At 35.0% G+C, this 72089-nt stretch overlaps 3 protein-coding genes across 6 annotated transcripts; 2 read left to right on the top strand and 1 right to left on the bottom strand.

The window, feature by feature from the left end:
• Window positions 1-4271: 4271 nt before the first annotated feature.
• Window positions 4272-17139, bottom strand: LOC778081 (transcription factor MYB3R-3). Of its 2 annotated transcripts, none has more exons than XM_006602527.4 (9): window positions 16973-17139; window positions 16393-16566; window positions 16092-16143; window positions 15794-15851; window positions 8670-8764; window positions 8489-8592; window positions 8102-8230; window positions 5909-7011; window positions 4272-4526 (listed from the first exon to the last, which is right to left on the bottom strand). In XM_006602527.4, exons 2-8 carry the CDS (start codon window positions 16548-16550, stop codon window positions 5919-5921), a joined length of 1689 nt encoding a protein of 562 aa, XP_006602590.1. In that variant the 5' UTR covers window positions 16551-16566; window positions 16973-17139; the 3' UTR covers window positions 4272-4526; window positions 5909-5918. The 2 variants fall into 2 exon arrangements, with proteins under 2 accessions (XP_006602590.1, XP_040868214.1); XM_041012280.1 differs by having other exon boundaries at window positions 16393-16544; window positions 16973-17137.
• Window positions 17140-49177: 32038 nt separating this feature from the next.
• On the top strand, window positions 49178-52024 carry LOC102665871 (uncharacterized). Its single transcript, XM_026126886.1, has 6 exons — window positions 49178-49274; window positions 51034-51074; window positions 51212-51262; window positions 51372-51567; window positions 51658-51797; window positions 51986-52024. The coding sequence occupies exons 1-6, from the start codon at window positions 49178-49180 to the stop codon at window positions 52022-52024; spliced, it is 564 nt and encodes a 187-aa protein (XP_025982671.1).
• On the top strand, window positions 50199-67194 carry LOC100795452 (kinesin-like protein KIN-10B). 3 transcript variants are annotated; one of them, XM_041012278.1, is made up of 29 exons: window positions 50199-50299; window positions 50663-50884; window positions 51034-51074; window positions 51212-51567; window positions 51755-51797; window positions 51986-52120; window positions 52489-52717; window positions 53309-54952; window positions 55512-55943; window positions 56040-57196; window positions 57540-57612; window positions 57691-58188; window positions 58332-58410; window positions 58921-59041; window positions 59130-59176; window positions 59752-59800; window positions 60916-60972; window positions 61063-61400; window positions 64291-64684; window positions 64765-64970; window positions 65158-65474; window positions 65563-65626; window positions 65830-65920; window positions 66058-66275; window positions 66361-66407; window positions 66507-66528; window positions 66663-66725; window positions 66808-66846; window positions 66932-67194. In XM_041012278.1, the coding sequence occupies exons 18-29, from the start codon at window positions 61293-61295 to the stop codon at window positions 67001-67003; spliced, it is 1641 nt and encodes a 546-aa protein (XP_040868212.1). In that variant the 5' UTR covers window positions 50199-50299; window positions 50663-50884; window positions 51034-51074; window positions 51212-51567; window positions 51755-51797; window positions 51986-52120; window positions 52489-52717; window positions 53309-54952; window positions 55512-55943; window positions 56040-57196; window positions 57540-57612; window positions 57691-58188; window positions 58332-58410; window positions 58921-59041; window positions 59130-59176; window positions 59752-59800; window positions 60916-60972; window positions 61063-61292; the 3' UTR covers window positions 67004-67194. The 3 variants fall into 3 exon arrangements, with proteins under 3 accessions (XP_040868212.1, XP_040868213.1, XP_040868211.1); XM_041012279.1 differs by lacking the exons at window positions 50199-50299; window positions 50663-50884; window positions 51034-51074; ... (8 more) ...; window positions 57691-58188; window positions 59752-59800 and having other exon boundaries at window positions 58328-58410; XM_041012277.1 differs by lacking the exons at window positions 50199-50299; window positions 50663-50884; window positions 51034-51074; ... (13 more) ...; window positions 60916-60972; window positions 61063-61400 and adding exons at window positions 62703-63075; window positions 63184-63352.
• The last annotated feature ends 4895 nt before the right edge of the window (window positions 67195-72089 follow it).

The raw sequence follows: 72089 nt of genomic DNA, 5'->3' as shown, positions 1-72089 counted from the left end.
ACTTGCGAGTTTAACCCTCTTGGGGTCTGGGATCCTTACATAGGCCAGTCATCCCCGAGTTCTCAAATAGGACAAATTTGGTTGTCTTTTCTTTAATATCTCATAGGGAGATGTCTTGCTTTTTGATTTGGGGATTCTATTTAGCACATAACAAACAGTTAATAAAATTTTTCCCCACCAAAAAGATGTTGCACTAGAACTCAACATAGTAGCTACAACTAATTCTGTAAAAGTTTCGTTCTTTCTTTCAGCTTTACCGTTCATTTTAGGTGATTATGGAGCAATCGTCTCATGTATGATTCCATGAAAATTATAAAACTCATTAAACAATCTAAAATCATACTTTGTGCCTCTATCACTTCGAAGTTTCTTAATTTTCTTATTGAATTGATTTTCAATTTCTGTTACATATAACTGAAACATGTCAAGCGCTTCACTTTTATTTTTCATAAGATATACATATGTATAATCATAACAGTCATCAATAAAAGTGATAAAATATCGTTTTCCATTTCTGGTCAACGTTCCATCAAATTCACATATATCAGAATATATTAAATCCAATGGCTCATATTCTTTAACTACTGATTTATGTGATTTCTTAGTTATTTTAGATTGATTGCAAAAAACACATTTTTCAAAGTGATTTGAAGATAGCTTTGGAATAAAACCTAAGTTACTCATGTTAGATATGCAACGACTATTTATATGTCAAAGTCTAGAATGCTAGATATTAAAATCACACAGTGTCGCAACATGTCCTTTTGCGAGCGCGCGAGGCGAGGCTCACGGGTGCGATTTCCAAAGGAGGAAAGATGCGCGAAGTCGCCACCAATGTTTATTTGTGGAAAACGTCAAAAAAACCGAAGGAAACCAGTCATAAAGAATATTTCAAGTTCGGGAGTTGTAATTACGTTTGAGGAAGGTATTAGCACCTCTCACGTTTGTCTCAAAGGACAACAGCCTTATTTTTAGAATTGTGGAAATTGTATTACCTTAACTTTTATTTCTTTTTATTTTTGAGGTCGACAAAAGCGGAGTTCTTGCTCCTACGTACCCTCCATTGAAGAGGAAATCAGACCTACGTAGTTCTCTTTAATGGTGAATCAAACGATTCTTTTTACTTGGAAGGTGATCATTTTAAGGCGTTGGACCTTAAAAATGATCCATTTACTTGGTAAGGAAAACTGAGATATTGAATTTTCAAATCCTTTTTTAGTGATTTTTGTGGACGAGCTTGACTTTGCGGGTTGATTTTAGCTTTAGTTTCACTTTAGTTATTAGTCAATTCAATTAAGAAAGAGAAATCTCAAAGAGAAACATCCGATTGATTTTTCCGCTTTATTTTACTAAAAGGTTTTTTTTATTATTATATTATTATTTTACCTCTTTTTTTATTTCCAACGTGTTTACGGCACGACCGAACGGTCGGATTTCATTTTAACAGAAATTAACGGATATTACAAATCAAATGATCGGTGAAAATTTATTTTATTTTTTTATTAAGCGAGAAATGACTTAAATAAATGACTGAAGCACGTCAAAAGGGAGTACAGAAAGTAAATGAAACAAGAATAAAAGTACACAAAGCAAATGGGGACCACCACGGGTACATAGAATGAATTGAAAAACTCGATTTGGGGTACTTACCGGTTGAAGACCGAAGAACAATGAAGAACGAATGATGAATGTCGAAGAACGGTTGAAAATCTTCGGGTAATTACCCACGGAAACGTTACGGAAGCGCCTCGACTTGAATTTTCTTCACGGAAACAATTTTTCTCAGCAATTTCAAGTGAATACGAAGTGCCAAGAAGGTTGAACCCCTTTCTTCTTCACTTCTCCCCCTATTTATAGCAAAATAGGGGAGGAGTTTGCCACCCAACTCGCCTAGGCGAGCCAGGTTGCTTCCTCCAGAAGCAACCGCCTTCTGGAGGAAGAATCTGGAAGGCCCAAGTGGGTCTGGTTGTTATTTGCACCCCCCTTTTTACTAAATATACCCCCTTTACTTTTTTGGTGATTCTTTTTCCGTAACGTTACGAAACTTTACGAATTTTGTAACGATACTTATTTTCTTTCCATAAGGTTATGGAACCTTACGGATCATGTATTTACTCTTTTTTAGCTTTCGAAAAAATTACAGAAACTCACGGATTGCGTAACAATACTTCCTTTTGGTTTTCGTCACATTACGAAATTTCACGGATTGCGTAACCACGCTTCCTTTTGATTTCTGGCACGTCTCAGGACTTCACATATTGTGCAACAAAGAGTGCCAAGTACCTTGAAGCGGTCAATTAAAGGTTGCATGCCATCAAGCAATAGTCCCCGGACGAAATTAGAGTATGACACACAGCAAGTAAGCAGAAGGAGAAACTTTATTAATATCAAGATGCGATTTGAACATGTCATCAGTGGCATACCCTTTCCCTACAAATACCCCATTCTTGGTCAAAGTAAATAAATTTGCACCTATGGTCTGAGTAAACTCAGCCTTGTTTAAAAGAAAACCAAAAACCAGATTCTTTCTCATCTCTGGAGTATGCATCACATTTTTTAGGATCAAAGCCTTTTCAGAGGTAAACTTCAGTTCAACATCTCCAGTTCCAGCAACAGTAGTGGTGTGAGAATCACCCAACAGCACTTTCTTATTTTCAACATTCTTGTATGTTTTAAACATAGCACGATCATAGCAGACATGGCGGGAGGCGCCAGTGTCTACCCACCATCCATCTGATCCTCCAATCATATTGATCTCAGTTATCACAGTTATGCATGGCTCTTGAGTCACGTTAGCCTAGGGAGCACCTGTCATTGAAGGATTTATGCATTTACGTGTCATATGTCCTGGTTTGCCACAATTGTAGCAGAGGAATGGTTCACCAGGATTATTCTTGGCAGGTGGATGTTGTCTAGCATGTTGGACCCTTGGGGGGTTCTTGTTGCGATTGGAGGTATTGTTCACATTGCGGTTCTGATTCTTAAAGTTTTTGTCAGTAGGCTTCAGAACTGCACCTGTGTTCTTCCTTTTAGTGTTGTTGTGAGACACAACCAACGCTTCATCTTTCTGATCTTGTCTGTGTGCCTCTTCCTCAATGCGCAGACGTGTGATCAGAGACTCCAAAGAGAATTCTTTGGTCTTGTGTCTGAAAAGGTTTTTGAAATCCTTCCAACCAAGAGGCAGCTTGTCTATGATGACAACAACCTAAAATTGCTCATCCAAAGCCATACCCTCTGATATGATATCATGAGTAATTTTCTGTATCTCATGGGATTGAGACTCTACTGATTTATCATCAATCATTTGATACTTGAGGTAGTGGCTAACAATTTTAGTCCCAGCTTCCTCGGTATCATGCTTCTTTTCCAGAGCCAGCCAAACTAACTTGGCAGACTTATATGGGCTATAATAATCATAGAGATCATCAGCTAACCCATTCAGAATGAAATTCTTGCATAGGTAATCATTTTAATTCCAGAGAGCTAATTCCAGTCATTTTATCCTTCACTTCCTTCTCAGCATCTTCAGGTACCACTGGAATATCAGTGTTTAAAAATAGGCAACTTTCCTCATAGTTAAAGAAAACATCATCTTTTGTTGCCAACGTTTGAAATGATACCCTTCAAACTTAAAAGGTTTGTTGAGGTCATTGTTGTTCGAACCAGTAATCTCTACAGTAGCCATGGCAGAACCGAAACGCATCTTAAAATTGTTGTTAAAATAATTTATGGCAAACCAAAAAAATTACTAGCTGAGTCGCGGACAATGTCGCTTTCTTTAAGACGTTTCGTGGCACTGCCAAAAATTGTGCAAACAGACTATCAACCACGACGTCCCGAGGATAAAACAGCTCAAATCACTGTATAAGATTCTCATTGCACTAAGGGAACCTTTCTAAAATTACACCCTCTTATATGACTTGAAAACTCACTCTAATAGCCAACTGAAAATATGACTTGAAAAGTCACTCTAACAGTCAACCGAGAATTTAGTGCGACAGAAAAAAAGAGAGAAGTTTGCCGAAAATGCATCGGCTGAGATTTGGGAGAAAAAAAGAAAAGTGAAGGAAATGTTTCTCAACGAGGACAAGAAAAAATGAAGAAAGGGGTTCTCTATATATAGGGAGTGAAACACTATTCAAGTGTTTACCCTGAGCGATGTGGGACTTGAAGCTTTTTTTTTTTCAAACTTTCACCCATTGTCTCCTTTGTTCTAACAGTACGCCAGGCCATAAATTATTTAGAAAAAGGATTGAAGGAATCTAAGAACATTGATAAAACTGGAAAATTTATTTCTCCAAGACAACTGTACAAATCTGATAAATACAACTAGTATGTATCCACAAGTAAATGGAATTTATCTACTTTTGTGAATTCTGTTCAGGTGTGATGGAAATGACAGCCAACTATCAAGTGTAGACAAGAGCCAAGTCATTGTGACCCGTGCACTGAATTTTATTCATAAAATTGGTAAACATTATCAAACAATTTAGAGAAACAATCAGCTACCTTCAAATGCAAGTCCCCTGCATCAATTGAGAAAAAGTGTGATTAGGATTCATAACTATTAGACTGATGATTGATCATCAGATAGCAAAAACTGCAAGGAGAATACACTATCTCCTGCCAAAAGAAATATAGGTAAATAAAACTGGTCAATTATATTGCTCTTCTAGTTTAGATAGAAATCTATACAAAAAAATACCAACAATTCATAGGACAATGTTTAGATATTTAATGGTGAGTGGACTGGAACCATTTTATTGTTTAGATGTTTTTCAGATGGAACGGAAAAAAAAAAAGAAAAAAAAATGATTTCATTTTGTATCCCCTATATTGGAGGATAAGAACAAGCTTGAAATCTAGTTTGGTCTTTGTATCCTGTGAGTTTGAAGTTTAAAGCATATGGGCACATGAAAAGGAAAAAAATGGAATTAGTACTCAAGCAAATAGTTGCAAGTTCACTGTCCACACACAGATATTTAGAAAACATCAACAGAATTACCACAAAAAAAAAAAAGATAACATCAAGAGCTGATGTTCAAAAAGTTATTAATATTCTTTAAATTTAGAAAACTTCAAGAGGACAAGATTGAATAGTACCACTGTAATACATGTAATTCAAAATGATCAAAACCAGCTTGAATAATAACATTTCGAAAGGACAAGAAATTTTTCAACCAAAATATCAAATAATAGCATTTTGGTTATAAACTTCTAACAAATAATGAGCTAATCTCACAGAAACATGTGAAATTGAAATGGGACCACAACTCTAGGTCAGAAGAAGTGATGTGATACAAAAACAGTTATCACAATCATCATTGATAATTTGATGTAAAAATAAATAGCTTTTAAGTAAACAGAACAAGATAATCATATTAAATAAAATCTAGTTTGATGAACTCATAAAAGTTGTCCTTTCAATTGGTGGAGTCGTGGAGAAACAAGACTTTTACAGACTGGATAAGAAAGACAACTATATCATTCTGTCAGATAACAAAAATATCCTACCAAACACTCATCGAAAACATTCTAACGTTAAAAATTAATTAGAGTTTAATGTCTATGTACTGACAGTGTAAAACAGTTTTACACTGTCATTCAATCATAAATCATCATTTGAATTACTAAGATAATTATTTCAAAAGTCAATAAACTTACCATACATGGTGGATCATAATTGGAAAACTATGTAAAACTTTTTACATTGTCAATGTATAACCCTTTTACTCAATTAATTAATATCATCAATTACTAGTAGGCTCTAGTTTTTTTCTGAATCAACTTCATCCTAGAAGAAAGGATGGATTCTTCACTAAGTATACAGCCATTTATCCGATGCCTTAAAGCTTAAGCAGAAAGATAACACGGTAAATTTAAAGAACAATAAGTAGCAATTACTTACAATTTATGCACTATGTCACAACCAATTTTGTTTCATGCAGACGATCTTCAGTCATCACATTACTCCTCTTGTCGTCATTCTTCTCTTTGTCAAATGCAAACTCCAGTTGTTTCTCCACTGACTTGACAATTGCTGTTCGCTTGGATCTTAACCTGTATGGGGGAGATGCATTGAATGCCTTATTGTTGGGAATGTCAATCCCATTGCCATGGCTTGCTGGACTCCTGGAGAAATGCCCAGAACCAGAATCATCATCGGTTCTCTCTGTTTTAGAAGTATGTGGATTGTTATCTACTTTCAAAACTTTACTGGGACTGGTGAGTGTTTGGGCCCCAGTTTTTCTCCTCCTCAATATGGAAGGAGTATTTGGAAAAGTATTAGCAGCCTTTTTCAAGATCGATTCAGGTGTCTCAGTGCATAATTGACTACCCTTCACTCGAGGTGGAGTGAAGAAACCAATAGGTGACATTGTTGGACTCGGACAGTACTCATTCTGCTGGCAAATATAATTTAAATAAAGAGAATCTATGGGAACTGAACCATCTAACTGTGGTGGCTCATAACACAAAGAACCACAGGTAGGGCTTTCTTGAGAAGATGTTCCAATTAACCTGGTACTGCTCATGTCACCATTGTTTGTACAATGCTCAAAATTTGAGTTTCCATTGATTCCAGAATTCTCAGATATTAGCCCAAAAGTTGTTCCAAAATTAGCTCTAGACAATTGTTCTGAGTTGCTACAGCTGAGATCAATGTTTGATGATCCAGGCTTGCATTCTACACAGTCAGAATCAGCAGATTCATTTGCAGGAACACTTGAACAATCACCAACTTCTCTAACTGTGCCAGAGGACTCAAACTGATTCCTGCCCCGGTCATCTAGCTTACTAATGGATGTAGTTTCAGATGATGTTTCAACAGCTGCATTTAATTCTTTATTTGAACAACCAAGTATTGATTTACTAGCAGAACGTCTAATTGTATCTTTGACAGGAACTTGTGGACTATTCTTAGGAATTGGTGGAAGTCTTCCTGTAGCTAAATAAAAATCCAACTTTTTCTTCAAAGAACTATTCCAGTGATTCTTTATTGCATTATCAGTCCTGAAGAAGAAAATTCACAGACAAATATTAACCTTTGTCACAATATAATTCAAATGGCATGTCATTATTATCTTCATACCCCATTGTCCAGAGGCTCTTCGCTATGCGAAGGTATGGGGGAGGGATGTTGTACGCAGCCTTACCCTTGCATATGCAAAGAGGCCGTTTCCGAATTCGAACCCATGACCAACAATTCAAATGGCATGTCATTCCATCAAAAAATAAATCTTGTACTAGGAGGTTGTATAATCAACAAAGTGTGCGGTCCTTCTTACATAACTTTTATGATCATTGAAGTATTTTTTGCCTTTTTTTATTTTGCAGGAATTCACTCTACAACTTACTTAAACTATACAATGGGGTGCTTCCACTAATTATGTTTTGAAGAACGTTGACAAATCTTCAGAACTTACATTTTCAGAAATTGTAAAAAGGAAAAACCTCAAGAAATACATCTCAGTGCAAACTTGCATAGGGAAAATTTAACAAGTGAGAAAAACAAGATGACAATATAGATTTCAAGATTTTCAAATTAAGAAGACCAATATTTCTTATCATCAGTAGAATAGCTACTGCTTGGTGCTACTGCTAACTACAGCATTCTCTTTTTTATTGTAGAATTTTTCTCTCTTTTCTGAGGTTGGAGGTGGTTTGAGTGAAAAGTTCATTAAGAGAAACAAGAGTATTGAAGAGAGATCACATGACCCTTAAATTGGGTTTCCCTAACAGTCATGTTCAGAATTGGGTAGCTTTGTTGCATTTATCTTTTATTATTTTTTTTCTTTGTTGTTTCATGTTTCAGGCTTATGTTAAAAAGATTCCTACTTCAATTTCTGTATAATTCTTTCATGTCTTAATGAATTTCTTATTTTATTTTGAAAATGAAATGTAAGTAGAATATATTGTTCCAAGATTTTATTATTGAGAGAGCAAGAGAGATACATCCAAGTACCACCACCACCAAAAAAACAACAGTTTGGAACTAGCCCAAGATGATACTTCACAATTAGCGTAACATAAAGATTACATTCCATGATTTTTGCTATGATCTTAATTTCCTTCATAACTAAAGAATTAAAAGAAAGCAGACCTTCCATGAAGGACCTTAGCTATTTCAGCCCATTTGTTCCCATGTATACGATGAGCATTCATCAAGGACAATTCCTCTTCCAAAGTCCAGGCATCCTTCTTTATGTCAGGGTTAAGATGATTGTGCCACCTGAAAATATTCGAAAAGAAAAAAGCAGTATAATCTCAGTAACCCATATGCAAAGAAAGTTTTAGTAGTCAAATTGTCAGTTTAAACTTTAAACAAAAGGATATTCAGATGGAATAAAGACTTGAAAAGTTGAAGATGATATGCAAGAAACAGATCTAAAATTTATATTTAATGATATGGAGGGCAACATTTATCAATAAAAAGGTTAAAAAAAGATACAAAAAGAAATAACTTTCACATGATCTTCAGTTAACCTACCGCTCTCGACATTGTTTGCCTATTCGACCGGGTAAAGACTTGGCTATCAAAGACCATTTTGTAGGCCCATATTTTGACACCAGTTCAACAATTTTATCATCCTCCTGTAAGCAAAGCAAGAGAAGTTATTGCTTGAATAAAATTGTAGGAAAAATGAAAAAGAAAAGGACCAAGTTTCAACCTCCTGTGTCCAAGGTCCTTTAACAAGTTCTGGATTAAGAACTTTTTGCCATCTGTGCAGACACTGAACTTCTGATCTATCAGGGAAAAACTCAGCTGCATTCCACATTTTAAATAGGTGTCACAAAAATGAGCATAATGATTTCACCAAACCCACATGACCAAATTCCTAGGCTTACAAATTACACACATGACCATTATCCATCACAGAACAAATTACAAACAAACATTATTATAACTAGGGGGAAAAGAGACTCCGTGCCTTTTAAAAAAAATTTGAAAAAAAAAATAATATTGGGTAGTTTTAGGATGTGAGTGGGGTGTGGGTTGGTTGAGGAGAAATGTATAGGGATAAAAAAGAAATTTGAAAAGATGGGTTTAGGGACAAAATGGGAAAAGAAATGTCTATACCAAAATATGGCATCCCCTTTATTAATAGTAAAATGAAAGATGCAAATAGAAGTTAGAAAGTTTTAATTTTAGTTATTTTCATTCTAACTTTCTGAGTTCCAAAGAAGTGAAAAACTGTGGGAATCCATACATTAATTCAGGAATGTATATATTTTATTTTATCTTATCCTGTCATTAATTTGATATATTGGCCTTCATTGCCAATGATTCTCTGCCTGCCATTCTTCTTCTGATAACCTTCATGATAGTTGATCCCTTCTTCTGCCAGTTATATGCATGGTATATCACTGTGTAACCTTCAAACTTTGATCACGTGGTGTGTGGGCTTTGTTTTCCTGATGTCGGACAAAGAGAATATTGAACACAGTTGACAAAACAGGAGATGCTGGATACCGACAGCATGGAGAATTGCAGAATATCCATTCTGCGTATAGGCTGAATTTGAAGAATTATCAAAAAGTCTCAACTTGTTCATTCAGTGCTAAAAGGAAAAGAAAAGCTGATTCACCTAATGATTAATAGGCCTACAAATGGAGAGACCCTATGTTTGCAGCATGGGACAGAGAAGACTCCATGATTATAGCTTGGCTATGGAATTCAATGATCCCAGAAATTAGTGGCACTTGCATTAAATATGAGATGCAGTAGAGCACCTATTCCAAAGCCAAAGAAGTCGTTCAAGTATATGAAGTAAAGGTGAAAACAGTAGTGGCAAAACAAGGAAACAAAATAGTTATTGAAAGTGCTAATCAACTGAAGTCTTCTCAAGAAGAGGCTAGATCATTATAGAGTGATAAAAACTACATGCACTGATGACGCAGCAGTTCTCAAGGAAATTATTGAGCATGACAGAGTCTATGACTTCCTTGTTGGTATGAAATCCGAGTTTGATCAAATCAGAACTCAAATTTTGGGAAAAACAACAAATTACATGTTTCAATGACATGCTGGCTATTGCACAAAGTGAAGACACCAAGAGTTTACTGTTGGATACCCAAACTATTGATAGTTCACCAATGGTAGATGAACTTGTTGAAAGTGGTTCAGTAAATGTGATATTGTGGGCACGTGCACCAACTGCAACAAGGCACATTACACCCGAGAGAAGTGCTGGAAAGTGCATGGAAAACCTCCTAGTCAAGAATGGGGACAAAAGGGAGAGGGGGGGGGGGGGGGTCTGCAAGGAAGAATAGACATACTCATGCTGCTGCTGCTGGAACAAATGAAGAAAATAAGCCTGAATCCACCGATCTTGATCAGGAAGGGATAGAAAGGATAAGAATTTTCCTTGGCAGACTAGAAAAACCAACAGGTACTTGTACTTTGGCATATTCAGGTAAGCTTCCATTCTCATTTGGATTAAATGTCTCTGAAACATCTTCTACCCAGTTATGGATATTGGATTCATGAGCCACAGATCACATGATGACACTGACACCCTTATCCAAACACTTCGCCACATGTTCACCATGTCCCAAGAGTAAGAAAATTAACATGCAAATGGGACTGTTGTAACTATAGCTGGTTTAAGAGATATCCAAATCTTCATATCCCACAGTTATTCACCAAGCTTGTTTCCATACAAAATTTACAAAAGATTTATTCCATAACGTGATATTGCTTAGCAATTATTGTGAATTTTAGGGATTTGAGGAGGAATCCTGCCTAGGTTAGCTTTGCTATTCTTAGCCGGTCCCAAGCCCGGATAAAAGGAGAGGGTTGTGTTAGGCTTTCGACAGCCAACGTAAAACTTTGTCGAATCTCTACGACATGGATCAATTACGTAATAATGTGAATGCTAGGTCGTTGCCCGGAAGCAACGCGCTGTACGGCTCGAGTACAGTGTCAAAAGAGCAAGGGTCGCTGCATCGCCGCCCGGATGTAGTGAAAAGTAAGCAAGGGTTCCCACATTTTCGTGAACGGGTGTGGGTAAAGAAGCTAGTTCATGACAGGAGGATTCGCTTTGGTACATGGAATACAGGCACACTTACTGGAAAATCTATGGAAATAGTGGATGTTATGGTGAGGAGGAAGATCAATTTTATGTGCCTACAAGAAACTAAGTGGACAAGTGAAAAAGCGAAAGAATTAGACAACTCGGGTTTTAAGCTGTGGTATACGGAAAAAATCAGATCAAGAAATGGGGTAGGGATTATTGTGGACAAGGAGTGGAAGAAGGATGTCGTGGATGTAAGAAGAGTAGGAGATCGTATCATAGCCTTAAAATTGATAGTGGGACAGGACACCTTTAATGTTATTAGTGGGTACGCACCTCAGGTTGGGTTAGTAGAACACTTTAAGGTAAAATTTTGGGAGGATCTAGAAGGGGTACTTCAGGATATACCCCAAGGAGAGAAAGTTTTCCTAGGAGGGGATCTCAATGGACATGTAGGTAGCGTGGCTAGAGGTTTTGAGGGGGTGCATGGGGGTTTTGGCCTAGGGGAGATGAATGGGGAGGGTAAATCCATCTTGGAGTTTTCGGAGGCTTTGGATCTTTCTATAGCCAATACATGGTTTAAGAAAAGAGAGGAACATCTTATCACTTACAAAAGTGGAGGGACATGTTCTCAGATAGATTCTTCCTTATCAGGAAGTCTGATAAGAAGTATTGCTTGAACTGTAAAGTTATCCCGGGAGAGAGCTTGACTACCCAACATAGAGTTTTGGTTATGGATGTAAGAATTAGAGATAGGGCAAAGAGAAGAAGTCCTATGGTAGCACCAAGGATCAAATGGTGGCACTTGAAGGGTGAGAAACAAGGAATCTTCCAACAAAAGATATGGGAGGATGGTGTGGACAATCACAAGGAAGTGCAAATGATATGTGGAACAAGATGTCCCAAGAGATTATTAAAGTGGCTAAAGAGACGTTGGGTGAATCTAGAGGTTTTGGACTTAGGGGTAAAGAATCGTGGTGGTGGAATGAAAATGTTCAGAGCAAAGTTAGAGTAAAAAAGGAGTGTTTCAAGGAGTGGTCTAGGTGTAGAAATTCTGAAACTTGGGATAAGTATAAGATAGCTAGAAATGAAACCAAAAAGGCGGTGAGTGAGGCAAGAGCCCAAGCTTTTGACGGACTATACCAAGCTCTAGGAACCAGGGACGGAGAAAGATCTATATATAGGCTTGCTAAGGGTAGAGAGAGGAAGACTAGAGATTTGGATCAAGTAAAGTGTGTTAAGGATGAAGAAGGCAAAGTCTTAGTGCATGAAAAAGATATCAAGGAAAGGTGGAAGGCGTATTTCCACAACTTATTTAATGATGGATATGGATATGACTCTAGCAGTCTAGACACAAGAGAAGAGGACCGGAACTATAAGTACTATCGTCGGATTCAGAAACAGGAAGTAAAGGAAGCGTTGAAAAGAATGAGTAATGGTAAGGCGGTGGGGCCAGACAACATACCTATTGAAGTGTGGAAAACTCTTGGAGATAGAGGTCTTGAGTGGCTCACCGAACTCTTTAACGAAATTATGAGGTCAAAACGCATGCCGGAGGAATGGAGGAGAAGCACGTTAGTGCCAATCTATAAGAACAAGGGGATATACAAAATTGTGCAAATTATAGGGGAATCAAGCTCATGAGTCATACCATGAAATTATGGGAAGAGTGATCGAACGGAGATTAAGAAAGGAGACTCAAGTTACTGAGAATCAATTTGGTTTCATGCCGGGAAGGTCGACCATGGAAGCGATTTATTTATTACGGCGGGTGATGGAGCAATATCGCATGGACCAACAAGACTTGCACTTGATTTTTATTGACTTGGAGAAAGCGTATGATAGAGTGCCTAGAGAGATTTTGTGGAAAGCTCTAGAGAAGAAAGGGGTTAGGGTTGCATATATTCGAGCTATCCAAGATATGTATGATAGGGTATCGACTAGTGTTAGGACACAGGGTGGAGAGTCAGACGATTTTCCCATCACAATTGGTTTGCATCAAGGGTCAACCCTTAGCCCCTACCTTTTTACCTTAATTCTGGATGTCCTCACGGAACAAATCCAAGAGATAGCGCCGAGATGCATGCTTTTTGCAGATGACATAGTCCTCCTTGGAGAGTCGAGGGAGGAGTTGAATGAGAGGTTGGAAACTTGGAGACGAGCTCTAGAAACACATGGCTTTCGCCTAAGCAGAAGCAAATCGGAGTATATGGAATGTAAGTTCAACAAAAGAAGGAGGGTTTCTAACTCAGAGGTGAAAATAGGAGACCATATTATCCCTCAAGTCACACGGTTTAAATATCTTGGGTCTGTAATACAGGATGATGGAGAAATTGAAGGGGATGTGAATCATCGCATTCAAGCAGGATGGATGAAATGGAGAAAAGCATCGGGGGTGTTATGTGATGCAAAGGTACCGATCAAGCTAAAGGGAAAGTTTTATCGGACTGCGGTAAGACCGGCGATTTTGTACGGAACAGAATGTTGGGCGGTCAAGAGCCAACATGAGAATAAAGTAGGTGTAGCGGAGATGAGGATGTTGCGGTGGATGTGTGGTAAGACTCGACAGGATAAAATTAGAAACGAAGCTATTAGAGAGAGGGTTGGAGTAGCGCCTATTGTAGAGAAGATGGTGGAAAATAGACTTAGGTGGTTTGGGCATGTAGAGAGAAGACCGGTAGACTCTGTAGTGAGGAGAGTAAACCAGATGGAGAGAAGGCAAACAATTCGAGGCAGAGGAAGACCCAAAAAGACTATAAGAGAGGTTATCAAAAAGGATCTCGAACTTAATGATTTGGATAGAAGTATGGTACTTGATAGAACATTATGGCGGAAGTTGATCCATGTAGCCGACCCCACCTAGTGGGATAAGGCGTTGTTGTTGTTGTTGTTGTTGTAGGGATTTGAGGAGGATGTTTGGACATGGTCGAGAATGGAATGGTCTCTACTACCTTGAAGAATCAAATTTGTCTACTATGGTTAAGACAGTTTACCACATACATTCATGTCTGATTCTATGTTATCCAACAAAAAGATTTTTCTTTATCATTGTTGGTAAGGGCATCCTTCTTTTAGGAATGTCAAAGTTCTATTTCCTTCTTCATTTACAAAATTAGATGTTGAGTCTTCATTGTGAGGTGTGTGAGCTAGCTAAACACAAGCATGTACCATTGCTAATAAGCAATAAAAGAAGCACATTTCCCTTTTAGCTTGTTCATACAAATTTATAGGGTCCCTCAACTGTTCCTAATGTGTCCAATGCTCAATGGTTTGTAACTTTTATTGATAATTGTCCATATGTTACTTGGCTTTTCTTACTAAAACACAAATCTTCAGTAAGCACTGTTTTCCCAAGTTTCTTCTTTATGGTAAAAAATAATCTATTAGTCTTGTGGCCAAACACCACAACAAATGAGATTGCAGACAGGAGAAATGGACATCTTCTAAATCAAACATGAGCACTGTTGTATCAGATAAATGTGCCATAACACTTGTAGGGCGATGTTGTTCTTATGGCGACATAGGTTAACAAATTACCCTGTAGAGTCTAGAGTCTTACAATTACAATTAAAAACTCAAAATCCCAATGGATGTAGTTTCTTCCTTCTACTCAAATGTGTCCACTACAAACAATCTTAAACCCCAGATTCTTGAGTGTGTTTCATTTGTTCATATACATGATCAAGACAAGGGGAAACTTAATCCTAGATTCGTAAGATCAGTTTTGTTGGGTATTCTTCCACTTAAAAAGGACCTATGAAGCTCTACTGCAACAATAAATCAGCAATCAAGATCACTCATAGCTCAGTTCAGCGTGATTAGACTAAGAACATTGAAATGAATAGGCATTTTATCAAGGAGAAACTTGACAGTGGCTTAATATGTACTCTACATGTGCCCACTCAAGGACAACTCACGCATATCGTCACCAAGGGGTTGAGCAGCTCCAGCTCCACATGAGAATTCTATCCAACCTGGGAATGGAAAATACCTATTCACTAGCTTGAGGGGAAGCGTGGGAATCTGTATGCTATATGAGGAATGCATATATTTTACTTTATGTTATTCTATAATTAATTTGTATTACGCAATTAGTAAGTAACCGGTATAAATCCCAAAAATCACCGGATTACAGCTTAGAGAAGGGAGACATTTGTTTCTTTAATTAGCAACTATGACCTATGTATATAAACCGATTGATTATTCAATGAAATATGTATTCCTTTTCCTTTCATCCCTAATTTTCAAGACTAACAAAAAATTATCCTTGAGAGTCATGCCTATGACTTTTGAATTATATATTTCTTTTCTTTCAATTGCAATATTATCTAGCTCCACTCTACCAAGAAAACCATCAATAATAATGAGATAATTTGTATATAACAGTGTAGAAGTTTCATTGTATATAGTTTCCATGTTCCTTAAAGATTAAAGCAATGCCAGCTGAATCTATCTCAAAAGATGATGGATGGGCCTGCTTTATCCATAGAAAACATTGATGAGGAACTTTGCAAAAACAATATTTATCATATTTCTCATGCATTTTAGTTAAACTAGTTTAGAGATCTACAATACTTACTATCTGTTCAGTTCAAATATATAGGGTAAGCTCAAATACTCACTACAGTAATAATAAAGTATGCGTCACAGCTATAAATATGTAAATCGCATATAAAGGTCATCACTGAATTATTGAACCAGATGTCTCCATAGCAAAAGCAACACAGCAATAACAAGTGATGCCAGAAGAACTAACTAGGGTAACTATAAATAAATACCTATTTTCTTCCAACTCTTTCCCTTAAAAACTGCAACAGCATTCCTTAATGTTTCATCCTGCAGCATGTTAAATAAAACATTAAGAAAAGCAACAGTTATTATTAACTTGTATGTAAGCAACAATAATTGAGAGGACAAGCATAACAATCTTGGACTATACTTACAAATTCATAAAATCAACTGAGCTGAATTCACTATTTAATCAGCTTGCTAACAAGCAAGATTGCAAGAATATGTGTAACCAAAAAATTGATAAGTAAAAAACAAAACAGCTGTCTCCAATTAGTAAAGACTAACCTCCTGCGCTGTCCAACCACCCTTAGCACGCCTTATAGGGCCAGTGGTCCTCCTGCACCAAACATATCCATATAAAAAAAAAAAAAATCAATGCATATAGATCACAGCAAAGCTTCAAATAGAGAAGAAAAAGTTCCACAGTATGAAGGGAATCAGCTACTTAATGCAGAATCTGAAATTAAGCCAATACCACAGATGTATAAAACATGCAGCAAAGAACACTGCCATCAAGATACAACTTGATGATCACAATTCATGACTGATACTGCAATGACAAAGTAAAGAACTTAACGGTTGTTACCGATGTGAGGGTGATGTGGATGCGGGGCTACATATCGCCGGAGACTTGTGAATTGCACTGCCACTGCCTTCAGATACAGAGGAGCAAGAAGCAGCAGTAGATTGCTTATTCTCCTGACAACACTCCTCTGATTTCACCACCTCAGCCATATCCTTCATACAAGAACCCAAAATCCTAATAAAGAAACCATAGCATATATCAAAAACAAAGAAAGCAAAATTCTCTCAGAACAACCCACCACATACCAACCATCGAAAAATTCAAAAAACCCAGCTCAAATTGGAAAAAAATTCAAACTTTCACAGCGGAAACAAATTTAAACAGAACCCAGATCTTAAAATCTATTATCAGATCAAACCTTCAATCCCCCCCCCCCCCCCTCCCAAAAAAAGAAGAAAAATCTCACAATAAACATGAAACGCTACACCAAAACCTATTTCAAGTCCTTGAAGATAAACGCAACGACTCGATCAAATCAAATATAAAGAAATTAACACCTGAATTTTGCAGAGTAAACAAAAAAGAAAAGGAAACGGAAACGGATAAAAAAAATCATGAATTTCTCCGAATAGCGAAGTACCTATGCTTGCAGAGAAGTGGCGGGAATTGAAGTGAAGCTCATAGAAGAAACCACGATTGCTTCTCTCTCTTCGCCTCTCTCTCTGAAGCTAAGGTTTCGAAAAATCCTCGAACGTTGAAACAATGGAAAATTGAAATTTAGTTGAAAAATAAATGTGCAACCTTATTTATTTATTTATTTATATCTGGGCAACGAATATACACATAATAATACTAATATAATAAAATAAATGTTTGAGCACCGACGTGACGTCGTCGTGAATAACCGTTAGGGGTGCGTGGCGTCACTGGCGTGGTTTACAGAGGCCGTCAGTTAACGGTGGGTTGTGAACGTTACTTAGGGGAACAAAAGTTTGAAACTCAAACGGCACTGAAGGCATGAGGGAGATAAAGGTCGAACAAGTTTAAGGGACCGGATTGGTATCTTGGTAATTTTGAGCCGTTGGATGAGAGGGAGTGGTGGCGATTTCAGGTCTTAGAAGGAAACGTTCTAACTAATTTGGAAGGTTAGAAAGATGTATTAATTATTAAACAAACTACTCATATTAGGTTGGGATGACACAACAACGGTTAAAAGGAAGGATTATAAAAGAGATATGTTATTCATATATAACAGTTCATAGAATAAGTCTCCAAAAACAAATCATATAATAACTAATCTAATGATATTTTTTATCTTTTATATTACATTTTATACTTTATTATTTTCTTTTTTTTTTGGAAAAAAGTTGTATATTAACTGTATAAAACAATTTTTCACTTTTATATTATCCCATCACAACTTATTATATATGATAAATTTGATGACTTTTATAAAAATTATCTTTAAAGTTATATTTATAATGACATGTGATTGAAAGATAATATAAAATTATTTTAAATCATTAATATATGATTATTAAATTTTAATTTCTTTTCTCCTTTTCTCTTTTAATTATAAATTAAAAATTTGTAAAATTAGTATAAACTAGTATTTTAGCTTGTGCATGTTACAAAATAATCTTTTATTTTACATAACTAAAATTATAATAAATAAATCATATAATAATTAAATTTTGTAATAAATAAATACTTTTAAATATATAAATTATATTTTTATTTATAATAAATAATTTATATTGAGATAAATGTGAGTTTTATTATTGATGAAAAAATTTTAAAAATATTGAAATTCAAATTAAAGATATTAAAAATGAAACATGGAAGGAGATAACATGTCAAAAAAATTCCTAAAAATGCTCTCATTAAAGAAAAACAATGAAACGATGACAATTTAAAATACTCTTGTTCAAGATAGTTATTTTTATTTAATTCATATATATAGTAGACGGATGTCATTTTTTTGGATAATCATGTTATTGATGTAAAATATCTATTAACTTTGCCGATAATTTTCACTAGAAAATATGGTTGATTGTCATTCATTAGCGGAATTTCTTTTTCCAATCATATTTTCTTCATCCATAAGACTGAAACTTGAAATCTTGTTTCAAATGATCAAACTTAGTTCTACTCAAATCAGCAAATTATTGATATAGAAGGATGACATTTCTCAATGTACTCTAAAATATCTAAATAATATTGTATCTATACGTAATATATTTTGATGAATATATATAAATTGATTGATTGAATAAAAAAGTTACAAAAAGAATAAAAAAAATTTGAAATATATTAAATTTTTGAAAAAAATATTATGGTTCTTTGTATAAGAAATAAATGGTCTCATATTTAAATTTTATGGATAAAAAAGTGACTGGACAATATTATTTAGATACTGGGGTGTTTAGATTTTTTTTTATCGGTAGGAATCGAAGATAATGTCAGACAATTTATAATAACTAACACATTTTTGTCAACTAACTGAGCTAAACCCTTTAGTGCTGGACAAAAATAATGTGTTGGACACTATATCTTTCATGAAAGCCTTTTGGATGCAGTTCCATTTATGTAGTGCTTTGGACATTATTTTCTTATGAAAGTATTGGATGAAAGTTCACTTATCCACGTTGAAAGCAAAGTCACTCAAAACAAATTTTCACCTTTAAGTTTAGAGAAAATTAACCTTTCTAGGCATTGGACACATAATTTCCTGCATAGCCCATTAAAATTCATTAATCCATCCAAGTTTATTATCTTTGTTATTATTAAAACTATGACATTTTTAAGGGATTAAACATCTTTCATTTCTTTGCTTCCAACACTTTATGCATTTAATGTGTAAATACATTTCAACTTTCACAAAATGTTTTCCTTTCTTTGATGAGGCATGTTGTATATATTTTACAAAATTATCAAGTAAAAGCACTTCAGTAAATTTTTAAGTCTTATGAAATACTTTTTCAAATTGTGTTTTTTTATATTGGTGTACAATGGTCGAGTTGAGGTTCAAAAATATGAGCTCATGTATATTACCTCAATCCCCTGTCATTAGGTCGAATGAGCAATCCTAGTGGGTTCAATTGTGTGAGTACTAACCTTTTCACATTTTTATGTATTTTATGCATTCAACTTTCACATTTCATGTTATTTTTGGTTTTGTATGTATATTTTATTTTTTAAAATAGTCAGTATAGATGGAACAAGTAATATAGTTATGTAAGGATGTAAATAAAACCTGAATCATCCAATCCAATCCAAACCACATTATCAAATTAGATATGGTTTAAAAAAATTACTAAAACAATATAAAAAACATTGAACCGCATTTTACTTTAATCTTTGGATCATATTTTTTTCAGCTCAAAATTGACCCAAACCAATTCACAATTACCTCTATCAATTAGGTTTTTGACAAAGATTAATCATCAACAAAGCTGATAAATACTTTGCACCTATAACACAATGACCTAAAAATAGTACATTTTTTTTTCCTAATTATAAGAAACATAAACCAATTTCCGCATGTATTAATTATTAATTTCCTTTTATGCCCTAAACTTATTATGAAGTCTATTAATAAGACATTAACTCATTTTTCATACAAGTGGATACATTTATTGTCTTAACAATATAAGACACATTCATTAGTGAAAAAAAACCATCTCTTAAATTACAACTAGTGCATGTTCCTATGTAATATATGGGACAAAATATTTGTAGTGGAAAATGTACTTATCAAAATCCGGGGCTATCACACATTAGGGTGGACGTGGGTTAGGTGGGCTCCTAGACTTCACACGTCGAACTAAGAGTGACCTTTGTTAGGAGGACAAGAGGGAGGACCTGCAAAATAAAGGACTCTAACACTCAAGTAAGTACGTGAGTTAGGAGAGTAAGTGAGAATGTGTGAAAAGAGTACCAAGGAACCTAGTACTTATAGTGTGGAGAAGGAGTTGCGGGTCCTTATTGATAGGGGTTGTTACAATAATGTAACAACCCTTGCAAATAATTACCGACTTGTAGATAATAGTCAATAGATAAAGGTGATTTATAGATAATGTTACAGATAATATGTAGCTTAGAGATAATTGCTAATAGATAATTGTAACTTACAGATAGTGTGTAGCTTGTAGATAATTGAATACCTACCAAGAGATAAGGAGATTATAATATATTCAAATAATAAGAGGTTAGGGATAACCTGTCAGTTAAGAGCCCGACTACTAAGGGTTTGACGTTCCTGCTCCTGTGACAGGGCTGACATGGAGGGTTAACATGTGTCTCGAAGTGCCACATAGCATGACACGTGTATTTTGTGGATCCTGGACAGTACATAAGCCCCTTAAGCTCTGAGTCGGCTTGTAGGCAAAAAAGATTGTCCAGTGTTAAAGGACATTATCTGACATCGAGGGAGTTTGTCTAATGTCCAGGGTAATAGCCTTGACAAGTAGGAGGATGACGAGTTTGTCAAGCCCCCAAGCATGGACGAGTGTTGTCTGGTGCTGAGAGTGGTAACCTCAATAGGGGTGAGAATTGCAGGTCTGTCAAGCTTGTTAAGCTCCTGAGCCTGGACAAATGTTGTCCAGGTTGCTTCTATCAAGTTGTCCGAGGTGGGCATGCTTTTGGTTTTGCTAGTGAGGTCTATCGTGTCAGGTGAGGGAAGCCTATGTGTTTAACAACTCTACCTTTTTCTGACTGTAGGAAAGCGCATTGAAGACAAGCGTTATGTTTTGTCTGTTGTTGCAGGCAAGTGTGACACACACATAGTACTCTTGCATACGTGTCACTTGTGGAGTAGGCATGTACTAAAGACATGGTGAGTAGGGTTGTGCCATGGTGCAAAAAATTAGGGCACCACTTCAACTCCCGCCAGTTATAGAAGAGTATATCTCCTCTTTAAATAGAGTGGACGTTAGATTCGTGACCATCGTCACTTCGAATTTCTGCCTTCTTTCTCTCAAAGTCTCTTTGCTTTCATGCTTGCTTCTTGTGATTCCCTTCCTTCTTCATTCATCTTCTTCAATCTTTAAGGTATTTCTTCTATGACAATGTCATCATTTCTGTTTGACTCTGCCATTGGCATGGGTGGTAGTGATTCCGAGGGTTCGATTTAACAAGCCCTGGTGGATTGGGAGTTGATATCCATCGACAGTTCATTCTTAGAGGACACTCGCCATGGTGCCTCTAACAACGAATCCTCTTCCTTGGAGAGGTTGGGGTTTCACATCGTGCTGGTGGAGGCACTTCTCGCCTCTACAGGAGGGCGCAACCTTCTACTGCTTCCCAGGTCGGGGAACCTGTCACAATTATTGTGATTCTCCCCCTTTTTTCTTCTGCAGAGCAAGGAAGAGTGATGATGGGGATGTTAGGGCGTCCCTCCGCGTGCAACGTAGCCATAGTGTTGGGTCGCCATCGTTTCTCCCTGTCATTGCTAGCTTTGAGTGGGTAAAGGACGATGTCCTGAAGTACAATTCCTCCATCACCTTTGCGGCGAGTGTCACAACACTGCAATGCCAAGTAAAATTTGTAAACCATGAGAACTTTTGCAAGATAGTCGTCCAGGCTTGCAGGAGTGACGAATTTCCTTTCCTGAGAGCTGCATCGGATAGTCCGCCCTTCTTTTTTATGTACAAATGTCTATTTGAGGTCTTGGGTCTCATTCTCCCCTTGAACGTATTCCAGTGTGCTCAGCTTGAGCACTTGAACATGGCCCTTTCTTAACTCCACCCCAATAGCTAGGCTATGGTGAGGACCTTTGAGATTGTGTGCCAGTGTTCTTGTATTTCTTCCAAATGAAGCTGACAGGCAAGATTGGTTGGGTCTCTTTGAATAATGTGTCCAAGAAGATGTTTGAGTTTGACTCAAACGTCTTTCGCAATTTCAAGGACCGTTTCTTCAAGGTCCTAGCTACTGACATCGTGGCTGATGGTTTGCCATTGATGTTCAACCGAAACAAAGAGCCATGCTTCTCGTTCTACTAGCAGTCTAACCCCACCGGGTTCAAGTCTTTTGATGAAGATTTGTTGACCCTTGTGGAGGGGTCGATAAGACTATCTTGGAGTAGTTGCCAGCCTCGTTGGACGCGCGTGCCATTCTACTTCTCCCCTCAATGAGCGATGCCCTTGTTGCCATGGACAATAAATGTTTTACCTTGTCTTCCTCTTTTGTGTTTGAACTGCATTGTGACCTAAATTGACATTTGTTGTGTTGTTGTTGCTTGTCTTGCAGGTATTATGGGTGACTTTGCTTGGAGGCCACTTGTGAAGCAGGTTGGACCTATTGGTGGGGCTGTGCCATCGTCCATTGTCACTCCTACTGCTGGAGAAAGGGGTCAACCTGCTGTTGAGGTTGGCCTTGTTGCTAGTGTTGTTGTCATCGCCCCCGATACTCTTTCCTTTGTTTTGGCTAAGAGGAAGCGAGATGAGGCATTGGGGTATTAGGCTGTAAGAAGTCGAGGGCCTCTTTGAGCCTTTATGCCTTGAGGCAAGTGGTAGGATTGACCCCTCCCCCGTCAATTGAAGTTTCTACTCCTGCTGTTGTTGTTGTTGTTGTTCCTATTGTTGCTTTTGTTTCTTCTCCTCCACCTCCTTCTGTCACGCCTGCTAAGGAGAATGCTCTGGCTGCTGAAGTTCGTGCTCTGGCTACTTCAACAGACACAATCATGGCTACTGTGTCCACCATTGTTGCACCTTTACTGAGTGCTAGTGTGACAACCACAAGTGCTCATGTGATGTCGCCTTTTCTTTCTTTGGGTCCACTGGTTCCTCCCTCTAGCGTGTTGGCGTCGACGTCGACTTCCACCTCTTTCACCTCCATGTTTCCTTGGACCACATCTACGCCTCCAACAATGTTGATTCCCTGTGAGGTATGGGTTACAAACCTGAATAAAAGACCCTGGTTGGCTTTATGTCGGTCTTTGATAAAAATATGATTCGTTTAGCTAGGGTGTCGCATGCCACAAATTCTGCCAAGGTGTTTCTTCAACAAAGTTTGGCAATTGTGGAGGAGAATGGACAACTGCACCAAGAGGATTTATGCAAAGTGGTGTCCTTGGAGGTGAAGGTCGCCAAATAGAGGGTTATTGCTCACACAGTCTAGAAAGTGGAGCACCCTAAGGTAGCTAGTGCCATCGTCGCCTTCGCTGAAGCTATGAAGTTGAACCACCAATCGTCTTCCAAGGTTGGCAGTGTTTTGGCCAAGTTACTGCGCACCGGGTTGGACGGTGATGAACTGTTCAAACACTGCAAGAACTTACATAAGGAGAAAAAGGACTTGGCTGGCATGGTGGAAGGAATTGCGGCGGAGAAGGATGAGCTTGCCAAGGTGGTGGCAGACCTCGAGGCTCGGCTGAAGGAGTCGGAGTCTAGGCTAAGGAGTCTGAGCTGCGAGCAACTATGGAGAGGAAGGCCAATAGGGAGCTTGAAGAGGAGCTGATAATGTACAAGGAGGCTATGGAGCATCATGAAAAGGACTTTCAAAAATCCGTTAGGCAAGCCGGGTTCTTCGCCAAGGACTTTGACTTGACTTTTTTTTACCCTTTCAATGACGTGAAGGATGATGTTTTGCTTAACGAGGAAGATATTGTTGCTGAGGAGGATGCTGATGATGCCAATGTTTAGGCAGCTTTTTGTTTATTTTCTTCTTTTGTTCATTATTGGATTTTGGTCGCATAGCAAAAGAGGGGCTCACCAAGGGTGAAAAATGGGTTTAACGAGCCTTAGACCAGGGACGCGTCTGTCTTGGGTTTTGGCGAGACTCACCAAGGGTGGACCTTAGGTTTTGCAAGCCCTTTGGAATACCAACCATGGAATTGTCTGTCCGGGGTTTTGGAAAGACTCACCAATGGTGAACCTTGAGTTTGACAAGCCTTTTGGAGAATCAACCTATAGGATTCACCAAGGGCAAACATTGGGTTTTGCGAGCCCTTTGGAGAAATGACTTGTAGGACTCACCAAGGGCAGACCTTGTGTTATGCGAGCCCTTTGGAGAAATGACATGTAAGACTCACCAAGGGCGGACCTTGGGTTTTGCAAGCCCTTTGGAGAAATGACCTGTGAGACTCACCAAGGGCGGACCTTGGGTTTTGCGAGCCCTTTGGAGAATCGAACTGTAGGACCCACCAAGGGGGGACTTTGGATTTTGTGAGCCCTGTGGAATCGAACCGTAGGACTCACCAAGGGGGGACCTTGGGTTTGACGAGTTGGTGGAGCTGTGACCATCAATGTACCCGTCTTGAAGACACAAGAAGATCATAAAAATGAAGGGATGTAGTTCTTGTAGTCTGTACACTTTGTTGTCTAGGCTTGTTGCGACCTTGAATGGGCCTTTCCAGTTAGGACCAAGCTTTCCTGCTCGGGGATCTTTTCTGGCTTCACCTCAGACTCGCCACATGAAGTCGCCGGGTTGAAAGGCTCGTGGTTGAACCTTTGTATTGTATCTTCTTGCTGCTCGGAGCTTAGTAACTTCTTCCCTGATCCTGGCCATGTCTTGGACTTTGTTTGTTGTCTCGAGTTCTACCCTCATGTTTTCTTCATTTTGCTAATGCTGGAACAACAACCTCCTTGTCAATGGTTCCTCGACTTCAATGGGGATCATGGCGTCTGTGTCATATGTGAGTCGGTAAGGAGTTTCATTGGTCGTTGTTTGGGGTGAACAATGGTAGCCTAGAGTATACTAAGGAGTTCCTCTTTCCATATACCCTTAAACTTGTTGAGTCTAGTGCACAGGGCCCTAAGGATGACTCTATTGGCTGCCTCTTCCTGGCCATTGGTCTAGGGATGTTCAATAGAGGTGACGAGGTGCTTGATGCCTAGCCTCGTCAGGAAGGCTACATAGCTCTGAGATTTGAATTAGGTGTCCTTGTCGATGACAATGGCGTATGGGAGGCTATACCTGCATATGAGATGTTTCCATGTGAGCTAATGACTTTGTTAGCAACTAAGAAATATGGGAGTAGCGATACTCCAAGCCTAGGTTAGCTCAATATTGGTGGTGTGGCAATGGTCTTCTTGAAGACTAAGAAGGCTTATTTCCAGGTCTTTTCCCATAGGAATTGATGTAGCTCCATGTAGAGCTTGTAGGCCTTGGATCTTCTTCATCAATGGAGTCCTTTGCTTCTTGAAGATCAAATTTGGATTTCACTTGTAGGCCCATAGGAATTTCCAGGTCTATTCAAATTTCACTTGAATTTGAATTTGAATTTGTGGAGCCAAATTTGGAGCCAAAATTCCACTAATTATGATTAGTGAATTTCAGCTATGGTTCAGCCCACTAATCCAAGATCAAGTCCAAGGTTCTCCACTAAGTGTGCTTAGGTGTCATAAGTCGTGTAAAGCATAAAGGACATGCACAAAGTGTGACTATATGATGTGATAATGGGGTGTAGCAAGAAAATGCTCACCTCACCTCCCCCTTAGGCTGGTCAGAAATTTAATTGGATTGGACTTCTCCTAATTCAATTAAATTTCTCTCCCAACACATATATCAAATAGTGCACTTAATGCATGTGAAATTACAAAACTACCCGTAATACAAAAACTAGTCTAGGTACCCTAAAATACAAGGTCTGAAAAATCCTACATTACTAGGGTACCCTCCCTACACTATGGAGCCCTAAATACAAGGCCCAAAAATAATGAAACCCTAATTTAATATGTACAAAGATAAGTGGGCTCATACTTAGCCTGTGGGCCCAAAATCTACCCTAAGGCTCATGAGAACCCTAGGGTCTTCTCCTGCATCTCTGGCTCAATCTTCTTGAAGTCTTCTATCCAATGTCCTTGGGGGGGGGGGGGGTAAGGTTGCACCAGGAATGGCTCAATTTTCTTGAGCAGTTTGTAGAACAACTTCGCCTTTTCGGCTAGCTTGGGGAGGAACTTGGACTAGGATACTAGTCTACCATTCAACTTCTGGACTTCCAAGAGGTTAGTGGGACTATGCATCTCCGATATAGTTGTACAGTTGTCGAGGTTGGCTTCTATTCCCGATGTGTGATCATGAAGCCTAGGAACTTGCCTCCATTGACCCTGAAAGTACATATTTGTAGAGTTCTCTGAAGACTTCTTCCAGGTCTACCACGTGTTGGGCTATGCTTTGAGACTTGAAAACCATGTCATCGACATAAACATCAATGTTTCATCTGCTCTACTGTTTGAAAATTTGGTCCATCAATCTCGCGTATGTAGCGCGTCTTCGAGGTCAGAAAGCCCTTTTTAAGCCTGATTTGCACAGGAAAAAAAAAGGAGAGGATATGACGACATGAAAGAGGTCTGAATTGACTACGAATTGTGTGCAGAGAATAGAGGAAAAGCTGAGCAAGGAAGCAAAGGTCCTAACTTTTAGGTAGATTCTAGGTTTTAGAGTTATTTTATAGGTTCTTAGAGGTGGAGGAGACATCCCCACTGCTTTGTAATCTAGTATTTTCTCTAAAACCCTTCTCCTATTTGTGAAAGCTGCTCCCTTGTAATGGAGGGTTAAAATCCTTTGTTGGAAATTTCTACTGAGTACTTGATGTAAATATTTTTATTATCTATTTGAGGTTATTTTCATGTGTTCAATGTTTCAATCTAAGCTTATTTTATGCATTCTTGTGATTTGATCACCCATTGGTGTGTGCTGTTAGGAACTTTAGCATTGACAAATGTACCGTTTCCTTGGAACTTGATAGAGCAGGGCTAGATAACTGTAGTGCTAGACATAGTGTGCAAGGTTCTAGTTTTTATTATATTGTGCTTATAATGTTGTTTAAATTAGGCTAAGTTCAACAAGAGACATCTGCGAACGAAGCTTAGTTTAAATTAGTCCAAACTCACGAGACATCGGTGTTGGTATTTTTGTCCTCGGCATAGAATACAAGAATAATTTCAAATAGAGAAAAACCCTAATTGTATCAAGTATCTCGGTGGAAGGACCCAACTCTTTTACTTATTTGTTTTCACACTCAATTGTTCACGTTTACTATTTCTTTGATTACAATAGAATATACCTTTGTTTTCAATTCATGATACTTATTTCTTTTTACAAACAACTGTATTTTGAATTATGCTTTTCCAAGTAAAATAGGTTCCCTGAGTTCGATACTCGAATCATTCCGTTTTAAATATTTACTTGACGATCCGGTGCACTTGCCGGTAGATTGGGCACCCAAACAAACTAGTATTCCTAGGGGCGAAAACAAGTATTTTGGCGCCGTTGCCAGGGAATCTTCTTTTTATTTAGAAAAGTTTAGTTCAAATTGCAGGCGTTTATTTTTTTTATTTTTTTATTCATTGTTTATTTTGTGAAGATTTAGTTATTGTATAATTCATTGTTCTTTGGAATTAGTTAACTGTTGTTTTGCTTGTTTTGCATGTAAAGAAGGTCTTTTGCAGGTGTTTTGATTCCCATAGACTTGGAAATTAATGCAACTTGTAGGAAAAGGAACACCGAAAGAAATAGGAAGTTTTTGCAGGACTTTGAGGCAGCAACAATTCAAGAAGAACCTCTATCTTTTGAGGCATCTTCTAGTTTTCCAAAAAAAGGGAATCTCACACAGTATTAATTGAAGCCAATATCATGGTTGATGAGCCAAGATGAGTGACCCTGGAGGATTACTTAAGTACTTTTGTGCCGCAATTCTTCACAAGCATTGTACGGCCAGAGTTACAAGCTCAGAATATAATCTATCCACATTTATTAATTCAGTTGATTCAAAACAATTTGTTTCATGGTCTACCCAATGAAGACCCGTATGCATATCTAGCTACCTATATTGAGATATGCAATACTGTCAGAATAGCTGGTGTGCCTGAGGATGTTGTTAGATTGAGCTTGTTTTCATTTTCTTTGTCTGGAGAGGCGAAAAGGTGGCTTCATTCATTTAAAGGTAACAGTCTTAATACTTGGGATGAAATGGTTGAAAAATTCTTGAAGAAATACTTCCCAAAGTCTAAGACTGTTGAAGGAAAAGCTGTCATCTCATCATTTCATCAATTTCCAAACAAGTCCTTGAGTGAGGCTTTGGAAAGATTTCATGGGTTACTAAGAAAGACGCCTACTCATGGATTTTCCAAACCAATCCAGTTCAATATTTTCATTGACGGGTTAAGGTCACAATCCAAACAGCTTTTAGATGCTTCTACAGGGGGAAAAATAAAATTGAAAACCCCTGAAGAAGCCATGGAATTGATTGAAAATATGGCTACTAGTGACCATGCAATTTTAAGTGATAGAGCACACATCCCAACCAAAAGAAGCCTGCTGGAGCTCACATCACAGGACGGATTGTTGGCACAGAACAAGTTGCTATCCAAGCAACTTGAAGCATTAACAGAAACATTGAGTAAGTTTCCAACCCAATTACATTCTGGACAACCTTCACCCTCTTCTGTTTTGCAGGTTGCAGGTTGTGTTATATGTGGTGGAGCACATGATTCTAGCTGTTGCATTCCCACAGAAGATACATCACATGAAGTAAACTATATGGGGAACCAGCCAAGACCAAACTTTAATGCAGGTGGGTATTTTGGATTTCAACATGGCCAACAATATAATCAATAACAGGGATAGTGGAGAACTCACCCTGGCAATCAGTTCAATAAAGAACAAGATGGACTATCTAGCAGGTCATAGCAACAAGGGCCTAGCCTTTATGACAGAACAACGAAGCTGGAAGAGACTCTTGCTTAGTTCATGCAAGTATCCATGTCCAATCAAAATAGCACATAGTCAGCCATCAAGAATCTAGAAGTCCAGGTGGGATAGTTGGCAAAACAATTGGCAGACCGATCGTCAAGCAGCTTTGGAGCCAACACAGAGAAGAATCCTAAGGAGGAGTGCAAGGCTGTTATGACTAGAAGCAAAATGGTGAGCATGAATGAAGGAGAGAAAAGGATAGGTGAAGAAAAACAACAGCTGGTGATTGAGCCAACAATTGACCCAGTGGTGGAACCTTTGAGTGAGACTGAGGAAGAAGTGGAAGTAGAAGATGATCAACAGAAGGAGATACCAATAATTGTGAGTGAAAAAGAAATAAGTGAGAAGGAAAAGAAGGAAAAAGAAAAAGAAAATAAAAATGAAAAAAAATGAGAAAAATGAAAAAGAAAAAGAAAGAAAAGAAGAGAAGAGAAAAAGCAAGAGTGAGTGTGCTAGAGAGAAAAAGAAAGAAGCATCTTCAGCTGAAGGGAGAGAAGTACCATATCCTTTGGTACCTTCTAGGAAAGACAAAGAAAGACATCTAGTTAGATTTCTGGATATTTTCAAGAAGCTAGAAATTACCATACCCTTTGGAGAAGCTCTACAACAGATGCGGCTCTATGCTAAATTTCTGAAAGACATGCTAACTAGGAAGAACAAGTACATTCATAGTGACACCATAGTTGTGGAGGGAAACTGCAGTGCCATAATTCAACGTATCCTTCCACCAAAACATAAAGATCCAAGCAGCGTCACTATACCGTGTTCTATAGGTGAAGTTTCCATCGGCAAAGCTCTTATTTATTTGGGAGCCAGTATTAATTTGATGTCGCTTTCCATGTGCCTAAGACTTGGAGAGTTGGAGATAATGGCTACTAGGATGACTTTATAGTTAGCAGATCGCTCCATCACCAAACCTTATGGAGTGATTGAGGATGTTTTGGTTCGGGTCAAGCATCTTATCTTTCCTGCTGACTTCGTTATAATGGACATTGAGGAAGATGCAGATATTCCCTTAATTTTGGGACATCCATTTATGTCTACTGCAAGTTGTTTAGTGGACATGGGGAAGAAAAAGTTAGAAATGGGTATTGAAGACCAACAAATCAACTTTGATCTATTTAATGAAGAAAGAAAATTGTTGGACCAGAATGTTTGTTTACAGGTGAAGGAGTTTGATGAGAAGGTTCTGAAGGAGAGAACCAAGATTGATCCAGGATAACAAAGAACTATGCATCAAGCTAATGACGTTAAACGAGCGCTTACTGGGAGGCAACCCAACCCTTTTTAAATTTGTTTTTCTTTCATTTAGTTAAGTTGAGTGCTTGTGATTGTATGAATTCAGCATGTTTAGTATTGAAAAATGGGTGAAAAAGCTTTTGTGAAGTTGTGGACAGAAAAATAACTTAAATTTTTTTTTGTTGTCCACTCGCTAAGCGCACCACTCGTGCTAAGCGCCATTTTCTTCACGCGCTAAGTGCATTGACCCCTGATCATTGGCTGAATGTTCTCACTAAGCGCATCTGATGCGCTAAGCCCAAAAGCTTCTCTAGAATTTAAGTTTTGGAATTGGGCTAAGCGCACAGACTCGCTAAGCGCAAAAACCTCTCTAGAATTTAATTTTTTCAAATTGCGCTAAGCGAGCCTATTCGCGCTAAGTGCAACTGATTGAGGCTGTACCCGAATCAAATAAACATTAAAAATGCAGTATCTAGGAAGTGATCCTAGGTCGTCTCCCAACGAGCAATGGTCAACCAAACGTTCATAACAGATAGTAATAAAACAGTAACGAATTGGGGGGGGGGTTTGTTTGTTTTTGTAAATTAAACCGTAAGCAAATTCGAATTAAAGAAATAACAAAATTAAAACATGTTGTTCCCCCTTGATTCACAAGCAAGTCTCTTATCCTAGGTTACGAGGATTTATCCCTAATTAGTTCAACCACTTAATCCAACCTGAATTAATTTACTAAGTGAAAATTAACATAAGGTTGTCATTATGTGATTAAGCAACACATACACCAATTAATCATGAACAAAATTGATCATTAAGCATGAACATAAATTAAGCGCAAAGACAATTAATCAAGCACTAAGCATGCATGGATTAATAGCAACAAATACAAAGCAATTGGTAAAGAGAAAAAACTAATCAGAATTCAATAGTAATAACAAAACCTCAAAGAGAGTTGTGCTTGATCCTCAAGGGAAAACAACGCTGGAGACTTAGCCTTCCATTAATCAGTAGAAAACGAAATTGTAGTTGGAAGCAGAAAGCAAAATTACAGATTGAAGCAGAAATGAAAGTGCAGAAAATGAATTTTATTCTACATGAACAGTTCGCATGAACAACAATAAAAACTGGAATTGCAAAACCTAAAATTATTCTCCGCTCCAAAAAAACTCTCCAAACTCTAAACCAAAACCCTGGTGATGTTATAAAGGTTCTCAGCCCCAAAGCTTACAAATCTGTTTTAAATCCATGCTCATAAACGAAATAAAATAAAATCTGGACAAGATAAGATAAGATTGGATGAAATAAAATCTGGACGAAATAAAATCTAGATGAAATAAAATCTGGATAAGATAAGATTTGATAAAATAGAATTGTCTGCTCTCTTCAAGTCCAAGCTCAATTCTGGATTCAAGCCCAATTGCTTATAATTCTCCTAAAATTAAATTAAAAACACAAAATTAGTCAAGTAGGCCCAAATGATAAAACTGCATAATTAATTTGACAATTAAGACTAATTAGTAATTAAAATGGTGACAAAAAGGGTTAAGAAATAGGAGAAAATAATGACACATCAAATCCCCCCACACTTAGCCTTTTGCAGTCCTGGGAAAAATTAAAAAAACAAAGCAAGGAACAAATCCAGAGACATTAAAGAGAAACAAACAAACACAAAAACAATTACATATTTCTTAATGAATCTCAAGGAATGAAAGGAATAGGCAACATCCAACATGTAGAGAGTTAAAGAATCAAGACAGTCATGCAAATCATCCAAACATCTTAAAAATGGCAAGATAGTCAATCAGCTCAAGAATGAAAAGTGATAAAGCCTCATAAGATATGCATTTTATCTCTCATGTGTCTAGGCTACTGTTTACTCTCAGAGCACCCATGAAAACAAACACCACATAGACTTGACAAGACTCTAAAATTGACAACCAAACTCGCCACACATACACATGAGGATCAAAAGGTCTTTTAAGGTTGTAATGGGGCCAAGGACAAGGTAGAGGAAAGTATGGGATAAGTAGCTAAAACCCAAAGGAATAGAGGAGCAATGGGGAATAAGTGAAAATTAAGTAAAAGTAGTAAACCCAAAACCAAAATTAAGAATTAAGCATAAAAAGTAAACCCAAAACAAAATCAACAAAGTCCTCAAACCAATCCAAGTCTTCAAGCCAAGACCTCATTTATTCAACTTCATTCTTTTTCTTTTTTTTAAACATGAACAGTAGCATTTGAAAGCATTTGAAAAATAAAGCAACAATTAGGCAATATATGTATATACATCAAGCATGGCCAAAATACATCATCTAATGAAACATACTCCCCCCCCCCCCCATACACTTATTCCCAAAATAATTCCAAAGCTCCAAAATTCCTTAAGGGTAGGGTGAGATAATGGTTTTTCACTTAAGGCTTGTAATGAACTTCAAAACAAAGAAAGGGGAACATAGGCTCAAAGGGGCTATCAAAGGAATTAATTCAAGGTAGGTTCATTTGGCTAGAGGATTATAAGAACAAAATGCCTAAATCATCTCCCAACATGCATGTGAAGCAAGAAGTATCAACAAGAGTCAAGTCAAGGCTATTATGCAAGCAATCAATGAGGGAAAACACACTAAATAAAATAGATGATGATGGCTCAAATTCTCACCAAGGGTAAATCTATTACTTTCAATTCGAACTTTCAAGACTAACTTGACATGTAGAGAAAAATAAGGATTTCAATTCACAAAATGCCAAGAAACTCCTATTTCAAAAACAATTACCTATTACATGTACATAACCCAAAATTCAAAGAGAAACATGCAATGTTGTACACAAAACATAAAACCAAAATAACAAAATTAACCTAGAAAAACCTAATAAAATTAACCTAGAAAATCTCCCCCCCCCCCACTTAAACAACACATTGTCCTCAATGTAACACAATCATAAGATCAAGAGCAATCAAAACAATCAATAAAATTGGACAAGTGCAATAAAAGTAAAGAAGGAGGCAAAAAAAGAAAACTCCCTAAGTCATGGCAGAAGAGAAGTAGGGTGAAGTAAGGAGGTCTCCTCCACCACTACATCTACCAAGGAAGGATTTGTGAGGAATGGTTTCAATCAGTGTTCGTTGACCTTGAAGCTCTTATCTGTGGATTCACTTTTGATCTCAATTGTACCATAAGGAAAAACATTAGTCACCACAAAAGGACCAATCCACTTTGATCTCAACTTACCACTCATGAGTCCGAGCCTAGAGTTATACAATAAGACTTTCTGTCCAACCACGAAGTCCTTCTTAGCTATCAAACTATCATGGAACTTCTTGGTCTTCTCCTTGTAGAATTCGGAATTCTCATAGGCTTCTAAACGGATCTCATCTAGCTCACTTAGTTGCAACTTCCTTTCCTCTCCAGCCTGATCAATAGAGAAGTTGCAGGTCTTTATAGCCCAGTAGGTTTTGTGCTCTATCTCTACAAGAAGATGACATGTCTTGCCAAAGGGAACCCGATAAGGAGATATTCCTATGGGTGCTTTATAGGCAGTCCTATGCACCCAAAGAGCATCATCCAGCCTGGTGCTCCAATCCTTTGTTTGGCTGCACAATCTTCTCCAAGATCCTTTTTATCTCCCTGTTTGAAATCTCAGTATGCCCATTAGTTTGGGGGTGGTAAGGTGTGGAAATTTTGTGCACGACCCCATACTTTTTGAGCAAGGCATACATGGATCTGCTACAAAAATGGGTGCCTTGATCACAAACGATGGCTCTAGGGACTCCAAACTTGCAAAACATATTAGATCTAACAAAATCCACAACAACCTTAGCATCGTTAGTCCTGGTGGGTTTGGCTTCCACCCATAAAATCTATACCCCAGACAAAAACCCATGTGAAATATGTATTATCATCTACAATTGTGAGAAAAAAATTGTGACCATGCATTGATGGGGTGGAGTATGGTCCCCATATATCCATATGCAAAAGAGAAAAAGGTCGTGGAGCATGTGAGTGACTTAGTGGAAATGGAAGCTTTCGTTGCTTTGCATAATGACAGGAATTACAAATGAAGTTTTCATCTATGGTCAAACATGGATATATCTTCTGCAAAGTGTGTAAACGAGCATTCGATAAATGGCCAAGGCAAAAATGCCAAAGGTCAATAGGTAAAACATTACAATTAGGATGTATTACAGAAGAATGTATGTAATGAGAATTGAAATTCTAAGGAACCAGTTGGTATAGACCACTTTTCACATCAACTGAACCAATCTTCATCTTGGTTTTGGCATCTTGTATAAGGTAGGAGTCAGCTGTGAATATAATTTGATAGGGAGCATTCGAGACTAATTTAGACAGAGAAATAAGATTGAATGTGAATGAAGGAACATATAGAACATCAATAAGATAAAAGGTGGAAGTGAAGTGAACTGTGACTGTATGAGTGGCTGTAACTTGATGTCCATTAGGAAGGTTAACAATAATAGGAGCAATTGCATGATATGAAGTAAAAAATTGCAGTGAATAGGAAACATGGTTTGTGGCTCCTGAATCAAGGATCCATGGAGTTGTGTTGAATGTGTCTATTGTGCAGATTATGGATCGAATGCTACCTGAAGAGTGTGATGTGGGTGCAGAAGAGGAAATCAAACCGATTTGATTAATGTGTGCTGAATTTGATGTTGAGGTAGCATTAGATGGTTGTTGAATCAAGGCCAATAAAGCTTGGTATTGTTGAGGAGTAAACCAAATTTCTGAACTCTCAGAACTGGTATATGTTTCCTTTTCAGCAGCTTTTCCTTCAGTGATTGATACACTGTTAGCAGAGGAGGATTTGGCATTAAAGAAGCGATGACCAGGAGGATAGCCATGCTTCCTATAGCAAACTTCAATTGTATGACCTGTCTTCCCACAATGTGAACAAATTTTACCACGAGTTGAGGCACCTTTGTTGTTCTTAGTGTCAGAATTGTTGGGGAATCCGTGTTTGCGATAACAATTACTCTCAATGTGACTAGTGTGACCACAAAAATTACAAACAGAAGCAGTGTTAGCAGTGGCATTAACAACATTTATAGAAGCCTATTTTGTCTCTGCATGAAAAATGTCAGGAATAGAATACTGTCGTTCCTGTTGTGCTACATGTGAAAAGATTTTGTTAATTGAAGGTAACGGATCCATCAATAAGACATGAGATCGAACATTAGCATACTGATCATTTAATCCACAAAGAAACTGCATAGCTTGATCTTCCAATTTTCTTTGAGCAAGAATTGAAGACACTTTGCAAGTACATTTCACAGCATATACACAAACAGAATCTGACCTAAAGTTTTCTAGTTCATCCCAAATAACACGAAGTTGAGTAAAATAATCGGTGACGGATAGATCACCTTGTTTTATTGAAAAGGCTTCAAGCTGTGCATAAGCCAGGATGCTCTGCCTGATTGACGAAGAAACAAAATGCACGAGCTAGGAGACCACCATGTTATTACAGCACTTCCAAGCTCCGTAAAAACGATCAGATGCTAATGGTCGTGGGGCACTTCCATCAATGAACTCTACTTTATTCTTGGTGCTGAGAGTAGTGATCATAGATCTGCTCCAGGAATGGTAATTTGTTGAATCAAGTGAAGGGGATACCAAGAACATTGTAGGATTTTCATTGGGATGGAGATATAGAAAACTGTGGACATTAAGAGAAGGATCGGTTTCATTACTCATGACAGTAGAAGTAGGTAAGAGTGATGGGGAAGAAGAAGATTGTTAGGCTTTGGATACCATAACAAATAACAGATAGAATATGGCAGGGTGATACATAATGCAAGCACAAAACATGCTGCCTTGTCGATTCAAATAACAAATAATCAATGTATATATATACAAGGGGAGATGAGAGAGAAAGCAAATAACAGAAAAACAATACAACACAGGAAGCGTGAGCCCAACACTAATTCAAAACTAATCCCAAAACTAATTATTGTTAAGAGTCTTGTATTTGTGATTATTGATAAGATTTCCAACGAACTTATTTAGGTACTTTCTTGAGCTTTGTGCCTATAGGACTTCTCTTGCATATATTTAATTTTTATGTACTACTAATAGATGCATAATACAGTTTATGTTTATCCTTTGCTTATATTGATCTCCTTATCCTTTTGAGTTTGCAGTACTTGGAATGCAAGGCAGATAAGAAGCCATCACAGCTAGTACATATCTTTATTAATATTTAAGAATCTCTCGAAAAAAAAAATTATAATGTGAGATACACATTGATAATTAATGATGTGATTTGTGCAGTAAAAGAGTATTTTATCATACCTAAAACATCATTTTGACCCTAATGTAGATATTTCATGACTTGTGCTTGCGTTGATTATTTAGGAGCTGCCCTTCCTTGTCTTTCTGTTTTGAAAGACTTCTCTTTGATTCCCCTGCATGGAAAGATGAAGCAAGTATAGTTTTGGTTATTTTATTCTAGTTTCCTCCATATGTATCTTGCTTTTAGACCATACCATTCCTTATATTTATAGTGACTAATACCATTCCTTATATTTGCTAAGTGTTCTTCATTTCTCCATAGGCTAAACCACCATCAATACTTAAAATTTTGGGTGGACGTTATCCATGTAATCACACTATAAATAAGAGATGAAGTGAATCCTAGCACACAATTTCTACAACACAATATGTTTCAACAAGTTAAAAGTGCTTTGACATGTGTTTTTTTCTTCTATGTACCTTTAGGATTTATAGAAAATGAAAACATAGCATGCATCTAAATAGTTATACCAATCTCCAAATCCAATGTGTGATTACTAAAATTTCCTGTCATATCTTTTATCTATTTTGAGCTTCACATTCTATCTTGTATAAATGCACAATGAAAATATGTTGGACAGTTGATGAAAGGTATAGTTACATGAAAACATGGTTATTAATTGCACACAATAGTGCCACAATTGTCGCGCATCATTTTGTGGAGCACCTCATACCCCAAATCATACCAATTAGCAGCTATAGTATTATTAGTGACCTTGATTCGTAACAAGGGGGTTAAAGAACCGTCTTTGCCACCTGATTGTATGTTGTTCATCCAATCTTTTTGAGATAATTCTGTAATTTGCTCACAACTCTTTTATTCAACACAAGCTGTCTAACCCACAACTCTCTTATGTGTTTCTAACCAAACCTGAGTGCTCCAGCAACCTTTTAGGCCAACCAACTAGCCTCTTTTGCTCTGTTTTTTTCTTTCCTTTATTAGCATGTCTATTTGTTTTCCTCGATTTTTTATTCCTATGTTGTGTTCAGATAAACAATTCAAAGTTGCATGTAACTTGGGAGGTTTCATTATTGACTGGGTAACTTAGGACTATGTTTATTTACTATTAACTAAGAATGTCCTTAATTTTGAGAATTTTTATTTTTTAAGCATTTTTTAGTGTATAGTTTAAATTATTTTATTTGTATTAATAAACTTCATTATAGTGGCTAACCTACTAACCATTATCTCGCTATAGTGGTTTTTTTTTTGGGAAAAATGTAAATTATATTAAATCTAAAATGATACAACAATAAACGGGGTATACTCCGCAGCTAGAGAAAATCAAAAGCTTCCCTAATACAAGAAGACCTATATCAAGATGTTAAAACAAATGCAACAGGTGCGCTTGTCTATACATAAGAAACTTAATCTCACTAATAACCTCTATTACAGAAAATTTATAATCTTCAAAAATCAGCTTGTTCCTAGACAACCAGATGCAGTAGATTGTAATTGCTATAGCCAAACAACGAAATTTTCCTTGAACACCTGATGTGGATTTGTCCCTAATTAAAGAGTCAATAATGCACTACAAAGAAGTGAAACACCTGCAGAAAGGAGCCAAATCACGAATGGGAGCCCAAACTTGAAGAGATTTCTTACAAGAAAAGAACAAATGAGCATTTGACTGAGCCTCATTTGAACATAAAGGACAGAGAGAACCCTTGTTCAAAAAAGCAGTTTTGTCAAGAATAAATAGCCAATTCCTTTTAGCAAGCAATGAAAGACATATTAAGGGAAATTGTTGGATTCCATAGTGGTTTTGACATTGGCCATTGTGCACCGCTTTCTTGTAACTCTCTTCGTAAATATAATGAACACAATACAAATTCATTGATAAATATATTTAGTTATTCAAACTTAGAGTCGTTAGTTTGTGGTGTAAAAGGGAATAAGCTCAAATTAATATAATTATAGATAAAGTCAATTATTTACTTTGATTACCGTAAATTTAAGAATGGCGTAAGGACATGTTTGGTTTTCAAACTTAGAGTTGTTTTTTTTATATATATAGACAAAAAAAGGCTTTTTATGTGTAAACCGTAAAGTTTGCAACTGCTTAATAATAAGGAAATTGAACAATTTCCCCCAGATATTGACATTATATATATTGGTGGTATAATTCACAGGGATCTCAAATCAGAAACCTGCTGTTGGGGGAAGATTTGTGGGTAAAAGTAGCAGATTTTGGGATCGTAGACAGGATTGATGCCATTTGACAACATGACACCAGAGCAAGAGCATATGTTGTGACTCACAAGGTATTGTATTAATTGCTTTCAAGTCATCAGAGTTTAATTGTTGTGTATTATTAATGTAAAAAAATTTATACTATCTTTAATTAGAAATTATTATTAATATAACTTTTAAGATAATTAAAAAGTTTTCAAATGTAAATGTAAATTAATTTACATAGTTTGATTTTTCATTCTATTATTTTCTTGTTTTCATTTTTGAATATTTGGATAAGGAGTAAAAATAATTAAGATATTAAAAAATTCTCCTTATTTTATATATATATATATATATATATATATATATATATATATATATATAATTGTGTACAAATATAAATTCTCTATTAAAAAAATTACAAGATTATTACCAATTACATTAGTAAGAAAAACATCACTTAGATGTGACAATATAGTGTAAAGTTAATTGGTCAACTAGCTTTCTAATACAGAGAAAAGGAATAGGATCGAAGAATAGAAGTAAAAGAGAAATATATTAAGAAAATAGTTTTGAAAGAAGAAAGGAAATAGAGAAATTTCTCTTATATTAGATGAGTAGAAACATGTAAATAAATTCTTTTAAAAAGTTTTTTTATACTAATTAAAAATTTTGGGATAGATTAACAAAAGATGCCAAATATTGTTATAGTCTTTATGTAGGGATATTCAAGCATAAGAATTTACACAACCTTACTTCTCCTACTTACTACTTGTGTGTATTATGCTTAAGTATGTTAATTAATTTTTTACATATTTTTTAATTGAATAATAATCTTTTGTTAATTTCATGAGATCTATAAAAGGCATGTTAACTTAGTTTTTATGTATCCCCTTCTTTGACTTGTATGTATCTTCTGGGTATAATTTTATTTTGATGATTATAATGTGTTTATCACTGCTATTAGCTTAACAATGTCATCCCGATTCAATTTTTTAATTTTTAATTTTATTTTTTTAAAAAAAAAATCATTCTAAGATGATTCTATGAAAAATCTTCTTAGAATTCTCAAAATATTTTATCTTTTTATAAAAAAAAAAATACATTCTAAGACAACTTTCTGAAAAACCGTCTCAAAAGAATTCTTTTCTAAGACGATTTTTCAGAAAATCATGTTAAAAGGTTATTTTTTTCTAAGACGATTTTTATAAAACTGTTGTAAAAAATGAAAATTTTCTATGATGTTACTTATGACGATGGTTAATAACCGTCGTTGAATGTGTCTTTTAACCGATGTAAAAAATATTTTTCCTAGTAGTAGTGTATTCACTTAATTTCTATCATTTAGTCTAACTTTAATTATTAACTAGAATAACTCAATTGATTCATACTTCAACTCATGTACGCATAATTGGATAAAGTGAAGCATTTCAAGATGTCAAGCATGCATCAAAATGTCAACACTTCATGTCAATATAAACTACCATTTAAGGGGTAATTGTTCCAAACCCGGCTTAGCTTAAGTCCAGACCAAGCCTTTGTTAATTATTAGTCTAGACTAGTTACTCCAATAGGTTTGTGTCAATTTTTTTATCAGCAAAACAAAGGTTAATTATTAGTTTTATTAATTTTTATTAACATGGAAATCAAACCCATGACTTTTTTCAATTGCTACCTAGAATAGCTATTAGCAAATATTAATTATTAATTTTATTAATTTTTATTAACATGGAATCAAACCCATGACTTTTTTTCAGTTGCTAGCTAGAATAGCTAGTATAAGACAAAAAACCTCCCTAATAAGTTGAGAATAATTCAAAGGTCCTTTATTCTCTTGCTAGAAGATATCCACTTTATCATATAGAAAATTATGATGTTATCCTAATAAACCTAATCATATCGATAACAAAGAAGGCCTATAAAAGGAAGGAGACCTCACATATCATTAACGACCTTATGCTTCAAAAGACGCAATTTATCGAAGACTAGCTCCAAAGCTTATGATCGAGAAGCACGTGTTGCATAGCTTAGGCCAAACGGTACAACATGCAAACAAAATATTACCTTAATTGTCTCAATTTTTTACATATAATACAATTATATAACATGTAAATAAAAAATTGTCTTAGTTGCTTTGATTATTTTAATTACCTTTAATATCATTCTAGAAGCTATAAATATGTTAATTAGAAGAAAAAAACTAAAATCCCACAATTTAAAGTTTGGAGGAAAAAGAAATATTGCGGGAGAGACATCTGGCACGTGATTTGCTTCTAAAAACTTTGTTTTAGTTTATGACATAACTCATGCATAAATAATATGTAAATAAAAAATTGACTTAACAGATTTGGGAGATTATAAAAATATCATATAATTAATTTTTGAAGGAAAGAAGGATGTTAACACACTTTTTATGAGTGAAATTTCAGTAATTTATTTAACTACCGTACGGTCTTAGTTTTAGTTTTTTTAAGATCAACAAAAAAAAAAGTATATTAATAGGATTATCAGAAGTACCAATTAGTTACAAGGATTCTATCATATCCAGTCAATTACCAGGTGAGTTAATATTTATGTCCGAAATAAAGGGATAAATAACAGCTAACCCAGATATTAACAAGTGACCAGAACAATGACTAGACTTGCAACAGATCCTTACACATTAATTAACTCGAGACCAATACCTCACCCAACTCTCCACTGAGCGCCCCACCTATCTTGATCAAATGATTGATGATGAATAAAATAAGCTTCAGTTCTTTGGGTTGATTATGGAATTAATTTTTGGTTGAAGACTTGATCAAACTTAAAAAAAATTATCTCTTTTATTTTGTGGAAATCAATTAAGCTACACTTATTAGGTAAATTTAGGTAATTTAGGTCATTTTTAATAAACTAGTATGAAAATTAGCATTTTATTTTTATTTTAAGATATGTAAATTTATATTGTTTAAGGTAAATATGAAATATCATTTATTAGTATGTAAATTTATTAATTATTTATTTTAATATTTATTATTATAAAAAGGACTACAAATTTTAATAATATTAGTAAAATTAAGTAGGGCGATGTTTATTTTCATGTTAATATTAGTAAAATTAAGTATGATATTGTATATATAAATCAAACTCAAATGATAAATATAAATGTTGTAAAGAAAATATTAATGATTTTTACAAATATGATTTAATATTATGTAAACTAAATCGTTATTAAAGATGACATGACATAAGGTGATCTTCAATAGTAATCTTTCATTATCATTTTCATCACATTAGATGAAAATACACCCCTTATCAGTCTTATACGTGCACCAATACTTCCTTCCGTGAGTATTATAGACTAAATTGTTATTTTATAAATATTTGCAAATATATGAACCATATCTATAAATATTTCTTAAAATAAAATTTTAAAACAAAAGATTTAAATTAAGAATTAACAGGTTAATATTGTAGTGATATTAAGAAAAAAATATTCACTTATAGTAAACACTGAGCATCCAAAAATATTTTTTTAGAGAAAATTATTGCTAACTACTTGAATTAATTAATAAATTTTTTTAATATCATATTAAATAATTTTAGTTATTAAAAATAGACTTGTTTTTTAATAAAATAAATATTTATATTTCACTTTTTTCTTTTTATTTCTATAAATAATAATAATGATGATTTTGATTATAAGTTTATAAAGATCATAATTTAAAATTATATAATATATTTTATTAAATATTTTGAACCATTTTTTTCATCACAATTAACTATCATTTCAACAATCCTGCCTAGGGTAGCTTTGCTATTCTTAGCCGGTCCCAAGCCCGGATAAAAGGAGAGGGTTGTATTAGGCTTTCGACAGCCAACGTTAAACTTTGTCGAATCTCTATGACATGGATCTATTACGTAATAATGTGAATGCTAGGTCGTTGCCCGGAAGCAACGCGCTGTATGGCTCGAGTACAGTGTCAAAAGAGCAAGGGCCGCTGCATCGCCGCCCGGATGTAGTGAAAAGTAAGCAAGGGTTCCCACATTTTCGTGAACGGGTGTGGGTAAAGAAGCTAGTTCATGACAGGAGGATTCGCTTTGGTACATGGAATATAGGTACACTTACTGGAAAATCTATGGAAATAGTGGATGTTATGGTGAGGAGGAAGATCAATTTTATGTGCCTACAAGAAACTAAGTGGACAGGTGAAAAAGCGAAAGAATTAGACAACTCGGGATTTAAGCTGTGGTATACGGGAAAAATCAGATCAAGAAATGGGGTAGGGATTATTGTGGACAAGGAGTGGAAGAAGGATGTCGTGGATGTAAGAAGAGTAGGAGATCGTATCATAGTCTTAAAATTGGTAGTGGGACAGGACACCTTTAATGTTATTAGTGGGTACGCACCTCAGGTTGGGTTAGCAGAACACTTTAAGGTAAAATTTTGGGAGGATCTAGAAGGGGTACTTCAGGATATACCCCAAGGAGAGAAAGTTTTCCTAGGAGGGGATCTCAATGGACATGTAGGTAGCGTGGCTAGAGGTTTTGAGGGGGTGCATGGGGGTTTTGGCCTAGGAGAGATGAATGGGGAGGGTAAATCCATCTTGGAGTTTTCGGAGGCTTTGGATCTTTCTATAGCCAATACATGGTTTAAGAAAAGAGAGGAACATCTTATCACTTACAAAAGTGGAGGGACATGTTCTCAAATAGATTTCTTCCTTATCAGGAAGTCTGATAGGAAGTATTGCTTGAACTGTAAAGTTATTCCGGGAGAGAGCTTGACTACCCAACATAGAGTTTTGGTTATGGATGTAAGAATTAGAGATAGGGCAAAGAGAATAAGTCTTCTGGTAGCACCAAGGATCAAATGGTGGCACTTGAAGGGTGAGAAACAAGGAATCTTCCAACAAAAGATATGGGAGGGATGGTGTGGACAATCACAAGGAAGTGCAAATGATATGTGGAACAAGATGTCCCAAGAGATTATTAAAGTGGCTAAAGAGACGTTGGGTGAATCTAGAGGTTTTGGACCTAGGGGTAAAGAATCGTGGTGGTGGAATGAAAATGTTCAGAGCAAAGTTAGAGTAAAAAAGGAGTGTTTCAAGGAGTGGTCTAGGTGTAGAAATTCTGAAACTTGGGATAAGTATAAGATAGCTAGAAATGAAACCAAAAAGGCGGTGAGTGAGGCAAGAGCCCAAGCTTTTGACGGACTATACCAAGCTCTAGGAACCAGGGACGGAGAAAGATCTATATATAGGCTTGCTAAGGGTAGAGAGAGGAAGACTAGAGATTTGGATCAAGTAAAGTGTGTTAAGGATGAAGAAGGCAAAGTCTTAGTGCATGAAAAAGATATCAAGGAGAGGTGGAAGGCGTATTTCCACAACTTATTTAATGATGGATATGGATATGACTCTAGCAGTCTAGACACAAGAGAAGAGGACCGGAACTATAAGTACTATCGTCGGATTCAGAAACAGGAAGTAAAGGAAGCGTTGAAAAGAATGAGTAATGGCAAGACGGTGGGGCCAGACAACATACCTATTGAAGTGTGGAAAACTCTTGGAGATAGAGGTCTTGAGTGGCTCACCGAACTCTTTAACGAAATTATGAGGTCAAAACGCATGCCGGAGGAATGGAGGAGAAGCACGTTAGTGCCAATCTATAAGAACAAGGGGGATATACAAAATTGTGCAAATTATAGGGGAATCAAGCTCATGAGTCATACCATGAAATTATGGGAAAGAGTGATCGAACGGAGATTAAGAAAGGAGACTCGAGTTACTGAGAATCAATTTGGTTTCATGCCGGGAAGGTCGACCATGGAAGCGATTTATTTATTACGGCGGGTGATGGAGCAATATCGCATGGCCCAACAAGACTTGCACTTGATTTTTATTGACTTGGAGAAAGCGTATGATAGAGTGCCTAGAGAGATTTTGTGGAAAGCTCTAGAGAAGAAAGGGGTTAGGGTTGCATATATTCGAGCTATCCAAGATATGTATGATAAGGTATCGACTAGTGTTAGGACACAGGGTGGAGAGTCAGACGATTTTCCCATCACAATTGGTTTACATCAAGGGTCAACCCTTAGCCCCTACCTTTTTACCTTAATTCTGGATGTCCTCACGGAACAAATCCAAGAGATAGCGCCGAGATGCATGCTTTTTGCAGATGACATAGTCCTCCTTGGAGAGTCGAGGGAGGAGTTGAATGAGAGGTTGGAAACTTGGAGACGAGCTCTAGAAACACATGGCTTTCGCCTAAGCAGAAGCAAATCAGAGTATATGGAATGTAAGTTCAACAAAAGAAGGAGGGTTTCTAACTCAGAGGTGAAAATAGGAGACCATATTATCCCTCAAGTCACACGGTTTAAATATCTTGGGTCTGTAATACAGGATGATGGGGAAATTGAAGGGGATGTGAATCATCGCATTCAAGCAGGATGGATGAAATGGAGAAAAGCATCGGGGGTGTTATGTGATGCAAAGGTACCGATCAAGCTAAAGGGAAAGTTTTATCGGACTGCGGTAAGACCGGTGATTTTGTACGGAACAGAATGTTGGGCGGTCAAGAGCCAACATGAGAATAAAGTAGGTGTAGCGGAGATGAGGATGTTGCGGTGGATGTGTGGTAAGACTCGACAGGATAAAATTAGAAACGAAGCTATTAGAGAGAGGGTTGGAGTAGCGCCTATTGTAGAGAAGATGGTGGAAAATAGACTTAGGTGGTTTGGGCATGTAGAGAGAAGACCGGTAGACTTTGTAGTGAGGAGAGTAGACCAGATGGAGAGAAGACAAACAATTCGAGGCAGAGGAAGACCCAAAAAGACTATAAGAGAGGTTATAAAAAAGGATCTCGAAATTAATGGTTTGGATAGAAGTATGGTACTTGATAGAACATTATGGCGGAAGTTGATCCATGTAGCCGACCCCACCTAGTGGGATAAGGCGTTGTTGTTGTTGTTGTTGTTGTTGTAACTATCATTTCAACGGTATTTAGCAAAATAATTGTTGTTTATACAAATAAAATTTGTCATGTTTAAAAGTATTTTTATAAAAACAAAATAATAATATATGAATAATTTAATGAAAATCCTATAAAAGTATAAGAGAAAATTACTATGATACTTTTTGTGTTTTGCTTCAATTACACATGTACTTTCTTTCTTCTTTTTTTTTCAATCTAAAAAAAAAAATCCCTTACTTCTTCGTCTCCATTATAGTGATATTTCCTCCTTGAAGCAGTGTTAACTCTTTTTGTATATTTTGGTCACATGATAGGAATGTGTTATTAATATATAATTTTTCTTGTTATTGTACATTTTTATTATTTAGTGTCGAATATTGAAATTTAATATTCTTTCTTGACTTAATTATGAATAATACAACGCATAATTGATCATCAGTGAAAATAACTTTTAAAAAATAAAATTGAGCTCCAAATGAAAAAAATAACTTCATTGGTTTTTATTACTTCAATTAAAATATATATTGTTAATAATTATCATAATAAATTAAAATCACAATATATATCAATCATAATTATGATAATTAATATAATCATGTATTTTTATAAATAAAAATATTTTTTAGTAACATTTAGTAATTACATATAATAAAAAATAAATTATACATAATAATTACATATTTACCTTAACGTTTTATTTTAAAACTATTTTAATTAATGCTAAAAAAAATCATTCAAATATATTTAATAATTGCCTTAATTGTATATAATTTGTTATTATATTAATTACTTTCACTATATAATATAAAAAGATCTAATTAACTTTGTTTAAAATAATTTTGTGTGACAAAAATGTTTTCTATTATTTTATAAGATAATTTATAAAATAAAAATCAAAACCAAAAAAATAAAAATAATTTTTTCATTATAAAGTAAAATTTATTAAAAAAACTAATGTCTTTTCATATAAAAATATAAATATTCACAAAAAATATAAATAATATAAATAAATCATCAAATAGTTACTTACTTTATTTTAATAAGATACATATGCATAAAGAAAATAATTAAAATCACACCCATCAACTACATAAATTCTCATTAATTAACCCCTTAAATGATAATTTAATGTTAATATTTTTCTATATTTTGTAATACTTAATTTATTTTAAATTTAAATTTATCGTAAATAACAAATATTGACAAATATTAGTTTTTTTTATACTTTTTTTTCAAATACTATTTTTTATTTTTTATTTATGAATTATTATTTTGACTTTATTTATATGGGGTTATTGATGTTTTTATATTTATTTATATAAAATTTATAATTTAAGTGATATTTTTTGTACAAATTAATATGAGTAAAATTTAATTTATATTAACATAGATCAGGGGATTTACAAACTCTTGCGATTATTCATCTAATATGTTTGCATAATTTCAGGAAGCTTTTTGTTCAAACTTTAATTTCTTCTTATAGCTATGTGATACTCTATGTTATAACTTTCTCTTAGTAAAGAACACATGCATGTTGATATTCTTCCTTTTCGAATAACATGTTCTTGATAATCAATTTATGATTGAAAAAAAAGGTCAATAAAAAAATTTCTATCAATTTTCAGTGTAAGAAAGAAAAAAAATAGTGTAAAGAAAAAATCATTTTTAAATGAAGAAAGACATAAATAAGAAAATAAAAAAGTATCAATTTTCACGAAAAAATTAATGACAAAAAATGGTTAACTGTTAAGTAGTATATGTTGAGTTTTTACCATGCTTCTCTTTTTTTGAGAAAAAAGAGTATAAAACCTCATCATATTACTTGTGTTAATAAGAGTGTTGGTCATAAAAAAAAGTTGAGCCAACAATGAAACAATGTATTAAATATTTAAGTTTATGAAATTGTCAATTTATAATAATAAACATATTAAAATAGATAAAATAATCATCATTTGATAATATTTCTCACTCTAGAAACCCAATTAGTAAGCAAACATGAAACTTAACAAAGGTTAAAAGAAATGATTACATAATTAGAATTCATTGGAAATAATTAAAATTGAATATTCATTAGTTGGATTACATGTAATTAACCTATAACATAATACAAATACTGTTCAACTACTTATTTTTGCATTAATTAATTAGAATATGTTTTTCAAAATAATTAATTTTAATTTTACGGAATTATAACAAATCTGAACATTATAACAAAACCTTTTCACCGCTTAACTATTCAAATTTGCATTTATTTATATTATTTTTCAAATTGCATTAATTTTCAGATTTTTTTTTTTTGCTGAGTTTAAAAATTTCAACATCAAATTTCATATTAACAAAACACAAACATTTTTTTTATTGCAAAAGTAATTATTTTTAATTTATACATGAAAAATATATTAAAATTTTTCTGTTTGTAAATTTAATTATAAAAAATTGTTCTTTAAAAATATGCTAAAAACACTTTTTTATAAACATATTTTTAATAACCAATAAATGTTTTATAAAAAAACAAAATTAATTGATAAACATATTTTTAAATACAGTTTAAATTATAAAAAATGATTTAATGAAATAAAAATTTTAATGACCAATAAATATTTTAATGCATTTTTTAAGACTTTAATATGTTTTTTATATTTGAAAATATAGGTCATTTTCAAGATATACCTAAAATTCACTTTTGGTCATCTACATACTTGAAATTTTTTTATGTTTCAATGTAGTATTTAGTGTTTGTCGTTAGTCTCGTTCTGTTAAGTTATGACATGATAGATAAAATGTCACGTCATCAAGTCTAATCACTTACACTTGAGTGCCATATCATTCTCCCTCCTCTCCTTCTCCCTTTTCTCCCCCTGCCTACCTCCCATGTGTCGCCCTCACTCTCCACTGTGGTTGCCACCGCCATCGTCACTAACAACATCTCCCCCTCTTCCTCCTCCTCCTCCTTCACAATCCAACCCCTAATCCACCCCTAGCCCCATCGCCTTACCCCATTCATTTTCTTCATCCTTCCACCACCAGCCAAGCCGGTTCATCTTCTTCATCCTTCCATCGCCACCCCTCCCTTGCACACAATCACGACCCCACCATGACCCTCTACTATAGCAAGTCGGTGTGCGCGTGACAGCCACCACCAACCTAGTCACGACGCACGACAACCCTCACCAGAAGAGTCTCCTCATCCTCGTCCTCTTCCATGACGAGCGTCCACATGATAGCCCTAGATGACCTGGTGAACGTGAAATCCTTCTTCACGATCATCATCTTCATGGGCCTCCCCCTCACCACTCCAGGCCAGTGCAGCCTCAAGAACCACTCCTTTTGCGATGCCAACGTTGACGTTGCCAAGAAGCTCCTCATCTTCGAAGTGGTGTCATTTGGCTTTTTCCTCTTCTCATCGCTGGTGGTGTAGGGGTTGAAGCTGGCGCTAAACCTGCTCAACAACAAAAAGATGATGGGGTGAGATGGTGAGAAGATGGTGGGGTTTGTGGTGGAGGAAAAAAAGGAAGAGAAGGGGAAGAAAAGGAAAAGGAAGGAGAAGAGGACGAGGCATAATGATGTGGCACTGATGTGTTAGTGATTAAGCATTGATGACGTGACACTCCGTCTATCACGTGATTACTTAACAGAATGAGATTAACAATAGATAATATATTGAAACATAAAAAAATGTGAAATACATAGATGACCAAAAGTGAATTTTAGATAATAATTTGAAAATGACTTATTTTTCATATATGATAAACATATTTAAGCCTTTTTAATAACCAATATATATTTTAATCTTGAAATCAATTTATATTATTTATGAATGAATTATATAATTAATTTGTCCCATTTATATTAATGATTCATTAAGTACTAATTTGAATTTAGGTTATAACTGAATAAATTTACCCTGAAATATCAAATGATGACATGTGACATCTAAACTTTGAAAAAATATCTTGTTTCGCCATGTGTCATATGAACCTGTTTTTAGATTCTTAAATTTATATATTAAATTTTACCTAATAATATGTAGTACATATAAAGGATATATTAAATGTCAATTATGTTAATTATTATTACACTACAAACAATGGTTAAAGAATAAAAGTAAATAAAAGAATACATTTATTAGAAAATATATCATTTAGTATTATCGAAACCTTCTTAAATTTTTAATCACTTTTTTATTTGTTATGTATTTACCTAGTATTACTCTTCCTATTATCCTTAATATAAATCTATATACTATATATTAAAAGAGAAGTCCACTAAAACTACTGTTGTGCCCCTGCTTAGAAATTAGACAATTGTCCCCTTTAATGGTTTTTTGGTCATTTTGGATGTCCAATTTCCACTCCTTTAGTTGTGACAGGTGTTTGTTGAGTAATCCAGTTTTTACTGTTTTGTTGTGCCACGTGCTTTGCCGATTCTTTTGCATTGTGTTACCTTTTTCCCCTCATTTTGCACCTTGTTTTTTAGTCCTTTGCTAACTTCCGTGCTTTGTTTTTTTACTGACCTCCGTTAGTTTTTCAGTTTGGTTTTCCCGTGTTTTTCGGTTTGGTTGCGAGAAGTGAAGGTTGTTCGCTTTGGTTGCCCGGTGATGAAGGTGGTTCTTTTCCCCATTGTTTTCTTCACTTTGTTTATTCACATAGCCAAGGTTTAATTTTTATTTAGCATTCTTATGTTTTTCCCCACTGTTTTTTCTTCACTTTGTTTATTCACATAGCCAAGGTTTAATTTTTATTGACTGATATGCATGTGTGGCTCTTACTTTGGTGTTTATTGTTACTTTTTTTGTTGCTTTTGGGTTTACAAAGTTACTTGCGAATGCATGTAGGAAAAAATTGTTTCCTATTTTTGGGTGTTCCTTTCATGTTCTGTGATTCTTTGTTATATGTTTTTTTGGGCGGGGTTTTTCGTGGGTTTTTTAATCTAACCCTCTTTCCTTAAATTTTGCAATCTTTGATAGTATTTTACACATGGTGATAGAGGGTGCAAAAGAATTTTAAATGAAAAAGAAATTGTAAGAGAAAGAGAAAGCCCATACCAAAGAAGCAGAGGAAGAGAGAGAAACACCAAAGATGGGTGTTTGGTTTGGTTGCTTCAGCGTAGACAAACACATGTGCAAGGAAGAAGAGAGATTGACCTCTGAAGAAGCACATGCCAAAGCTGCCGAAGCTGCACAGAAAAGGTTTTACCTTTATCCATTCCTTAATTTTCCGTTTTTTTATTAATTTAATTTCATTAATATTCTCAATTCCTGCAAAAAATTAAAATTCATAGATTTGGGTTTTTATTTGGTGTTTTGCTTTGGGGTGTTTTTGCCATGCTTGTGTCAAGGTGGCACCTTGCTTCGCCACACAACAGCAACTGCAGCAATGGTGAGTTCTATTCACAAACCTACATTTTCTTTGCTTCTCTTATATCTTAGATAGGTTTTACCTCTTGCATCGATTTTGATTTGAAACATTATTTTCGTTTTCATAATGTGCAATTGTTACTGTGTTTGATTTCGTAGGCTCCCAAACGAGGTGGAAAGGCTCTGGCTATTGCCGCTAAGACCAAGCCTGTACATAACTACTCGGAGTTCAATTCGATTAGGGATTTGGTTGTTTGCTATCTTTTTTTTAATTTTTATTTTGAAAGTGATTTTTTCTGTTTTGAAATCTCAAGAGAAGGTTTCAAATCTGCTGTTTGAGAAGCGTCCAAAGAAGTTCAGAATCGGAGGGGCGTTGCCTCCGAAGAGAGACTTGACTCGGTTCATGAAGTGGCCAAAGAATGTTCAAATTCAGAGGAAGAAGAGGATTCTGAAGCAAAGGTTGAAGGTTTCTCCAGCTTTGGACCAGTTCACCAAGACTCTTGACAAAAACCTAGGTCAGAATAACTTGCATAATGTTTAGATCTGGTATATTTATGCGTGTTGTTCTGTGAGGTGTAATCATTATACATTTGTTATTTACCTAGGCACATCCAAATATGATTATTTATCTACTATAGGATATTATTTTGGTGATGTGTATTTTGTTACTCTGAGACATGCTCCTGTTTCTCATTACTATAGCGGGTTGAGAAGAGAGGTTAATGGCTTCAAAGATGCTAAGAAGGTATCACCTCACTCAAACACAAGCTTGCTTTGAAGGTTTTATGTGCGGTTAGGGTTGTTGATTGGTGTTTTTTATACTTTTTAATTTCCTTTAATGGAAAGAAATTGTGTATTTTTCTTGGTATTTTTCTTTGGGTAGCAAATAATGGATATAATATAAAGATTTCTTTTCTGGTTTGTATGAAGCAGGGGGTGCCTGATTTATCCGAGTATAGGGATGTGTACTAGTTGGGATTTGGATTGGAACATGATAAGCCTCCAACTAGTGCTTTGGTGAAGAAAGAATTTCAACACAAAATTATCTATCCTTTGAGCCCTCACGAGGTACACAAATACAATAATAATATCTAACTACAAAAGAAATAAAAAGGACATGCTAATGCCATGCTATGTTGCATGCAGTGCCAAAAAACCTGTTTAACTCAGTTTGTCACTTTCTAGGTGCATTAGGGTGTAGGGTACCCCACATGACATGCTTTGCCCTATTGTTAATTTCATCCTCTGCTTTTGCTATATGTAGGACCATTTATGGCAATTTTAAAAAATATTCTCTTTTTTCCTGGCCAGTGTTTATGCTCATATGTTGTATTCTTAAGTCATTGATGTTTAGCTTTCCAATTCTTTTTTTTTTCCTGGCCAGTGTTTATGCTCATGTTCTCTTCAATGTGTTGTTTCTTGACCCTTTGCCTTAGGATTAGTCAGTTCTATTTCTCGATGGAGGCAAGGGATATAACTCAGCGGTAGAGTGTCACCTTGACGTGGTGGAAGTTATCAGTTCGAGCCTGATTATCCTAAACCCAATGCAAGTTTTTCTATTTGTATGTTGTGATTGAATAATAATTGAGAATGGAGAAATATCTGAAGCTCTATAGCTACCATTACCTGATAAATGGATTCGTCGTGCTGGTTACCCAACAACAAGTATGACAGTAGTTTTCATCGTCATGGTTGTATCATTTAAGAAAATTATGATTAGTTACATTGTAGTGTGTAGTTGTTTCTTTATATTGATGATTTGGTTTCACCTATCGGTGCCCGGCCATGTTTAAGCACTATTAACTTTTTTGTTTAATTTACTGCAAGTAAAAGTATTCTTACCCTTTGAAATTGCTTAATCATGAAGGCAAAGAAACTATAAAGGAGCATTGAAGTGTCCAATGTGGTTTTGGATTTTTCTATAAATGTTAAGACACTGAATTTCAACGTGCACATGTTCCTATTTTTGGGACCTACACTATGGTATTTTTATTTATTATGTTATTGATATGGAGTATTGATTAATTTTGTTGTTAATTAATTTCGATTGAAAAATATAACTTATTATTTTTAATGTGTTTTTTTTCTTTTATTTATATTTTTTTCATCCACAAAATTTAAATTTAAAACTTTATTGAAGATAATTGAATTTAATATCACTCACACCAATAATTTATTGATACAAAATAAACTATAATAATATTATATAATATAGTTACCGATCAACATTAATAGTAGTATTTTATTTCTTTGCAGGGTGTACACAGTTTTTGGGTCTGCCACAGGGAGCATGGTTTCAAGATGGTGCGTTCGAGACTGCTAGAGAAGGAGTTGTTATAGGGTTCGTTGAGAATTTTTGCGTTGTTAGACATGACTTTTCGATGAGGAAAAAGGAATGGGGTTTGTAATGGCAACTAGGGGGTCCTAGAGGCCTTCTTTTTTCCTTTAGAGTTTAAATGGAGTTGGTTAGGTTCATAATGTGGTTCCTCATGGTTTATGGAACATGCATAAATGTTTTCTTCTATGTTTTAGAAAGTCTTTGAAGAGATTGTGGCTAAAAATTTGTATTCTTTATTTTTTCTCAAATGTTTGGGAATGATTTCCTTGAAGACAAGCTAAATCCTTTCCTCAAGTCAGATCTTGAACCATGAAGACACACTCTAAAAGCTGAGTTTAGATCACATCAATGGCATGGAGGTATAAAACTTTCTTCCTTTATTTACTACAATTAAACTCTGCGATCAATGGATTAAAGTGTTTGGTTGAGTTATTCTCTTAATTCTAATTAAACACATTTTGTAAGTTTTGGATTATTCAAGGGCTGTGAAGTCTTTATGCAGCAAAAAAACTCTAAAATGAGTTTGGCAACTGGGTTGCTAAGGCTATATATGAAATGATTTTTTTTTAATTAGCATAAGGTTATCTATTTTTTTTATACCTTGCAATTTTTATGATAACCTTAGATTGTTTCTTAGTTCATTTTATTGGATTTTTGGTCATTTTATGCCCCTCCAGCTTTGCCTTGGTTTTGTGCCACCTGGCCGCCATGTGTCTTGCTTTCAACTTTTGTTCTGCTGCCAACTCCACGTATCATTCTCAAACTGGCGGATTTCAACTTCCGTTTAATTTTGCTTGATAATCTGTCTCAAATCCAAAATCATTCTCTTTCCTCCGTTTATCTCTTTCTCTTTTTTTCGGAAACTGAAATTTCGCCGGAATGCTAAAGGCACCCGCTTTTCGCAATGCATTCTCTCTTCTTCTTCTTCATTTGCTGCTCACTTTGGTCTCTACACGAGGATCTCACAAAACCACTTGGAACACTCTCACCAGTTCGTGTTGTTTCCTTTCACTCTTTTTTCTATTCCTTTTGTGTTTTCTTTGTTGAGTTTGTGTTAATTAACTACATGTTATTAATTTTTGTTGATTGTATTCTCGAAATTTCTTCTCATTCATGTTTTCTTTTTGTTCTGATGCATGTTAAGTTTTTGTTTTTCTGTGTTTTTGGGTTCCGGTCGTGCTTGGTTTTGTTGTTGTGCATTTTTTCGACTACAAACGAGGATTTGCTTTTCTTTTCCTGTTGTTCTTCTCATTCATGTTTTCTTTTTGTTTTGATGCATGTTAAGTTTTTGTTTTTCTGTGTTTTTGGTCTATGTTTTGATCCGTTGTTACCCTATGTTTTGTGAGATTCTGGCCAGCTAATAGGTGTTAAAGCTCTTTTTGTTCAATGAAGTATGCTTCGTGCTCTCCTTTTTTGCATGCCGACTTTTTTTCACATCAGGTTAGAGTGATCCTTGAAAATAGAGAGCAACACGAACAATCACAGTGAAGAAGACGCATATGCAATGCTTAAGGAATGTTCCATGGATCCCAACAAGACTACTTAGAAGCTTCTCCTTCAGGGTAGGGATTTCGATCTTGAATCTTATTAATATCTTTTTGCTCTGTTATTCTTCTTCTTCTGATTTGTGTGTTGGTTGGACTTTGTGGTATTCATTTTGATTTCTTTGCCCCCTTTTTTTTATAGTGGAATGAATGATTGTGTTTGCTATGATGGGGTTTCAGTTTCACTGTTGAGAGACTTTTGTTATGTTGAGAAGGGGATTTCTAAAATTTTTTTTTATACCCCTTTTGGTTTTTTAGGGCCTTTGTGTAGCTTGACGTTTTCTATCGGTATGTATATATAGGTGAGTACTCCAGGTGCCTTTTTGTGAAGTAAAAAAACTACCCTCGATCCATGCCTCAAAATGGTTGATAATAAGTAAAAAAAATCAATGAATTCATGTTAAAACCCTTCTGCGCTTTTTTATTATAATTTTTTTTGGCAATAAAGGGATCAACGGGTTGGGGGATCAAATGGTAAAGTTCTTTTGTTGGTAAATTGGAGGATTAGAAACATAACTATTGCTTTCCTATTAGCTCTTTTTGCATTAATCGCTATTTCATATATTTTATTGATTAGTTTGCGAAGATGAGCGGTGCGGGGTTTAGGGCTTTAATACTGAGCAGTGTGAGGAGGACGATCCATAAATTTTTTCACCAATCTGCATTATGGCCTATACAATTGGAGAATTGGAGTGACATGCTTGCATCCTCAAGAGTATCACTCGGCCATGAAAAATTTACACAGGATAAGGTCTTTATTTTTTAAGTCTTCCATAGTGTTCTACTTATGAATGTTTTAACAGAGTATTTAAAAAGGTAATTTGAAGAAGAAGAAAATAGAGGCTTAGGCAACTAAGAAAGACAGATGAAGCTGAAGGTATATGCGGACTAGATGTCCCAGCCATCCCGTGCGGTTCTCATATTGGAATCATGAAGTATATTGGAATCATGAAGTATATGAATTTGGATGCTTATAGATTTTCCATTTCATGGTCTAGGGTACTATCGAGTAAGTCAAGTTTTATTGAAATTCCACCCAGATAAATTTTTTCCTTGGTTTGCGTTCCATAACAACTATTATTAATTTCTTATAAATCATTTGCAGGAGGAAAGCTTAATGCAGGTGTAAACCATGAAGGAGTGAACTACTACAACAACCTCATCAATGAGCTCATGGCTAATGGTCATAATTCATTAATATTTATTTCTATAACTCTTTACATTGGAATAGTATCTTAACCATATGGTTGTTAATCATATATAATCACCATAAATCGTGGTTTTTTAAGTCCTCACATTGTGTAAGTAAAATCAATTTCCTTCCATTAGCATATGTACTAACTCTCTGATCTGTATGAGCAGCTCCAATCTCCAATTCCATAGAGCTGGACCAATTACAAGACAAGTCGTTGAGGTGTGAGTCTGACATATACTATATACTATATACTATATACTATATATTAAAAGAGAAGGCAAAAGAAGGCCAAGAAAATTACTATTGTGCCCATGCTTGAGAGCTTGCCAGGTGTCCATTTTATTGGCTTTTTGGTCATTTTATGCCCCTCCAGCTTTGCCTTGGTTTTGTGCCACCTGGCTGCCATGTGTCTAGCTTTGAACTTTTGTTCTGCTGCCAACTCCACGTATCATTCTCAAACTGGCGGATTTCAGCTTCTGTTTAATTTTGCTTGATAATCTGTCTCAAATCCTAAATCTTTGTTTTGTGCCACCTGGTTATTGTGGTGAGTTTGTCACTCTTTTGCTGAGCCACATGGTTTTATGATTAAAGCTTTCTGGTTATTATGGTTTTGGGTTGTTGTTTTGTATCATTCTGTGATTGTGGTTTTCGGGTGGTGCTTTGTATCATTTTCGTTTGCTTCATTTTACTTCCTTTTCCAGTTCTATTGCTTCTGCATTTTAAGGTATGACTTTTTTTTATGTTATGCATTTGCATGCCTGTTTTTGCAGCGCCTGTATCTGGTTTACTGCCTTTTTTGTGCTATTTTCCAGCTTAGCATACATGCAGATTTAAATGTCCTGAAGAAGAGGATAGAGACGATGCATTTGTAATAACCTTGAGTTCTTTTGATAAAATTGATGTTCAAAAACCTTGGACGGGTTGCTAGTGTTCTTTTTCTTCTTACTTTATTCTTTGAAATTAATGTCACTATTATTCAATATTTGATGTTTGCCCTTATACTGCAGAATTTGTGTGTAACTGCAGCACATCGGCCTATTAAAGAGATATTAGAAAAGGGAAAAAAAGTATGTCTCTTTTTTGTTAGTGTTATACTTCGTATCTATGGGTTTGTCATTGCTTTTGATGGTAAGTTACAGTTGGGTTGCATGCATAAATCTTTCCATAAAGTCTACATGCTATTTGCATGTGTTGAACATTACGCTCTAAACTTAAGACCTTGGTTGAGACAAAGCAACAATAGACTTGGAGAGTTCTTTATTTCTTGATGATCTTAGATTTTGAATTCATTTATGATTAAGTTGTTAGCCAGTAATTTTAATGAAGGGGAATTATTGTATCCTTTACAAAATATATGGGTTTATGATTGAAAGGAGCTAATGTATCCTTAATGTGTTTGATGCATGACAGGAACATGTTGCTGCTCTAGTAGAAGGGCAATTGGGTGAGGTGAACGTTCTTCAGTTTGTTATGAGAAGTCAAGGTAATAGTTTTGATCAACGTTGTTGTTCATTCATCCATGGTTGTGTTTCACTACTTATTCGTTGTCTTGCTTTTGCAGTTTTATTCAATCACTTCTTCTTCTCTTGCATTTGGATTTCGCTTCTTATTGGTTGTTGGGATAGTTAAGGTTCATTTGTGTTCAGTGATTGTTTAGTATAGTTTTTCTTCCACTGCTTTTTTTTTTCAGTTTGTTTCTATTTTTTTGCTAACCTTGCTGACTTTCTTTTGTCTTTTAGTTTTCGTTTTGTTAGGTGTTTCACTTGGTTATAAAGAGTAAGAATTTAGTTTCATTTATGCATGCTTGCTTTTGCTCTGTTAGTGGTTGGTCACATAAACAAGGTTTAATTTTTACTGAGTCATATGCATGTGTGCCCCTAACTTTGCTGTTTATTTCTCGATTTTCTTTTCTATTTTTTTTTTGTTATTTTCATGCAACTCAGGTGGGAATGGAACTTAACAAATAGTTTGGTCAGAAACAAAATAAGTGCCTGAGAGTATGTATCGTCAATATAGTCGCTAATGTGGCTTTCAATTTTTCTTCTTCTCTGTTTTCAAGGTTTGGTTTAACTTCTACATCAATTTGTAAGAACCATATATTCAATGTTTAATTATACACAAGCACACATTATACCTGGTTAGCAATGTTGATTCAATTTATTCTACAATGTTGTTCACTATAGAATTTTTTACTGGCTCAAGTTAGGACCTGCTAGGATCTTCACCATCGTCCACTTGTGGAGGTGGAACCGTGACTTATGTCAAAGCCTTCAATGAACAGGTAATTGCCATTCTGATGTTGAAAATTTTGGAAAATCATTCTCTATGAGCCTATGACAGAAACTTCGATCGTGATAAAAAAATAACTCTAAAAGTACCTAAGAAATTGTATCTAACGATTGTTGCTCCATCCTTCTAATAGGTTTCTAAGTCTTTATATTTTTAAATATATGAAAACCTTCTTGAAGGTGTGGTTCTTCTTAAGTTTGTAATTTTTCACTGCATTTTACATTTTTTTTACTATGCACTTCATTTTAGATTTGTGAGACTTAAACTACAGTTGTCTTGCTATTTTATGCTTATTCTCTTCAAGTTTTGCAGCCCTGGAGAAATCCTTTAAAATTTATAACCATTGTTGCTCTGGCTTTCTAATAGGTTTCTAAGTCTTTATATTTTTTAATATCAGAAAACTTCTTGAAGGTGTGGTTCTTCTTAAGTTTGTAATTTTTCGCTGTATTTTAGATTTTTTTTACTATACACTTCATTTTAGTTTTATGGTGGTTTTCTTCAGGTTTTTATTTTTATCATTTTGGTAACACCCACGAGCAATACAGCCTTGCAGAAATCTTTTGAAATTTCTAAGAATTGTTGCTCCAAACTTCCTTTCATCGTGACATATAAACTTATGATAGGTAATACTTCAGGAGCAATTTGGGCTAACGATATTTATGTGTTTCAAAATTGTCTTCTGAATCAAGTTTTGTGATTTTAATTTTGCAGATTAATTCAGAATACGATGGTAGAGTTGTGTTCAACAAAAATGGCGGGTAATTACATTTTCTTTAAAGTCCATGTTTCTTTTCATTGTGTCGCCGTATTTTGTTACCGCCCGTAATATTCTATGAATGGTCATTCCATTTTCTTTTCATTTTGCTCCCATTTGTCGATATCCTTTCCCTTCTTTAACAAATGTTTTGCATGCCTCTATAATAAAAGAGGAGAATAGGAAAAATGCTATTGCGCCCCAACTTAAAAATGTTTCCATGTGTCCCTTTTATTGGGTTTTTGGCCATTTTGGGTGCCCAGTTCAGACTCTTTTGGTTGTGACATGTGTTTGCTGAGTAATCCAATCTTCACTGCTTTATTGTGCCACGTGGTTTCATGGTTATAGTTTCCGGTTGGGGTTGTTGTGTCATTTTGCTTTACTTTATTTTGTTTTGTTATCACAACTGCTTCTTTTGTTTTCAGTTGGTTCTGCATTTTGGGCTTCCGGTTGGGGTTGGTCTGTCATTTTGCTTTACTTTATTTTGTTTTTTTTATCACAACTGCTTCTTTTGTCTTCGGTTGGTTCTACATTTCCCTCAACCTTTTCAACTTTTCTAATTTCCATGCTTTTTTTTAGTCTCAGTTTGCTTTTACTCGGTTGCTTCGCTTGGCTGCGAAAAGAAAAGGTTATGTTTTTCTAACTTTCATGGTTTACAGTTTGCTTTTGTTTATATTGTGCATGGTTGAGTTTGCTTTTGTTTATGTTTTCCATGGTTGAGTTTGCTTTTGTTTATGTTGTGCATGGTTGTGTTTCATTTTTTCCTTATTTTACAGGGTTTTTTTTTCTTCCGTGCTTTGTTCTTTTTGGGTCATTTTGGGGGCCCAGTTTTTTGTTTTCAACAATTTGTTGTTAGCGTTTATTTTCAACAAATCTTCGTCATTGTTGTGCTTTTGTTTACCCTTCTTATTAAGTCTTTCTGTTCCTCAGGGATTTTAATTGATCGAGCTTTATTTTGCAATTTTTATTTGCATTGGTTTTTGGATAGTTTACCCTCCATAAAATATCCCTGGCCTATGACATTGATTTCTAGACAAGGCCCCCCACTATCCAATATTAACTCCCGCAGTTTATTTATAACTTCATTTTAAGTATAGTGTACATATAACAGTACACGGTAATTATTGTGCATCTCAGATCACAATCCACTTAATTATTATCCTACACAATTGACGACTTTTGATTCCCAATGCTACCATCCATTCTGTATAATCATAAATATATACAGACTGGATATACACAATTTAGGGAAGCGTAAAAGACAAATACAAAACGAACATTATTAACTATTCGTTGCAACTATTCACCACTAATATTTCCAATAGTCACTGCCATATATTTATACTTACTATATTCATTGTAACTCCTTCCATTTGTGTGACACCTTAAACTCCCACACGGCAACATGAGTACCTCCACATCTACCTCTATTGTTGTAAGTTTCTTTCAGTTTACCAGACTTCGTTTTAACCTTATGACTATCTGTTCCAATATGGTCCTTCATATATTTCTTCTTTTCCTCTATCATTAATCTTTCACATTACTATTACTCGATAATTCTTCCTTACATGTATATCATCCACTTTTTCCAAACTTACACATATCCTCTTTACACCACAGACATGACTGCACCCAATGTTTTCTCGTTTACCCATTTTTCGGGGTGCATGTTTCTGTTCAATTTTTTTATAAATTCCTCCATATTTTGTTCTCTTACTAATTACATTATATATTGTGCTACAGGGCCCCTCCCATTGGATGGTGAAAACCCGGTTTTTAGCGGCATTTCGTGTTGGCAAGGTCAGCATTCACTATCCCAACTATTTTCCCATTTTCCTTTTTCCACATACAAAAAAAACTTATTTCTTTTCTTTACACGTTTCCTTGCAGAACATTATTGAGGTCCCTTTGTCTTACCATAGACAGTGGAGGCCATATTACCCAACTATGTTTTATTTTACTATAATGGAAGCACACATTTTGTTAGGGTCCAGAAATATGGCAACCGCTATTTTTTTGCTGATGGTCTGAAAGAGTTTAGGAGAACCTACAACATTAAGGATGGTGTCATTATCCGGCTTTTTGCTCCCGACAAAAATACATCTTTCGAGCTTGATGTCATGGGACCTATCCATGGGCAATCAACGAGAAGGTCAGTGGTTACAACCAGAAGGCACGTCTTTACAACTGATGTCACACAAGACATGGTGCAACACAACTTGCCTTTGGTAGGAGTTTCTAACCCACTCAATTATATTGTTGTTTTTCTGTGCCAACTTTTCTTAAACACAGCCAAACAAAACTATTAGCCAAATAACTGTCCTTTATATTCCTTATATTAAGATAACATTGCTTGCTGATTAAAAAAAATTGTCCTTTAATTGTTGTTATAATTTGGCTGCAGGTTCTTCCACCAGTTGCTTCAAATTTTTTGTTTAGCTAAAAAAAAAATATTTCTATCCACCGTGGTTATGGTAGACGTAACCAATGGCAGATCACCATTCATGATGGTCTGCCATCCCTTGCGAAACCATGGTTTCAGCACCTGTCTAAAAATAACTTAATGCCTGGAAATGAAGTTGTCTTCTTCTTCAAGTTTGACGAACATGCGTGGGAAGCGCTATTTAGGAAAAAAGTCATATGGGATGACACCCTTTCTAGTTGAAGACCATCCCACAGACAACTATATTTTTTTGGGTTTTGGTTTGATTTATATTTTGCTTAGTTTTGTTAGTCAAATACCTTAGGGTATGAAACAATTTCTTTCCCTTTACGCTGAACTTCTAATGGTTATGAACATTTTTTTTTGTCTGATTTTTTGTGGTTTTTTTGGATGCTTCGTTGCTATTTTTTCCTTAAACTCATATTTTTGATATTGTTTAGAGTTTTATAGGATAGTCTATGAGGTAAGCTATAATTTTTTATGCATTTTCCTCAGTGCTTAATTATCTGGATTTGCATGCAAGCTCTCCACCTCACAGTATCTTTTTGCGGTTTTTGCGATGTTTAGTTTTGCGATTTTTACTTTGTTCCTTCCTTTTCCCTCCCGTGATGCCTACCTACTGTTGTGGGTTATAAACCCAATATCTCATAGACCAAACAACTACAAGGAACAATTCCAACAAATTACCCATGATTCCACATTTTCAGGGCTAATTACTGTGTAACATTTGTCCCACTTAATTAGTCTAATTTATTTGTTATTCATTCCACCAGTTTTTATTCATTGTGTTATTTCCTTTCTCAAACATTTATGCTTTTTAAAAAGCTATTTATATTTTATTTTAAATGATATCCACCTATTTCTGAATTTAATTTTAAGTCTATATTGCAATTAAAAAAAATTCACAAAGTAACTTAATAAATAACCCATGCATGCGTACGGGTTGCATACTAATATCTTCCTAAAATTGAGTTATTACCCTTCATATAAATATCTTTTTAAAATTGAGTACTATGTGGATCCCACAACGGGGACCATAGTCTATGATAGTCAAATTCAAATGAAAAGTGCCTCTCAAATCCACTCTACAAACCCAACGGTAGTGTTTTCAAAAACCCCTCCCACCACCCTCTCTCCCTCTCTGTCTAATAATCTCAAACTTTGATTTCACCCTACATTAAAATCTTCAGCAATTCTCATCAATCTGTCTCAAAATCTGAACCTTTTTTTCTGTCTTCAATGGCTGCTACTCAAAAGCCCATCAAATCTTGCACCCCCAAGAAACTCCCGAACGCCCCAATTTCAGTTTCTAAGGTGAGGGTCATCGTCAGAGTCAGGCCCTTCCTCGCACACGAAACCTCATCAAGAAACGGCGTTGTTTCGTGCATCTCCGTCCTGGACCAAGATTTCGAATCTCCGCAGGACGAGGTTACTGTTTATCTCAAAGACCCACTAACCAGGTCTCATAAAGTTTCCACCTTTGGGTTTTTCTGTGGGTGAATTTTGGTTTTGGCCATGTGGGGTTCTCACTGTTTCTGTTTTTGTGTTTTTGGTTTTGCGTGCCTTAGCCGGAACGAGTGCTACCTGTTGGACTCTTTCTTTGGGCAAGAAGATAACAATGTGGGCCAGATATTCTGCGGAGAAGTGAGCCCCTTGATTCCGGGAATGTTCAGCGGATGCAATTCCACGGTGTTTGCTTATGGGGCTACTGGCAGTGGGAAGACATACACCATGCAGGTGTGAGTGTGATCTTCGCTTTGTTGTTGTCAGGGTTTTAAAATGCGGTCACGGTTGTGGTGGGAGCTTTGCAATGTCAATGTGTCATACCCTGGTTGTAGTATATTTTCTTTCTTATACATTTTTTGGCCTAGATATGTGAATTAGTTTGGTATTTTTAGTAAATTCTAAATTGAGTCAAGAGGATTTGGGATTAGTATCATGAGATTTAGCAACAAGTAAATAACAACATAGATCCTGGTTATTTCTTCTGAACATTAGTCTAGATATATGAATTAGTTTGATTTTTTTAACAAAATCTAAATTTGAGTTATGAATGAGGATTTAGGATTAGTGTCATGTGGTTTAACAATAATAACATAGGTCATGGTTATATTTTTCTGAACATTTAGTCTAACAACTAACTATTATGGGAATGGTTTTGAATTGCGGTTGAATGTGTGATGTAGAGATCTCAAAACTACAATATAGCAGCTGCAATTGTCATGGTCATGAAATGCAATTTAAAACCATGATTATGGGTTTTATGTGAGTATTCAAAATAGCGTATCCACTCTTAGATTCTTTAAATTTGTGGTACCTACTTGTAAATGTGAACTTATACCCTGTTTGGTTTTTCATCGCCAAAGACAATAGGCACGCCCATGGTATAAGCCAGTTCATATAGCTTCTGATTTTTTACATTTTTAATACACATCACATAGCTTCTGATTTTCACCTTTTTTTTATCCACATTTTGGGCTTTGATGCAGAACCAAACACACATTTAGAGTTAAGAGGGTGAGGGTTAGGGGCATTTTCTATGTTTAAATTTGTGGTATCTTGTGGTAAATTTTAAGTTTTAACATGCTTGTATATAAATTTTCTTTTTATTATTTTTGAAGTTTTTTACTTTGTTGTGTTGTGTACTTCAGATGAACTGATGCTTGGTGTTGCAGGGAACCGAGGAACAACCTGGCTTGATGCCACTGGCAATGTCCATGATCCTGTCTATTTGCCAGAGGACTGACAGCACAGCACAGATCTCATACTATGAGGTCTACATGGACCGATGCTATGACCTCTTGGAGGTCAAAGCGAAGGAGATTTCAGTTTGGGATGACAAAGACGGGCAAATTCACCTCCGGGGACTATCTCAGGTTCCTATAAACACAATGTCTGAATTTCAAGATGTTTTCTCTTGTGGAGTTCAGAGACGCAAAGTTGCACATACAGGCCTCAATGATGTCTCTAGTAGGAGTCATGGAGTGCTTGTGATATCTGTGTCCACTCTTTCTGCTGATGGCACAGGAACTGTTGCATGTGGAAAGTTGAATCTCATAGACTTGGCAGGTTACTTCCATACTCAATTGGTATTAGATGTCTTGCAAGCACTTGTGGTTATATGCTTATGTGTTTTTAGATTGAAACAGGTAATGAAGATAACAGAAGGACATGTAATGAAGGGATTCGTCTCCAAGAGAGTGCCAAGATAAATCAGTCATTGTTTGCGCTGTCAAATGTGATATATGCATTGAACAACAATAAAACAAGGGTACCCTACCGAGAAAGTAAATTGACCCGTATATTGCAGGACTCTCTAGGCGGAACAAGTCGTGCACTGATGATTGCTTGCCTGGTAAAGCTAGAGAATTCTCATTTTAGTCCACTAGATTTTTAGATACATAGCAACAAAGAGCTTGAGTAAGAGATTTATTAGTTGAAGATTCCTTGTTCAACCGCAGGAGTGACTAAGAATTGCTTATTAGTTTACTTCACTTTGTAACTATGGTATTTATTGAAGTCCTTTTCTATTTTGATTTCAGAATCCAGGAGAATACCAGGAATCTGTTCATACTGTTAGTTTAGCTGCTCGATCAAGGCATGTCTCTAATTTTGTGCCTTCAGGTCACAAACAAGAGACCCCAAAAGTTAAAGTTGACATGGAAGCAAAATTGAGAGCTTGGCTAGAATCAAAAGGCAAAACAAAGAGTGCACAAAGACTTGGGCCATTAAATTCTCCACTTCCAAAAAAAACACCCAGTTCTATTGTTACTCCTGCTAAGAGATCCATTACCTTTAACAGTTCAGTGAAGAAGTGGGGGAAAACTGCCAACCTAGATGCTCAACATACTAATGAAAGGTGACTATTCTTGCATACATAATTACAGAAAATTATTTTCTCATTGACTTTACGTTACTAACTGCTATCTGTTTTACTGAGTAAGCAGGGCCTTTGCTGTAGCTTTTGGAAATTTACTAGATGTTGAAGGCTCTTTTCATTCATGCATGGAGGTAAGTTAGTATCAAAAGTGCAATACATTACTAACAGGTTCAATAACCCATATTCAACGTCTTTCATACTGAAAAAGACAGGCATTATCAAAAGAAGCAAAAAAAGTCCAACAAGGAACTGCTTTCTTCATAACTTTTTGAATTTTCACAGTGAAGAAACCTTTGCATCTTACTTGAATATAATAATACTCAATGCTCTGCAGAATGCACCATCTGGTGTCAAGGACAATGATAAGAAAGAGACTGAGCATGATGCCAATAAGGCTGCAAGGAAATCATACAAAAGTCTACCTGGTATGCCACTACTTTGTGAAATTCCTGAATTTAGTTGCATTATTTGACAATAAAATAGGGAAAATCTGTTTGGTTCATTTGGTATAGTCTCATCATTTGCTTTCTAAAGCTTTGAATCAACATGTCTTTATATCTAGTTGAGTCATTGAGCAAGGGAGTGGACTCAATTACTATTGATGGTAAAGATGCAGCACAAAGTCCATTAAGAAAAGCCCTCTCCCCCATCAACATCAATGGTAATGAGAAACCCCTTGAATCACAAACACCTTTTCTGGCAACCTGCTCCACTAATAAAGGGGCACAAAAGAATGACACTCCACTTGGCAAATTCAGCACACGAAGTTCTACACTGAAGGTAATGCAGGTTATCTGACTCCACTCCACAAACAAAAGGACTTTCTGAACCACCATGCTCACATCATCAATTTTTTAATGTGCAGAACTGTCTAGTTCAAGAATACATTGATTTCTTGAATAATGCAAGCAGGTAAAGCAAACACTCTCCTTTGTATTTTACTACTTTCTAAAGTATATCTAGTCGTGAACAATAAGGTGTCTTAACATTGAGTTCAATTCCTAAATGCAGAGAGGAGCTACTAGAGTTAAAGGTACATGCTGAGTTGTCACAAAATGCTCCATATGAAGACCTATTTCATTATCTGACTCTTCCCTTTTTTTCGTTTAATTGCATCCATCTTTTATTTTTGTTCATTTTGTAATTTTTGGTATTCAATTCCTTCAGGGTATAGGAGAGAAAATGGCAGAATACATAATAGACCTTAGAGAAGAAAGTCCCCTAAAATCGGTCAGTATAAAGAATATTTACAGATACTGAATTAAGTTAGCATAATGCTTTTTGTGATTGCTTTGGTTTTGGTATTTTGTAGTTAAATGATTTGGAGAAGATAGGCCTCTCTTCCAAGCAGGTATATTATAGAAGCAAGTTATATTAGCTGAAATTTTGCTTCTAAAAAGTGTAAACAAAATTATAACTTTTACCACTTTTTGCAGGCCCATAACTTGTTCACAAAAGCTGCAAAAACGCTATTTGAAGATAAAGCTGAAGATTCAATACTCGGTTGAAGTCCATTCTCAGCTCTTTTAAATTTAGTCTATAAAGTGTGATTTTTATTCTTTTCAATTTATTATCATTGTACCATTGCCGCAGCTAGAGCTAGCAATCTATTCAGTTTGCTTTGTGTTCTTGTATGTTGTAATTAATCACAATATTTTACTCATCATTGAAAAAGTGTGATCCCTGTCAATTATTTCTACCTATTTGCCTCCCACAAAATTGCAATAAAAATGACAACATACAAAACTTTGAAAATAAAGTAACTTCAATGAGAAGCGCCAATCTCTAATGCTTTTGGTGGGCAGGTAGAGGTAGGTCATACATGAATCCTTCTCATGGTTCAGTTGAAAACAAGATGGTGGTTAGGGTGTACAATTAGGATGACAGTGTACCTCAACCCTACTAGTACCCATAAAAATATTCGCAAGCAGAAATGATAATTACCCACAATATTAGAGTTGGGTACATGATAGATATATACCCGTAAATTTATGTGGGTATGGGTACTATAGTATCCAAACGGCAAATTGCTCAAACTAGGTCCCTTTTAGAAACTAATTTCCAAAAGGGGGCTGTTTTGAAACTTTTTCCAGGGGGGGTCTGTTTCTAAAGGGGACTCGCCAGTGGAGTGGCGAGTTGGACACGTGGCGGCGCCTGGTGGACTCGCCAGTGGAGTTGGCGAGTTGTTGTCCACGTGGCGGGTCCCGCCACTCGTACTGGCGAAATGTTTTTTTACGAAATTTTTTTTTTTAACTTCAAACGGGTATAACTTTTGATAGGAATGCCTGTTTGAGGCCCATAATATGTCAAAATGCTCGAAATTGAATGAAGAATCCCTTGGCAAATTCCCAGTGGGGGTGTATCCATGTGAGAGAAATTGAAAAAAAATAATAAGAAGAAATGCACGCAAAAATTAAGGAAAGAACTACTCATTTTAATTTTACCGTCAAAGCAAAAAATAGCGTGAGGTCTTGAATTTGAAGTGGACATATATAATCCACAAAAAATGAGGTAAGAACCCAAAATGAGTTCTACTTCTATCACTAAAGATGATCTTATATCCCTAAAGCCTAATTGCACGACTCTCAATCCCATGAGCATCCTTTACAAACTAACTTGAACGAAATATTTTTTTTTTCTCATCATGATATTAGTACGAAATAATCCTGTTGAACGTAGTTAGTAATCTTTATTGGGGACCATAAATGCATACAAGATTGGTATTTTTTTTCTCAACATGATTTATTTCATGCCTAAAATTAGAATTTGAACCTAGATCATTTGATTAAGGAACACAAACCGCTACTTGTGTCAACCATTATTAGTGGAAAGATCTCTTCTTGCTTGCAAAAACACTAATAAAATTAAGTAAAGATTATATTTATATACTAAGTTCTTTTATCTTATTTTTTTAATTTTTTTCCCTTTCTTACAATATCACTTATTATATCTACTATCTAATTTTCTTTTTCTGTCATATCATTTATTTCTTGAAAGCTATGGTATCATTTATTAAGCTTATCATTTTTGTCCCTTTTTCTTTTTCTTTTCCTTTCTTTTCTTTCTATCTCCTAATACTCCTAAATGAAAATGTACACTAAACATTTTTCTTCATTTGGTCTATCAACATAAAAGGAGGCCACAGAGGATCATCTAATCATAAATAATAAATTTATTAATTTATTAACTTTTATAAAATTATCTTAAAAATTATATCACGAATAATTTATAATTGAATAACTTTAACATCTCCACCATTAAACTTCAATCAATATGACAATCGTTTATATTATTATTTGTGGAATTTGAACCTTAACCACCACCATATAAATTAATTTTTCACTGGATCGAGAAAATTCTCAATGATTTATAATTGTTCACAATGCACATTACTAATGAAGTTAAAACTAACTCATTATTTGACTAACATCAACTACTTTCATTTACAATTAAATCATTTGTAAAGTTAATTAAAAAGTAAATACTATTCAATTATTTCCTTTTCCATATCATTATAGAGTTATCCGAAGACACAGTAAAATTATATTTCTAGGCATTAACATTACAGTTAAAGCATAAATCAATTTGTCAAAAACATCGTTTTCATGATTTCATCGTCAACAAGACGAGTCAGCTATCTAAGGATAGGAACAAAAACTGCATTAGTGTATTTTGTCAATCATCATCCTCTGATTTTCATGCGGACCATGTCAATAATGCATGCTGCTGCTGATGCATTCTCCGGTGGATGAGACTCGAAGACTTCAGTTTTTTTTTTTTCAATAAATAAATTATTATTATTATTATTATTATTATTATTATTATTATTTAACTAACTCAATTTGTAAATAACTTAATTAATTTTCTTTCTAATGAATATTTCTATAAATAAATTGTTTTACTCATAAATATTTTATTTCTCTACAGAGTTAAGCAACTCATAAATAATAATTATTTATACAGGTAATTTTTTCAAATTTTAAGGAACTTAAAATCATATATAATACATCAAAATAATAGTTTTTTTAAGCAACTCCTAATCTAAATCTTATTTCGTAAAACAGTTATTATTTAAAGGAGAATAATAAAAATTTATGAAGTCATTTAAGAATAAAATTATCCAATAAATTATATACAACAAATATGATTCTTTCCTTAATTATTAATATTTATTAAGTTCATTGATTTTATGTTGATGATTTAACAGTACATGTATTGATAGTTAATCATATTGCTAAATTTTAAACGTTTACGATAACTACTAAAAATTAATATACATTGTATAATTTAAGATGAGTTAATATTAATATAAGTTAAATTAATTTTTGCATGATCAATAACTTAATATAAAAATTGGTTCCATTAATCTAATAATTAACTTATAATAATATATTATATTGCTTATATTAAATTTACCAAAATTTAATAATTGTATGAATATAATCAAAGCAATATTATTTTATGAATAGAATATTAAATAATTTTAAATTAAATTTAAATATAATTTTCATCCTTTTATTTTACTTAATCTATAATTTTGATCCCATTATTTTAAAATAGAGATATTTCATCTTATTATTTTTTAAAAATCCGCAATGTCCTCCCCTAATTCAATACATACACATTTGATTCAAATTTTATAACTTTTGTTAAATCCTCAATTTTGATTACCTTTTATTTATTTTAGTCCAATTAAATCTTAAACTTAACATAATCATTTAAAGTATCATAAAGAAATAATTTAATTAATTATAATAAAATATAGATAATTGAATATTACACTAAAACTTCAAATTTTCTAAAATAAGGATACAAAAATTATAATTTTTTAAAAATATGAATATAATTTACGGATTAAATAAAATAGGTGGATCAAAATTATATTTAATCCTTTAAATTAATATAATTTATAAATATAATATACAGAATATCTTTTATAAATATAATATATATGATAAAATATTTTAATCTACAATTAAATTTAAGAGAAATTTATTAGACAGAGTAAAAATAAATTGATCCCACATCAAATTTATTTATTATTTTTATTTTTAAAAATATTAAATTGTTAAGTTTTCTAATATTAAAAAAACTAAAAAAGTCTCCTTTTCAATATTCTCAACCAAGAAATCTCACTCCTATAAAGTGGACAGCAAATTATTCTCCACAGAATTGCTTGTCAACTCCTTTAGATGATCAAAATGCCATCCCTTGCTTCTTTTTAAAGGGGAAGTTCAATTCGTTCGCATTTTAATGATTTTTTCTTTTAAAATTTTGTGTATTTATACAAATGCTCGAATCATTTATAAAATGCTATTAAAAATATTTATTTCAATAACTGAAAATAATTCCTTTTCTTATAATTTGTAGTACTTAACTTTATCTAAATATAAATAAATAAAATAATCATAACTTTATTCCGGATTACTTTCTTAAAGCTAAAAAATATTTCTTATCTACACATTTTCTTTGATACAGGTATGCTATTACAAAATTTTGCAATCCATCCATGATTAGACGTTGAATCAGATAGGAATTGTGAAAAAAGAAAAAGGTTTCACACGCATAAGAAGTGTAAACACTCAGAGAGAGAACGAGAGAATATATAAATACTATAAGTATTGATTAAGTAGTCAAATGAAAGGGAAAAGGAAGTTGAAATATAAGCAAACAAATTATTGAAGTCTGAGAATGAAGATTGTAGGGGGGAAACTACTGTACAGAGTCTGTTTACACGTATCCATGACCATCACCATACTAGCCAAGTCAAAACACGCACATGGAACTGAAACTCACAATCTTGATGAGTCTTTAGCAAAAGTAGAAGGGGACCAACAATGACCTCAGCATGTGTTTTTGAGAGAATGCATTGTTTTTCTAAAAAAATTGCATGTTACCTCATAAGAAATTGTAGCCCCACCGAAAATGAATTTAAGAACTTAACCATTAATCGCTCTTACTTTTTTTTTTACAATATTAAATGCTGTTACTTCGCTGTTCTTAAATACTCACATCGATTCAATAAATGCTATTTATCATCTAATGCCACTTTGCCACCATGCCGAAGTTTCGCACCCTCGACTTCAATTGAGAAACTTGTAACAGACAAAGAGGAAAATCGCATATTATGGCAAAGAAAACAAACAAAAAAAAACTAGCCACTTTCTTTCAGTAATAGTATTTAATATTATAAGCAGAGATTCATAATTCAGATTAGCCGAACTTTATACAGAAGCGACCAATTACCAAACATTAAAAAAAAAAAAAAAGAAGCAACCATGAGCTTAACACACCCATCACAAGTCCAAAACACTTGAACTTGCTGAAAGGCAAGACATGACCACTTTATTCTAAGGATGTTTGTTTAACACAAAACACCAGAGTGCACGAAAACCATCACAGACATAATACATAAGTTTTTAGCTACACATTAATAGTTTATCATTATTCCTAATTAAGGGCTATCTCTGCTTGAAGCTTGCTCTCCCAACACCTCACTTGCAAGTGCAGGGGTTGCAGGAGCAGTTTGGTCCACATTTGCAGCCATCGTTCTCAGCGGGCACACCCATTTCAGCACCCTCGAATTGAGCCTTA

This window comes from Glycine max, chromosome 18 (genome assembly GCF_000004515.6).
Source record: "Glycine max cultivar Williams 82 chromosome 18, Glycine_max_v4.0, whole genome shotgun sequence".
Taxonomy (NCBI): Eukaryota; Viridiplantae; Streptophyta; class Magnoliopsida; order Fabales; family Fabaceae; genus Glycine; species Glycine max.
This window is presented reverse-complemented; position numbering and strand designations above follow the sequence as displayed.

Bases quoted from the DNA above. Each gene is read 5' to 3' on its own strand.
- LOC778081 (XM_006602527.4), bottom strand. From the start codon at position 16,550: ATGAAGGATATGGCTGAGGTGGTGAAATCAGAGGAGTGTTGTCAGGAG. The intron at 8,593-8,669 runs GTTGAAACTTGG...CTTTGCTTACAG, and splicing joins AAGGACCTTGGACACAGGAG to GAGGATGATAAAATTGTTGA. The intron at 8,231-8,488 runs GTAGGTTAACTG...GAATATTTTCAG, and splicing joins GGCAAACAATGTCGAGAGCG to GTGGCACAATCATCTTAACC.
- LOC102665871 (XM_026126886.1), top strand. From the start codon at position 49,178: ATGGTGGGGTTTGTGGTGGAGGAAAAAAAGGAAGAGAAGGGGAAGAAA. The intron at 49,275-51,033 runs GTTAGTGATTAA...GCTTGTGTCAAG, and splicing joins TAATGATGTGGCACTGATGT to GTGGCACCTTGCTTCGCCAC. The intron at 51,568-51,657 runs GTCAGAATAACT...TTATTTACCTAG, and splicing joins GACTCTTGACAAAAACCTAG to GCACATCCAAATATGATTAT.
- LOC100795452 (XM_041012277.1), top strand. From the start codon at position 62,855: ATGGCTGCTACTCAAAAGCCCATCAAATCTTGCACCCCCAAGAAACTC. The intron at 66,408-66,506 runs GTAAAGCAAACA...TCCTAAATGCAG, and splicing joins TTCTTGAATAATGCAAGCAG to AGAGGAGCTACTAGAGTTAA. The intron at 66,847-66,931 runs GTATATTATAGA...CACTTTTTGCAG, and splicing joins TAGGCCTCTCTTCCAAGCAG to GCCCATAACTTGTTCACAAA.